Source organism: Myodes glareolus, chromosome 21 (genome assembly GCF_982192425.1).
Source record: "Myodes glareolus chromosome 21, mMyoGla1.1, whole genome shotgun sequence".
NCBI classification, from domain to species: domain Eukaryota; kingdom Metazoa; phylum Chordata; class Mammalia; order Rodentia; family Cricetidae; genus Myodes; species Myodes glareolus.
The window spans coordinates 61160877-61232965 of NC_142046.1; positions in this window are offsets into that span (position 1 = coordinate 61160877).

The following is a 72089-nucleotide window of genomic DNA, read 5'->3' on the forward strand; positions in this document are numbered from 1 at the left end:
ATCTTTAACCTTTGGGCCATAATATCTGTCAGAGTTTTAGTGAAGTAGGAAATTCGAAGATCTATTTTGCTGTGTACTGTCAAGGTTCATCAGTTGCTTTCTTCTGTGTCCTGCAGAACGTCTGGCAGTTTCTTCTGTGAAGCAGGAACCCTGAAGGACCATTCTGTCTTTTGGAAAGTTCAGCAGTCACTTTTCTGTGGGTCCTGCATGACCAGTTCATACAGCATACCATCAAGCAGTCCAGGCAAGAGTAGTTTCTTGCCCAAGTGGCTAGGAAACTCCATAAGGAGCCTCTTTGATGCCTGTCCTTCTCTTGAAGTAGACTGGTCCTGCCAGGAGCAGATGTGTCTCGCTGTCGTGAAAAGCCTAAGTTCTTAAAAACATTTTAAATACCATATTCTGTAGGTCTTTGAAGTGTTGAAGATTATCTATCTAACTGAAATATATCTCTGCTCTGTATATCTAGAAACCCTAAGATGACTAAAAAAGTTTGATTATAATAGATGACTATCTATTAATCTGAATTTCTTAACTATACATTTACATTACATTTTAAAATGAGTTTTATACACATAATACACATAATACCTTAAACACAAGAGTAGAACTATATAGAACTATATATACATATATACATACATTTATACATACAGTATACAGCTACAAAACTGACATTAAATTTGTATCAATAGATCAAAGTTCATACCAATATAAAGTATTCATTTCTATATCTCTATATCATTGCTGTTTTGGAAACACAGACATTTAGTGTTGTAAAGATTGATTTTCCCAGATCACACAACTGGGAGAAATAAGTTTTAAATCCAAGGTATTAGGACTGAAGTTCTACAGGCAACCACAAGACGTATGCTTTTTCCTGCCTCTTGTATTATGTGTTCATGGACTTCTTGGACAGTCTATCAAGCTTTCCTGATGGCGCAGTCCTTGAAACTTACATGAGTAATACTAGGTTTGTATTTCTTAACAGATTTCCTCTTTAAAAAGTAATTACTTTTGTAGTTTCTTTTCTATGGTAGAGATTAAACTTGTAAAGGATCTGAGCCAGAGAAGTCTTTTTGAACTTAACCACATCTTGATGAGACACACAGTTACTTCTGTGTAATTTTCAGTTGTGTAGGAATTCACTCATCCTTTTTGAGAAAGTGCACATTTTTAAAAGAATATGATTGGACTGAGGAAATAAAGAAGACTTGGCAGAAGCTTAAGGAGATTCTTTTAAAAATACGATTGCATTTGTTCTGACAGTCCTGTTAATTGAAAAATCTAGAGTAGCGATAAGGAAAGCCCTCTAAATGCTTTTTGATTCAGGCAAAGTCAGTGAAGGAACCTTTTGTAAAGACCCCTGGGAAAGTTAAAACCAGATGGAGGACTAAAACGAAGGACAATCTAAAACCACTTTAATTGGACGTTGGCAATGCTTTAAGTCATGTTTAATGGCTTTTGGTTGTTCACGGGACGATGACCAAGGCCCTAATATAAATAGTAGGTCTGTGCATCTGTAGCCTCCTCCTGAATACTCCCCATTTTCTGCTTTTGAAAGAACTGTTTACTCTTCTACTGCAAGGCTAGGTACATTCCGTTCCCTCTGTATGAATGCAGCCTGATATTATTTGTGAACGAAAAGTCACATTTCAAGCAGTCGTAGATATGACTAGAGGACTGCTTTGGTTCAGGGAAATTCAGGGTACAGCATGGTAGACCTTTTCTCAAGTCAATTGAAATTTAGCTGTGGAAAAATATCTTAAAAACTAATGAAGAGAAAAAAATACCTTTTAGGGAACTAATAGAAAAAGGTGCCCCAAGGCTCTGTGTGATGGACGTCAGGTGATGTGTGCAAGGCATGGCATCTTACTTGCTACTCACAGGTCTCTTGAACGTGTTCAGTTGTTCAATGATATAAAATGTCTTTGTAACCTATACCCAGTAATGCACATTTGGATAGAATACAACTGGTGGCTGGCCCTCATTCTTCTTATCTGTGGGTAGGAGCTGGGGAGCTGGGGAGCTGGGGTAGGGAAGGTTAGTGGGCAGTTTTGTGTACAGGGGTGTCCCTATGTCTCCTGCTTTTTCCTGATCTGACTTTCCAATGTTTAGCTACTGAAATGAGCATAAGCCGCCCAACAAGGAGACCAGAATTTGCTGTCCGTGGCCTGGAAGTTCAAGATTGAATTATTTGCTTCATTATTTACAATGGATTTTATGCCTGCCTCTGAGCTGGAGTAAAGCTTGCTGGGGCTAGGTTTTAGAAGAAGATTAATACAATGCCTGGCTAGCTTCTTTCATTAGCTGGTACATTCTGACCCTAGTTGTTCCACTCTAGAGGGGTTTTACACTGTCTTTCTTATAAGACAGTAGCGTACCAGAGATGCCTCTCTGCCTTACCATTTTTTCACTTATCATATCTTGGAAACCATTGACAGCAGTCTGCACAGATCTTCTTACATCTGTTTTATAGCAACATAGTATTTTCTTGCATGGGTGTTGCATGTCTTATCTTGCAACGTTATCTTAGATATTAAAGATAATTGCATTATTATCTTATGTAAGGAAATTATTTAGTTTCTAATATCTTGCATCAGGAAACAGTTCTAGAAAAAATAATGTTTGAACTTTCTCAATACACAACCTGCAGAATTTTTTGTTCTTATGTTGTTACATAAAGATGCATAAACATCGTTGCCATCCCATTCCCTCATGTTCTCCTTCGGACTTTCCTTTTCCCCTCTTCCCCTCTTCCCTTCCTGCCCTTCCTTCTCCCCCCACTCCCACACTCCCAATTTTCTCAGGAGTTCTTGTCTATTTCCCCTTCCCTGGGGGATCCACATATGTCTCTCTTGGGTTCTTGTTACCTAGCTTCTCTGGGGCCGTGGGCTTGTTATTCTTTGCTTTACATCTAATATCCACTAATGAATGAGTAAATAACGTGTATGTCTTTCTGGATCTGAGTTACCTCACTCAAGATGTTTTTTTTTTTCTAGTTCCATTCATTTGCCTGCTAATTTTAAAGTGCCATTGTTTTTTTTTTAACCACTTAGTAATACTTCATTGTGTAAATGTACCATATTTTCTTTATCCATTCTTTGGTTGAGGGGCATCTTTTGGGGGCTAATAAGAAACCTGGCACTAGGGTAATTTCCAGGAATCCACAAGGGTGATCCCAGCTAAGACCCTAAACAATAGTGGAGAGGGTACCTTAACTGGCTTTCCCCTGTAGTCAGATTAATAACTACCTTAATTGTCATCATAGAAACTTCATCCAGCAACTAATGGAAGCAGATGCAAAGATCCACAGATAGCAATTTGCCAAGCTCCAAGAATCCAGTCAAAGATAGGGAGGAGCAATAATACGAGCAAAGGGGTCAAAACCATTGTAGGGATACTCACAGGAACAGCTGACTTGAGCTAGTAGAAGCTCATTGACTCCAGACTGACAAAAGGGGAACCTGCATAGGCCCAAAGAAGTTCCTCTGAATGTGGGTGACAGCTGTGTGGCTGGGGCAGTCTGTGGGGCCATTGGCAGTGGGACCAGGATTTATCCCTAGTGCTTGAACTAACTTTTTGGAGCCCATTCTCTTTGGAGGGATACCATGCTCAGCCTAGATATGGGGGGAAGACTTTGCCTCAAAGTGATGTGTCAGACTTTGTTGACTCCTCATGGGAAGCCTTACCCTCTCTGAGGAGTGGATGGGAGGTGGGGGGGGAGGTGAAAGTGGAGGGAGCGGGAGGAGGAGAGAGAGAGATTGCTTTAAAAATGAATGTCTGAATAAAAAGACACATAATCATGAAATCAGGTAGACTTTTTACTAGGTGGCTCTAATATAACCTTGAAATTACAACAAATTTACACAGTAAACATTGAATATTAAAGCAAACAAAATTGACATTAGTGCTATTTGTATAATAGAGGATGGTACTTATCTGAAATAAAATCATGCTTTATGACAAGAGTTTATGTTGACAGAGGTTTCTGTCCTGACTAGTCCCAGAGCTGTTCAGTCCCAAAGAAACACACAGCGGTCTACATTAATTATAAACTGGTTGGTCTATTAGCTGTGCCGACTTTCCCAGCATGGAGAAATCCATTTTGATGAGTTAGAAATCTAGAATGGACAATTTTCTAGAAAATTAGTTTGTAAAGATAGAGCAAACTTAAATGTCATGCCTACATCTATATGTACATATATATATAAGTCATGCTATACATCCACAGTTAGTACAAGGAGTTTGAAACGCTGTAATGGTGACATACACTTTTAGTACCAGTACTTGGGAGGCAGAATCAGGCAGATTTCTATGGGTTTGAGGCCAGCCTAGTCTGTATATCTATATAGTGAGTTCCAGGACCATCAGGGCTGTCTGAAAACAAAATAAAACAAACAAACAAGCAAAAACATACAAAATAATAAAAATCTTTTTTTTAAAGTTTTGAATGTTCTGCCTAGCTGAGTCATATTTCTAGCTAGCTCTTTTAAATTTTTAATCTGTTTCTCTTTATCTGCCTTTTACCTCGAGGCTTATTACCTTTCTTCTGCATATTTTACTTTCACTATTTCTCTATGGCAGCGGCTGCCTGACTCTTTGCCGTTTGTGTTTCCCTCGTTCTCTCTGCCTATGTCTCTCTCGTTCCTTTCTTTCTTTTCCTTTTTTTCTCTCTCAAACCTAGATTTTTCTTCTTATTCATTTTCTCTGCCTGGCAGCCCCACCTATCCTTTCTCCTAGCTATTGGCTGCTTAGCTCCTTATTAGGCCAATCAGGTGCCTGAGGCAGGCAAGGTGAAACAAATGCAATGTATCTTTACTTAATTAAACACACATCCTTACATTGTTAAACAAATGCAGCATAAACAAAAGTAACACGCTGTTACATAGTTAAAGAAATATTTTGCAGCAAAAAACAAATGTAACCCATCTTCCCTGGTCCTCACCACCAGGGTGAGCTCTCCTGCCTTGCCCTGGTTAGTTCATCGCTTGTAGTACAATGAGCAAGGGACGGGGCCAGTTTTCCTGCTTTTGTGCCCTCTGGGTAGGTTCTCCTACACCTTCAGGACCAGTTCTACCATGTTGCCCAGGCATGGCACAGGGGCCACTCTTCCGAGTGCCACAGCTAGTGAGGGTCAGGACCAGTTCTCCCGCTTTTATGACCTCAGGGCCAGTTCTCCAACCTGCCTCAAGCATTGATGAGGGGGTGGAGCAGGGATGAAGGGCATCTCTCTTCTGCCCATGCCACGATTTGTGAGGTGCGTAGTGTGGACAGCATAATTAAAAATCTTAACACAACATTATGATACACACAACCACAGCCTCATCCAGAACAAGATGGTTTTATAAGGTTATCGAAAACAATTCCTAGAGGGGTACTTATATTTTAACAGGGAAGATTAGAAAATGCCTCTCTGTGATAGAGCTGAAGAAAGAACATAGAATAAGAAAAAAAAACCCACCAGACTTTCAAAGAAAGATAAAAAATTATCAGAAATTAAAAACGGTAGTTACACAATACCCAAAAGGTGCCCAGCAAGAAGCAGGTGGTGTGTGGAATAAAAGCCAGGCTGGACACGGCCCCAGCTGAATGGCTTTCCGTTAGACGCTTCATCCAAAGAGGAAGGAGAAATGATCTGATGCTGGCAATCCTTATCTCCTGGCCAAGCCAGTAGCCCTCATAAGTCTCAAAACCAGTGGCAAGTTTTGGTTTCTCCAGCAGGTGAGTCAACAGTTGAGCGAGGTCTTATTTTTGTCTTTGCATAATGCAAAGACAGGGTCTTGACGCCAATATGAGTGAGACTCTTGTTTGAGGCCCGGCCCTGAGGATGAGGAACAATCAGAAGACAGACGGAGATTAACCTGCGTCGGTTCCATGGTGAGACACGGCCCTGGGAGGCAGTTGTAGCAAGAATGAGGGCAAACTCAAATGCAGATGGCAGGAAATTTGACTCAGGCTGTGAAGCGGTGAAGAAAAAGACAGCCTGCCTTGTACTGCCAAAAGCCAATATAATCAATGGGCACTAACATCGACGTTTGGTAACTCTGAATCCATACTCAGAAGATGAAGCAACCTCTGGAGATGCTCACCTGCCCTTCACTGACAGGGCACAGACCTCAGAACCTCCAGAGGCCTGGATACTGTAGCGACATGGCTGCAGCAGGTGAGTAAATGCGCAGATCTCAAAACACAAAGGCAGACTTTACATCCACACAGTTCTCAGTGCTATGGCTGCTTCTACTCCCCACACAGTCTGGAGACAGCCCTTCCCCAGCTAGAGCATGAACCTTCCCAGTCTACTGCAGAGCTAAACGTGGCCGGCAGAAGTCCCTGGTGTGCAAAGAAAAGCAACTGCTTAAGCGAAGCCAGCTCTGCTGGGCTCTGGGCTCCTGTGAGAACGAGCTGAGCTCCAGCATAAAGCATGAGAAAGTCAGGCGCCACGGGCTCCACTGAGTCCGCTCCTCACCAGTTTTCTAGGACCCAGAAAGCAAAAGAAACAACTACAACCGTTTTTGCTTCTTGTTTCCCCCTCTTTTTTTTTAAATAGTACATTTACTTTATCATTTTTTTTTAAATTTCCCTCTACGCATCCACTTAATATTTTCAGTATTAAGCGATCTTTGAATCACTTCTTGTGTTTTTTTTGTCCCCCGCATTTTCCCTCCCTCTCCTCTATCTGTACTGTTTCTAATATTATTTTGATTTTATCTTATCCATTAAAAAACTCATGTTTTAATTTTTCATTCCTTTCTTACATTTTATTTATTCTTTTAAAACTTTTTTTTTAATGGAAAATTTGGGAATTTCACATCATGCTCCCCAATCACACTCATTTTCCAGTCCTTCCATGTCTGCCCTCTACCCTTGTAGCTCCTCAAAGAAAAGAAAAAAATAGAAATAATGATGATAAAAGACAAAGACTTCACTTCCCTCATCTTGCCCGCGTCTCCATCATGTATTTGTTGGTGGTAGTGGCCCTGGGAACTGGGGTGTGTTGTGTAGCATACCCTTTTGTCCAAACAGCTTGACTTGTGAAAGCTCGTTGCATCAAGTTTTTTGTTTTTTGTTTTTTTTCTTTCCTGGTTCAAAGTCTTGGGCTTCTGCTACACCATCCATACTGGACCCTCACCAAAACACCTCTCAGATATCCTGCTTTTACCCAGAGCCGTGGAGATCCTGCTACTGTGGGTCCTCAGGACCGGTTCATTCATGGGCTCCAGCAGGTCATCGATGTTGCTATTATGTTCTTTTGCTTTCTATTTGTGGAGTGGCATTGGAGATTGAGCCTTTAATGATAGGCTGCCTGATATGACTGTCCCTCCAAACTGGAAGTGAGATCCACCATAGGAACAAACTGTATCACTGCGGTGGAATGTCTAATTATGTAAAGATGTGTGGCTTTTGTTTACGCTGCGTCTGTCTAATCATGCAAAGGTGTGGTGCATTTGCTCTACCTTCCCTGCCTAAGGCACCTGGTTGGTCTAATAAAGAGCTAGGTAGAGTTAGGGATAGGTGGGGCAGAGAGAATGAGTAGGAGGAGAAATTTAGGCTTGAGAGATGAAAAGAAGGAGGAGAGAATGAGGGAGAAAGAGAGGACCAGGAGGCAGCCGCCAGCCAGCAGACACAGAGTGGATGTATAGAAAAAAGATAAAAGGCCCTGAGGCAAAACATAGGTAAAGAGAAGCAGATTAGAATAGGAGCTAAAATAAGGACACACATTCACAACTAAAAGGAAGTCCCTGTGTCGTGATACGAGATCTGGTTTGTGGCTCAAAAGAAAAAGCCTTGTATACATCACAGAAACACAAGAAATACGAAAGCAAGAAAACATGTTTTATTCCAAAGGTTGTAGGCTCTTTAGATACTGAATTCAGATACTGAAATATGTAAAAATGTTGACAATTTCAAAAATTTACTAGTAATAATTATTAATGACATCAGAGATGATAAGAGTGATCAAGATGAAATCGGTCTTGGACGTCAAGGTAAAAATTAGCTTCAGAGAAAAAGCCAGCAGAAAAGATGGGAAAATTAGCAACAAGAAGGAAACCTCAGCAAGGAAACAGGTTTGTTTTTGGGAAAAAAAAGTTGGTAATCAAAATCTCAACGAACCTAATACAAGCCACGGTGGAAAGCATCATGAATAGGCTTGGTCCAGCAGAAGGAATGATGGGGATTGAGGACAAGGTCAAAAGATACTAAACTCAAGCATCAACACGTGTGCGTGCACAGACTTTCATATCAAGGCTGGATGAGGCAACCCAGTAGGAGGAAAAGAGACCCAAGAGCAAGCAGAAGTGTTAGAGCTGCCTCTCTGTTAGGTGTCTACCTCACTCCCACTAGCAGGAGTCCCACAAAATCCTCAAGCTAAGCAGCTATAATATATGTGTAGAGGACCTAGCACTAACTGAAATCTTATAACGAAATGGTTTTTCTTGTGATCAAATAGACCTTTCGTACATATTTAAATCCAGTGCAAAGGAAAACAAGTTATATTTGTTATTTTTATGATTGTGTCTATGCTTATGTTCCGATCTAGACTTACGATTATTTTCATCTACACACTGATACTATAATGAGATAAAGCATCGAAAGCAAACCCAGCCTTGCCACTTTCATATTACCGTCTTCTGATTTTATTTTTAGAACTCTGCAGCTCCTATCACACATTCCCTCTCAGAGGCAAGGTGAGAAGCAGTCATCCTTAGCTTATCGCCCTGGTGCGTACACAAAAGGACACGGGGATGAGATTAACTGGCTATATTAGCATCCATCATTCTCCCGGCTCACCCACCAGCTGCTTCATCTCTGAGAGAAGTAGCCAACATTTTTGCATCACTGCCCCTAAAGCTGCCTGCTAACAGATGCTGACTTGAAGTGATTCCATAGTTCATCATTAAATGTGGGTGTCAAAATTTCTGAACGCGTTGTGAGGAAATTGTTTAATTTTTTCCCCATGCTTTCGTGCTAACTCAGTTAAAAGAGAAAATGCTGTAGGTTCATGTTGAGAATATTTTAGAAAAAAAGCATGAAAAACCTGCCAAACCTCTGTTCTGAGAGCTAAATTGTACAACCCCCAGAAAACAGTGTAGCTGATCCCTTCGCCCTCTACAGCCAGTCCCTGAAGAAACCCCACTATGCCTCATGCCATCCTTGTCTTTAGAAGACAAGAGAGTGCGTATTTGTTTGAAACCAGTTCAAGCTTGTCATGGACACGTCATACTTGAGACAGAATAACGTCCTAAAATGTTTTAGTGAAAGTCAACAAATTGCCCAACGTCAAGCCTATAGCTTTCAAGGAGTCAAATGCTATTGACTAAACAAGAAGTTATAAAATCAAACACATGGCCGTTAACTGAGTTATTTACTTTCCTGGCAATGTATTGTTCTTAACTCACTGGGCTTCAGCCTATTGATCATCTGTGCACTTTTGAATACATATGACATTTTCTTTCCTCTTAGCTCTTGTGGATTGTATTTACTTAACTTGCAGCATTTTTTTTTCCTCCAAAGGATGGTTGTATCTCACATCTATTTGGGCCAAAGATCGCCAAGGAATTTTTCTAGCAAAGGGCATCTGTCACGAGTGGTGGCAGGTGACTTGGTAGCTGCGCCTGTAGAAGACATGAGAAGCTGTCTCTAGGTTTGCCTCTCACTCTCTGTCCTACTTATTATTTTTTATAGTTCTGGAAAATCTTTTCTTTTGGTTGTAGAACGTCTTCTCTCTGGGACATGAGTTTCACAAGAGTATTTGTCATATTCTTTGAAACATAGCATCCACACACATCAGTTAAAGCTGATGTTTTGTTTCTGGGATACAGAAAATGTAGCTGAGAGATCTTGTAGCAATAGGACATTTACTGACACTTTACAAGAATCCTAAGTGTCAAATATAATAGAGGTGGAAAGGCATTGCAAGACTCCTCTGTCTGAACTGACAACTTTGGCGCATTCTTCTTTTGTCATTTGTGTTTTGCCTCAAGGATAATAAGATGGATGCTAGATATCATACTTTTGAGCTAAACAGAAAGGGGAGGAAAAAGTGGTCTTAGTATGCTAGTAATATGTGTCTTTTTTGTCATCAGGCAACAGAGGTGTTTGGCTCTATATCTCATTGAATAGGCGTGAGCCGTATAACTACTCCTAGGTAAAGATTGCCAAGGGTTAGTACTCAAAATTTTCAAACTCTAAAGCAGAAATGAGGAAAGGGGGAAGGGTTTGGTGGTGACTGTACTAATAGAAGCTATCATAGCAATAAAGTCTACTAAATGAGTAAATGCATGTCTTCAAAAATATTTCATTAATTCTTTGAGATTTTATGCACTGTGTTTTGATTATATTTACCTCCCCGTAACTCCTCCAAGAGTGTCTCTTCCACTCTTGTCTCTTTACCCATCCAACTTCAAGTCTTCCTCTTCTTCTTTCTCTCTGTCAGCCTTCTTATTCTTCTTTATAAACCCACCGAGCACATTCATTAGGCCCAGCTACTTTCGAGAGTGGGACCTGTTTGGAGTGTGTTCAGCTTACCAGGGATCATACATTAAAGAAAATTGGCTCTCCTCCCAACCTCTACCAACTCTTAATAGCTCCTCACTTTGTGGTGAGATTTCTCCACTCTCTGTGGTCCCTCCCTATTGGGATTTTCTTTGAAGTGAGCTTGCGCAGTTCTTGGGCATGTATCACAATTGTCATGAGTTCCTACATGCAAGTGTCTTCTTGAATCCAGAAAACAAATTCTTTGACATCTTCCATCACCTCTGGCTCTTACAACCTTCCTGTCTCCTCTTTTGTTCTAATCTCTGAGCCTGTTAGGGAGGGGCATGAAATTCATGTTCTATTTGAGGTTGAGCATTCCACAGTTTCTTGTTCTGTGCTCAGAGACCAGTTAGGAGTCTCTGTGTTAATTGTCATGTCCTGCAAGAAAAGACTTTTCTGAAGAAGGCTGAGTGATATACTGATCTATGAATATAGCAGTAACTCATTAGGACTCAATATAATAAATAAAAATCGTGAAATTTTATTCAGATGTAAAGAAGAATAAAATGGACATTGGCAGAAAAACGTACAGATGTCGAGATCACTATGCCAAGCAAAATAATAGAAACTCAGAATGACGAGTGTCACATGTTTTCTGGCACAAGGAGAGGAAAAGGTACACACTGTGAGAGAGGGCAGGGTCGATGAGAAGGAGTGAAGGATGGGAAGGGAAGTAGGAAAGACAACAAGTCGGGGCCCCAGAGCACACGTGACGTGAGCGGGGGACCTGTTTGGCAAAAGGGAAAAGGGCAGCCAGGAGTGGGCGGGCGAAATTACAGGGGAGGACAGTGAGGGGGTAAATAAAGGCAGAGTTTATTGATATATATGTATGTTATGTGCATCACCATTAAGCCCATTATTTTGTATGCTAACTAAGACATTAATAAAAACGAGGATAATGACATACATACTCTATTTATGGCCAGAAGACTCAAATTAGAAAACCTATGTAAAATAAAGGCTGATGAGGTGATTCAGCCGTTGAAGATTTTTAAGGCTCATAACTGAAAAAGATAAGAAAATGTATGTAAAGAAGTATAATCTAGTACACAACACTTTACTAAACAAAAAGTCTGAAGTTTACATATGTGTGAATAAAAAGCAGTGATCTAGATTTACATTTCACGATCGTTTCTTAAAGAACAATGTTCTGATGAATGCGATATTTAACTTTTTAAATGTCCAAATAAAATCTAATTCTACCTGGGTGTTGAGGCAGAGGCATGCAGATCTCTGTGAATTTGAGGCCATCATTGTCTATGTAGGGAGTTCCAGGGCAGCCAGGGCTATGTAGAAAGATCCTGTCTCAAAACAAAAACAAAACAAAAACAAAACAAAACAAAACAGAAAAACCAAAAGCAAATCAAAATAAAAATTTAACCACATTTCCATGTTTCTTATATCTTTATTTTTAAGAGGGAAAACCACGAGTATATTATCAGATTGTCTTAAGGCAACACTGCTTAAGGGAACAAATGGATTTTAAGTAGAACAAATGGATTGAGTAGTTTAAATTATAAAATTTTATGAGACTAATATAAAACCGTAGTCCATCATTAGTTTTCTGAGGTTCATTAGCTCCGGTGCTTTGAAGCCAAATGCCACCTGGGTAAGGCTGCACTGGATGATTTTCGGCAGGCTTGTCTGCCTTGACAGAGTGCTGACTCTGTTATTCTTGCATCTAATGTATTCGAGCTGGCATGGATGTGAAAGACATAATTCTCATTACATGTGCTAAGCCAGGCAGCGAACGAGACAAGCCTGACTAAATGCTAGGATTTCGCCCAGTGGTGCAGCAAACTAACACTGTCTCAGAAAATGAAAACCGGGTCTGTGTGCGTCGGCTCAGATACCCGGGGCTGTGGGAACAGCCAGCAATAAACGGAGAAGCACTGTTCACTGACTTGACTCCTTCTTTTTACAAAGCACCCAGACTAAGTGCCCTGGGGAGGAAAAGGTGCCTGTTGTTAATAACACCGGCTTCTGCTGAAGGACATACTGCGTGACGTTTTCATTTTAACTCGATGCATTCCTTGCCAGTGTCGGCTAATAAAAGGAGGCTTAGGAAGCATTAGATCATTTTCAACAGCTCTAGTAGTTCAGTCATATCCTCCAGAGTTATGAAAATTGGCACTTTCCTGGACTTTACTTGTATTTCCTTATTTTCTATAAACTTTGAATTTGATCTGTTTTTCTGTGATTATAAAATTATTCTACTATATTTATGGTTGGAATTACTCATTTTGAAATCCGAACTGGTATTGAAATAAACACATGGACATAACAGCAACACTAAAACGATGTAGTATGTTGTATGTGATAATAATATAATAGCAACAATAATATTATAGGAAAGGAGGTCTTAAGTTTGAGAGGGAATGAGGGGAAGGAGATAGAGAAGAAACTGCATGGGTGAGAGGGAAATGGTGTAATTTAGTACTTGTGTAAAAACTTTCAAAACATAAAAAAATTATCAAAAAGAATTAAAAGACAAAGGAGAAAAAGAGCTTTAAAAAGACCTTTAAAAGATCTGAGATTTTACTATAGCTACCTATGCTGTAGCAAGGAATCTTTGAGGAAATGATCTAGCTATACTGGCCAGTGTGTGCCAATGCCCATTAAAATTATATCAGGAAGGCGCACGAAGAGCCAAGCTTCTAAGGGCTTGATGTGTGCTATGAGCCAAAACACAGGTTTTTAAAAGGAAACAGATTTACTCAATAATAGAATGCACAGAACAATGGGAGTCACCCACCGTAAGAGCTAAGTGGAGAGCAGGTGGCCATAAGCAATAGCCGTTGTGCCGAGTGGAGGGGGTTGATGAAAGTAATTCACAAGTGTCAATCAATACAGGGGCCTCACGGTGTCCTCCTTTTGGTGATAAAAATACCTACACACTGCATTTCTATAAGGGGTGCAACTTACTGCGTACAGTCTGACCACAAAATAATGACTGTAGTTACTAACAGGCAGTGCTGGATGAAGGTACGTGTTTGTTTCTGTTGGTTTGTAGCGGTGGCGAACCGGAGACGCCTGTACGCTAGAGGAGGATGATTCCCCTGGTCCTACTTGTTGGTTTTATGACAGACTTATTTAGAAATAATCTGAGGAGTGTTGAATTTACCTACTTGGTTTTTCATATAACTGCAGAACCATGGACCCATCAGCACAATACAATTTTGTAAGTGCCCTCACCCCGTAATCAAAACTCTGTGTCCATTTAGCAAATAGTTTTTGTGGATTTCCTGTCATTTTCCCCAGCCCTAGGCAACCGCTCTTTTGCTTTCTAATTTTACAGATTTGTCTATTCTGGATGTTGCGTATAAATGGAATTACACAGCATGCGCTCTTCTGGGGTTAGTTTTAAGCCTTCATAATATAATGTTCTTGTATATTTAAGTGCTTATTCATTTTATTACAGAAAAACATTTTCTTGGATGGTTTTTTATTACATTTTATTATTTATCAGTTGATGGATGAAATAAAAAGTTTTCACAGAGATTTGTTTTTTTTTTCTGTAAAATTTTAAAGTTGCACTGTGAGTTGTACAGACAGAAGAAGGAGGGAGGGAAAGAGGAGAGAGAGAGAGAGAGAGAGAGAGAGAGAGAGAGAGAGAGAGAGAAGTGCAAAAGTGAAAGATTGGAATATAAGTTATGAAGAGTGAATGAATCTTTTACAAAAAAGATTTTTATTGGATTGTTTGTTCTTTTGATGACTAGTTTCTCAAGAAATTTCTCAATTCTTTGAGAAACTGGTCATCAAAAGAACAAACAATCCAATAAAAAATGGGGTACAGACCTAAACAGAGAACTCTCAACAGATGAATCTAAAATGGCTGAAAGACACTTAAGGAAATGTTCAATATCCTTAGCCGTCAGATGGTGCGGGAGAATTGTCTGTATTCTGTCAATCATATTTTAAATAAATGCTGATTGGCCAGGCAGGAAGTGTAGGTGGGAAAACCAGACAGGAAGTAGAGGTGGGGCAATGAGAATAGGAGAAGGCTAGGGAGGAGGAAGCTCCCTCCGTCACTCCTGCGTAGACCACTGAAGAGGCAGGATGTAATCTGTCCCGCTGAAAAAGGTACCAAGCCATATGGTTAACATAGATCAGAATAATGGGTTAATATAAGCTATAAGAGTTAACAAGAAGCCTGAGCTAATGGACCAATCAGTTTATAACCTAATGTAGACTATGTGTGATTTTCTTTGGGACTTGCTGGTTGTGGGGTACCGGACAGGACAGAAACCCCAACAAGCTGGCTCTCATGTTACAATCAGAGAAATGCAAATTAAAACAACTCTGAGATTCCATCTTATACCTGTAAGAATGGCCAAGATCAAAAACACTGATGACAACTTATGCTGGAGAGGATGTGGGATAAAGGGAACAATATTCCATTGCTGGTGGAAGTGCAAGCTGGTACAGCCCCTTTGGATATCAGTATGACAATTTCTCAGAAAATTAGAAAACTGTCTACCTCAAGACCCAGCAATACCACTTTTGGCTATATACCCAAAAGATGATCAATGGTACCACAAGGACATGTGCCCAACTATGTTCATAGCAGCATTGCTTATCATAGCCAGAACCTGGAAACAATCTAAATATTCCTTGACTGAAGAATGGATAAGGAAAATGTGGTACATTTACACAATGGAGTACTATACAGTGGAAAAAAATAATGACATCTTGAATTTGCTGACAAATGGATGGATCTAGAAAACATCGTATTGAGTGAGGTAACCCAGACCCAGAAAGACAAATATCATATGTACTCACTCATAAGTGGCTTTTAGACATAAAAAAAGAAAAATCAGCCCATAATTCACAATCCCAGAGAACCTAGACAATAGTGACGGCCCTAAGAGAGACATACATGGATACAATCTACATGGAAAGTAGAAAAAGACAAGATCTCCTGAGTAAATTGGGAGCATGGGGACAATGGGAGAGGGTTGAAGAGGAGGGGAGAGGCAGGGAGTGGAGAAAAATATATAGCTCAATAAAAACAATAAATAGACAAATAATTGAATAAATAAAAGAAAAAAGATATTTAGTATCTAACTTACAAGTTTCTATAATGTTAAGCCTTTTGCTTACCATTACCTTCAAAATCTTTATTGAAGCCGGTCACTGGCCATGGCAGTGTAAACAGAGGAAATCAAAGAGATGGGTCTAGGCTTGACATGTTTGGGTTGACGGCAGCAAGCAAGAATTGCAGGAATAACAAAAAACAAAGACAGAACAACATCCCAGAAGAAACAGAACACAAGGCAGAGCCACCCTGAAGAATCTGTAGACAAGTCACAGATGTGGTGAACATCTGGTTTGGATGTTAGGATGGAAGGGATTGAATGGAAGGGTCACCACAATATATTAACAACTCTGAAATATGACTCAAGTTCTGAAAGCATTCATAAATAAACATGTTATTAAAAATCTTTTCACTGGAGTATATGATTTTAGTTGTAGCTGAGCATACCTGGTGTAGGTTTGGTTCAGGAGAAATAGGAACAAATTCAAGAAGAACAAAGACCAGATGCAACTTCCTGCGTCCTAAATAGGAGTTTGTCGCTAAGTGTTTTCAGAAAGAAGAGATTCTCTAGGCAGCTTCACATTTCAGGTCTTGGGAGTGGTGTTCTGCTCTAGATGATGTCATGTATACAGGCAGGAGGGAAGGCTCAGTTGGTAAAGCTTTGCAAACCGGAGACCCCGAGATTAGATCCTCAGCATTCACACAGAAACTGGGGTGTCACCGTATCTGTAAACACAGTGCTAAGGATGCAGAGACAGTATAATCTTTGGGGTTCTTTATTCACTTGGTTTAGTCTCCTTGGTAATATGAACCTCTCTTCCTCTCAACCCAGAGCCTGTCCTATGACTACTTTCATTTTTTTTTTTTGTTCAAGTCATTTCTACAAGACTGAACATTCCAAGATGTAGAGTTAGGAAATGTTCCTCTCTTTCTAGCTATCTTTCATCTATTAATCAGTCAGCCAATCAACCTACCTACCTACCTACCTCCTTATTTGTTGTCATCCATCTAATATTGATCCGTCTTTCAGGAAGTTGGAACTTAACCCAGTCATCATAGGTGAGATATTTCCGTGCTTGCCAGCTATGGGATTTAGAGATGGTGACCATCTACACACATCGCCTGTTATCAGAAAATAACACAGTTCTGGTTCTAAATCTTCCTCCATGTTTTAAAGTGCTATGAGACATAGCCAAGAAACACCTGCTGATTTTATTGTCGTCAGTCACATCATTTTCTCTTTCATTCACTTATTATCTATGACTTTCTGGCATACTGAACCAGAAGTTAGCCATGAAGTCTTACAGTATTATATTTACACTTATACATGGTTTGGGCCGCTAAGAACATTTCCCACACTGTTTATTCCTCTGGACAGTCGTGAGATACATGTATGATTTGATCTCCAAAAATCTTGGGCTTTTATTTATACACAAGGCCAACCCCGATGCTTATTTCATAGAGCTTGTAGGATAAACGGAGATCAGAGATGTAGTGAGACGAGAGAGCACCTGGATCAGAGGAGACTGGAAGACACTTGTTTATCTGACAGTGCTAAGACCCACGCAGTTTTAAGTCTATGGCAAACATGCCCTTATCACAGTTATGCCGTCAGAGTGAAGCACAGTGTGCCTCATTCTCCTTCTTGAGTATTTCTGCATGCAGCTTCCCATGCTGCTGGCTTATTTCTAGGTCACTCTTTTGTGTTCCCCATCTCACAAGGATTCACTTTCATTAAAAAAAAATTAATGAAATTCCTGCCTTTATTTCCTAAACGACACATTAATAGTGTGGTGTGTTCAAAGGGGGTTCCTATACAAATATATCCCATTTGAATCAATGTGCCATTCATGTCTATTTAATATAAGTGATGATGCTGTGCCTTGTGGGCTAGTCAGATTAATTGATACTGTCCTAATGCACAAGGAACTTGCAGGAAGGAATTGTTGACTTGTGAGGGTAATAGCCTTTGTGCTCTGGGCCGTTTCTACCTCATTGGCCTCCTTCGCTCCTATCTTGCCCACCCTTCTCATGTGTCCCTGGGACTGGGATTACGAGTCTGGACACACACTGTGGATTTGGAGCATCCGCTCTGTTGATGTTTCCTGAGCCCCTGATCTGCTGTGAAATGTGACGAGTGCTTCCAAGTCGGTTCATAATCCGAGGTGAGGGACAGGCCATCTCTGTTCAGGGTCATTGAATTCGAAAGCTCACAGCACATCATCTGTTAGATTTTAAAACCCCGAGACTTTCAAGGGAGACGTAATCCACATGCATCTCATCTGTTTATGGCTTTTCTTATCAAAATGTTATGCTGTTAAACTCAGCAGTTCCCAAGATGTCAGTTAAACCTTTAAAGGCCCCTCATTTGACTGTGTGACAGGCCATCAGACTTTACAAGTGAAAGAGGCCCTGCCTGTTTTTTTTTTTAAATCCTTTATTCCTCAAATTTATTTGTTTGAGGTTTTTTTTTCCCCAAAACTATGAGATTTAAGACATGAATTCATTTTCACCTTAAAAGTTGACTAGTGCTATCGGGAATATAAACGAGAGATAACTCAAGGAGTATTCATACTACCTTTTGACTTAGAAATCTTAAGGGGAAAGAAAAAGGTTGCAGGAAAGAAGTTTGTATTTTTTTTAAAAATGAAGGCTTAATTTCTTTATTTATAGGGATGCAGTTCTCACTGAAGTTAAAAAGGTTTATTTAATGGGAGGATCTTCAGAAATTCAGTAAAACAACAATTATCTGTATGTTTTTCTGTATATGTAATGCTTCAGGACTGAGTTTTGGTCTTTCGAATGGCCATCCTCCCCTGTGGCGTTAGTTGGAAGTGGTGATAGGTGGAAGGGTCCTGGATGCTGGGGTTGCTCCAGAAGTACCCTTTACATCCACTGCACCCCACTGTCACTGTCGGAAGAAAGATTCCAAATCAGAGGCCATGAGCAGCCAACATGTGCCTTTCTGTAGTAAGTTCAGGGCACTTTGGGATTTGGTTGTGAGCCGAGCCTTTGACAGCCAAGCCATCTCTCTGGAGGGTTGGTGCACTTTTGATGCTTTTGTCTGTGGACCTATGTAAACGAAAGTTTGAAAACTGTGTGAAGGGTGAGGTAAGATACACGAATGAGTTAGAGAGAACAGAATTATCCACATGGATCAAGTCATGGTAAAACGTTTTTAACATGGTAAGATGTTTTCCAACACAAAGTTTTTGTAATAACTTTGATAACTTTCCAATGACTCATGAAATCTCTAAATTTTATTTCCTTATCCTTTGGAATGTTTGTGTGCGAGGCTGTGTTTACAATGAGCAAAAATGAGCTTTGTGTAATATTTCATCTGCTGTGTTGTGTTACAAGATACAGGTTCAGGTAGTACACCAGGAAGAATAATTTGATCCTAATGAGATCTTCATTCTTACGGTTTTTAAAAAGCCTCAGAGATTGCAAATGCACAGAGTCAAATGTAGAGTTGATTTGTCTGATATTTTTCTTGCATTCTGGTCTTCCCATTATATGAGAACATACATGTCAGCTCTGCTCTATGGCACTGGTATTGGGCTACCTCTCTGAGATAGTCTGCTAGCATGTAGAATTGACTACTTCTATGTTGCTAAGTGAACCATGGCCAAAGAGCCTTCTAACTGTGTGTGTCTGTGCCCATAAAGTAATAGAGGAGCTTCTTTCTGCCTAGGGCAAAGGTTACTGCAGAGACTCCTAACTGGTCAACGAGCTAAGAATAAGGGACCATTGGATTCCCAGCTCTAAATGGGACATCGATAGCCACCCCTTCACAGCCTAGGAAGCATCATGGAAGAGGGGTTGGAAAGAGTGTAAGAACCAGAGCATGGGAAGGGATGCAGTACAATGCTGCCTCCAGAAAATAACATGTCCACTGTAGCATGAGCATTAAGCCATGGTGGCTCTTGGCAGGAGACCTGAATCAAAAAACAAAACAAAACAAAACAAAACAAACTTGTGGAAGTAGAACAAACTCTGGTTGAGGAAGATGGGAGTTCAGTCAGTGTGGGGGAGGGATAAAGGGTTTGAAAGAGATAATGTGATATGATTGCAACACATAATAAAAATGTATGAAACTGACATGTTTTAGTAAGGGAGGAATATAAGAACTATATGCCTCATACGGTGCTTTGCATATCAAATATGCTCTTCAATACGTCCTGTGTAAATGAGGGAAAGCTGTCAACTGTCCGTAGCTGACATTTGTTATTGCGGGACTGAGAGCATGCGTTTCTCCTCTCAGAAAGGCTTCCCGACTGCGCATTCTGTCACTGAGTGGAAGTTGTTCCTTGAGAGCCGCACCGTTTCTTTGAGATCAAAGCTTCATCTTTGCCTTCCTTTCTAGACCTCTTAAAGGGCTGTTTATCCTCCTTGCTTTGAAGGTGTTAGAGAAGGCACTGTGATTGGATTACACTGACGTTTGTCCTGGCGAACAGATCCCAGTGTAGACAGGGAAGCAACGCCATTTCAATGGTACCCACTTGCACATCCCTGAGTCATAACCAAAAGAAATGAGCAACTTTTCACCGGTAAACTGGCTCGAGTTCCAAGAAAGGACGGCCCTTCTCTCCTCTCCTAATCAAAGGACAATTTGACAGGAAGTGTTGAAGCGAGAAGTTTTCTTTTATAAAACTAAAAGAAAAGGGAAAACCAGATAGAAATTGCTGCCAAGGGAGAGAGGACTTTGGAGAACTATGACAAACCCCTCTGGGATCCGGATTGTGGGTACAATGGGCAAAGGTAGCTTTAGTTGAACAATGGAAAACCAGCCACTAGCCTGAAGTGAACCGTTTGGCTTCTTAACAAAGGGGAAAGGAACCACTATTGTAGAAAGAGAGGCGAGAGCAGGGGGCTGGTGCACAGGACGTTTTTTTTAATCTAAAGACAAAATGTCAAAGCATTAATAGATGGTTTACTGGAACCCGAGCGGCTTCTGAGAAAGATGGCCATGCTTCAGCAAGGTTCCTTTCCCAGGTAGTTGAAGCAACCCCCCTCCTCCCACATGCCTTTAAGGAAACACTTGATAGCATGTACTAGCCTTTTGAACACAGTATTTTCTTCTTTCCTTTCACAATTATAATGACAGGGATCTTTTTAAGCCCCAGTATCAGAAGGAGGCTAACGATGCATTGTTTTGAGGGTAAGTCAAGTTCTCATTTCACCACAATTGCATTGATAACATTATGTGTCTATTTTTACCATTTTTCATTTCCCATACTGCGTGGAGGTAGATCTGAGTCAGATCTTTCTGTGGTTGAATGATCATGAAGACACAGGCTGCTGTTTGAAAAGCTTGCTCTGCCATTAGCTAACCTGAAGTGGTCACGTGAACACTGTTAAAAACCTGGTTTCTATGTGTGCAGGAATACTGTGTTGTAAAATGATGTCAGGGCGTGTGGGTTGAACACAGCCTGAGGAGTCTTAAGTGGATCCCTGATTTACCAGGTGAGTCTTTTCCTACAAAGGACTTTGCCTGAATTGTTCCTGAATTCCTCGCTGGCTTTGGAAATCAGCATACTTCGGTTGCTAGGAAAGTGAAGCATTTTCTTTCCATTATACAAACATTTGACACTGAAGGGAAGCTGTGAAGAACCTGTGAGTAGAGGCAGGATTTAAGTAAGTACCTCCCTAGGAAACTCTAAGGAAAGTCAGTGCTGAAAGTCAGGTTTGAAGCTAGTTCTTTTTTTTTTTTTAAGTAAATTTTATTAAATTATAAAAGTTTCCATTCCCGCCCCTCTTCCCAACACCCTCCCACTCCCCCCACTCCCTCTCCTCCTCCCTCTTCGTCCCTTAGGGCAGTCAGGGTTTCCTGCCCTGTGGGAAGTTCAAGGGAACGGATCTAATGAGAGTTTACCAAGGCCAGTTGGACTGGGACTGAACGAGGAGGTGATCTAACCAGATTCTCGGAATTTGGCCGGATTCTCTGACTGTGGCTGGCCCGAAGTCTTTCTGAAAAGCCATTGACTATGATACTGGGACCTGTTTCCTCTGCATATACTGGATTTTGGGGATCCAGTCTGTTTGGACACTCACCTTCCTGGACCTGGAGGGAGGGGGAAGGAATTGAAGTTAGTTCTTGCTGCTCTGGGTGGAGTATTCTTCTGTAGTCGGACACTGGTTTATACTAACAGCTTCTGGGAGGGTTGGGGGATTGAACAGGGGACACCAACATTAGTGTATGGCCGCCTCTTCCATCACACATAATCAACAGACATTTGCTTAACTCACCGACAAGGAAGAAATGTCAAGCTCTTAAAACTGGTGAAGTTTGCCATTCACCTACAATGATATTTAATCACTGGATCCTGAGAGGACTCAGCCGACTCTATGAAAGGGGAGCAGGAGCAGAGGTATCTTGCATGGAGCCTGGAGTCTGTTTTTAAAGCTTCCTCAGGAGGGGTTCAGCCTCAGGCACTTTGTTTGCCAACTGAGTCTATGATTTCCTTGAGTTTCAAATTCTGTGATTCTGTTTTTCATGTTCAAAATGCTAGAGAATGTCAAAGTGCCCAAGATTTCAGAAGAAAATGTTTTCAGTGAAAACCTCATGAACGAGTTCACAGCCGCGGGTGTCACGGGTGACAATGAGGAAACATGATCTTGGGTCTGAGGGGTGTATGGAAGCATGAAGACCTGGGGTGAAGCCGTGACAAGCAGCAGGTGGTTGAATATTTTTAGAGCTTTGGATATAGTGTTTATAAAAAATACTTTTATAAAAAAGTTTCAAATAAATAGGAACCTAAGGCTAAAGTGAAAAGATTTTAATTTTGCTATTAAAAAAACCCACCAACAAAGATTTGTAAAATATATAAAACTGTAAGAAAATAAACTAACTTGTAATTCTAATACACAGAGACAACTGTAGTTAATATTTTGATATTTTGGCATACTTCCTTTTAATCTTTATTTTATGCTTTAATGTACATATATTTGTATAATTGTGCCCTGGTTGCCCACATGATCTTGTTACCTGCTTTTTTGTTTTTTTTTGTTTTTTTTATTTCTGATTTTTCGAGACAGAGTTTCTCTGTGTAACATTTCTGGTTGTTCTAGAACTCTCTCTGTAGACCAGGCTGGCCTTGAACTCACAAAGATCTCCTGCCTCTGCCTTGTGAGTGCTGGAATCAAAGGCGTGCACCACCATTGCCCAGCTTCTTTACCTGTCCTTACTGTCATTCTGGATGGATCTGTCCTAAGTCCCTTAGTGTTTCATCCCGTGCTTCTCAGTATGTTTTGCCAGAGGTCGGGTTTGTTTCTGATAATATGTTCAACGGTGGGAATTTCTTTTTCAGAGAATGTTTTCACTTGGCATTCCATTATAGGCTATTGAAGGGAAAAAAATGAGTCTTTGGCACCCAGGTGTAACATGAGGGGGCCTGCTTGGGGTTTCTGTCCCGCCCGGTACCTCACAGCTGGCAAGCCCAAAGAAAATCACACAGAGGACTCCATAAGATTATAGACTTTTACCTAGACATAAAGAATCACAGAAGTAAGTCACATTTGTGGGGATGAAGAAGAATATCATCATATTGAGCTAAATAAGCCAGATTCACAAAGAAAAAAGCTACATGCTTTTACTCAGAGTTCAAATCTAGGTTAAAAATAATTTTATGTATGATGTTAAATAAAAGTGGGAAAATGGTTAGCAAGAAGGGTGACAGTGGAGGGCAATGGGGGATAAATTTCGTCAAATCACATTTAGGGATGAATGACAATGCCATAGTAAAGTCCACCATTTTGCATAATTAATGTACACTAATAAAAGTGGAGAAGTTCATAATTCTTATCAGGTACAAACTTCCAAGATATTTATATACTTCCCTTTTCATTTTTACAATCTTTTTAACTTAGTGAGATTTTTAAGATTATAAAAGAGATTATAAAATGTCTTTACCAAATACAGTGAAAGATATTTAAAACTGATGAAAGTTTTAAATCTCCTTTTTTTTCTAAATTTCATTTTCTTACAATTTGAAAATGATATATGGTACATATTGATTATATTTATTATATTTTAAAAAACAAAAGGGTATGGAAATAATAAGCAATTTTATTTGCTGCATAGATCTTTCTTAGTGCTTAAATGATGGGTGACATTTCCCAGCTTTGTTTTGCTCTACCAATAATCAGCTGTTATTAATATACCGAGATACTGCTTCATGGCCTTGGACAGGGTTAAGTTTAATTATTTCTTGATAACGGCATTATGGCTGAGATGCAGTGGGAGAATGAGCCAAGAACTGACTCACTGAGGATGGCATACACTTTTGGCCATCTCAGCAACTGAGGCTTGCACAGTTTGACTTTGTAATGCAACCTACCTGAACCATTAAAACATAAATGCTTATCCAAATTGATTTTCTTCATTTTTTTTCACATTTTCCTATTTTAATGTACATTTCTTGCATAGGTTAGCAATATGTAATCATCAGAAGTGAACTTGAAAAAATGTATCTAATTTGAAACTCATCCCATACTTTAAAAAAAGATCAAGAAAAACATTGGTGATTTTGATGTCTTTGATATGCATTTCATACACATAAGAAAATTAAGCCTAACTGCAATGTATACATCCTCAGTTTTTCATTCTAGTAAAGGTAAGCCGTCACTTCAAGGGCACTCTGTGGAGGATGAAGGTTTTTGGACTCCTGTTCCTCCCCCCACCCCCGAAATTTTCACATTTCTGAAAAAGGCAAAGGGAGCATTGTAAAGCACAATGTCATGTCTACACTCTACGTGCTAAGGTGCAGTTCAAGAGCCAGGAACAAGGCTTGAGATTTAAAAACATACAAAGACACACAGAGACATAGACAGAGTTACGGGGACACGAGTCATCCTTGAAACAAGAATGCCAACTTTATTGCATTCAAGGGATGCTTATATAGGGATCCTTAACTGATAGCCACGCCCCAGCTCTTGGGATTTCCAGCTGTAAACCCCACCAGAATTCACTCCCCTGCTATTAGGAACTCATGAGGGTCTCGTGCTCAGAGCAGCTGCAGGCACAGGAAAACAGGTTGTTTTGCTCAGTTCACTCCAGCAGGCAAAGGGTCTGAGGCAGGCAAAGAAAGTCAAGGGGCCAGGGGTCCGCAGCCCCCAACAGAGCAGGGCTGTTTTTATGTCTCCATTGGATGTCATTGGTAATCATGTTGAAGTCACAAACAAAGCTCAGCGTGAGGGAGCACAAGGGTGTCATCTACCAGTGGTATCTCCATCTTGGAGCAGTTGTGCCATGCACAATAAAGCCAACAGACGCTCTGTCTCCGGCGAAACACTGGAACTCAGTTTATGTGGATTATTGTCGTTTGTTAGCATAGGGGTGACCTGGGAGGGAGCCAGTTTCTCTGCTCTGTTTCTGAAAACAGATCACTGTACTGCTGGGAGCACTGTGAAATCAATGTAGAGAATCATTTGTTGTGGAAATTATAGTGTGAAATCCCGAAAATTCTCAATCTAGACATTAGTCGGTAATGATGGAGGGCTTGTTTACATAGCCTTCTGGGCTAAAGGGGAGTTTTCTTCTGATTTCTTTAAGCAAATGTTATTTTTCTTTATTATTATTTTTGATAGATCGTAATTGACATCAATAAGAAGGAAGGAGGTGATGCACTTTATACAATTTCTAAGGAAGTCTCAGGTATAAGAAAATTAGCTTATTAAATTAGCTCAAATAAAGGACAAGGGCATGCTAAGGAAACACTAAGACATTATAAAGTCCAAGGAGAACACATAAAATAGTTAGGTTTCTGTCTGTGAAGTCACAATCTGAGCTTCTATTGAGGTTTGAATAATCTGTCTCCTCTGGGAACAGCTAAATAATATTCCCATTGTGAGGACACTTAGACTGTGTAGGGTGTGTTGTTTAGAAACAACAAAGTCTAGGCCTTTGGCATGTGAGTAGATGGAGACAAACTCCTGAAAGAAGAGACCCTGTGCCTGAACACTGGGGGCTTTATAAAAAGAGGGACAGAGACCAACATTCATTCATTCTTTCTTTCATTTTTTGTCCTTTCTTTTTAAATTGCTTTTATTGAGCTAAAGATTTTCTCCCACTCCCCTCCCTCTCTCCTCCTCCTCTTCTACCTTCTCCCATGACCCCCACATTCCCAATTTACTCAGGAAATCTTGTTTTTTTCCTCCTTCTTATGCAGATTCATGTATGTCTCTTTTAGAGTTCTCTTTGTTGTCTGGGTCTGGGGCTGTGAACTATAGCCCTCCCTTTTTTTTGCTTTATGTCTAAAAGCCACTTATGAGTAAGTACACATTATATTTGTCTTTCTGGGTCTGGGTTACTTCACTCAATATGATGTTTTCTAGATCCATTCATTTGCCTGCACATTTCAAGATGTCATTATTTTTTAGCGCTGTATAGTACTTCCTTGTGTAAATGTACCACATTTTCCTCATTCATTCTTCGGTCGAGGGGCATCTAGGTCATTTCCAGATTCTGGCTATGACAAATAATGCTGCTCTGAACATAGTTGAGCACATGTCTTTGTGGTATGATTGAACATTATTTTGGTATATGCCCAACAGCCATATTGCTGGGTCTTGAGGAAGGTTGTTTCCTAATTTTCTGAGAAATTGCCATGCTGTACCAGCTTCCACTCCCACCAGCAATGCAGAAGTGTTCTCATTCCTTCACATCCTCTCCAGCATAAGTTGTCATCAGGGTTTTGATCTTGGCCATTCTTACCAGTGTAAGATGGAATCTCAGAGTTGTTTTGATTTGTATTTCTCTGATGGCTAAGGATGTTAAGCATTATCTTAACTGTCTTTCAGCCATTTTAGATTCCTTTTTTGAGAGTTCCTGTTTAGGTCAGTATTCCAGTTTTTAAATTGGATTATTTGTTTTTTTTTTGATGAGACCAACTTTCTTGTGTGTGCATGCATACATGTGACTACACATGCAACCATGTCATGCAACATTTTAGATTATTCCAGAAAGACTACGCCAGATGTGGCCCTCATTAGACCAGAACTATGAGCCAAAAATAAACTTCTCAATTTTAAATTTTGAAAAGTTAAATCTTTTCTTGTATGTATGGTGTGTTTATGTCAGTGCATGTGTGTTTGTGCTTATGTATGGGAGTGTGGGCATTTGTGTACCATAGCATGCTTGTGGATACCTGAGGACAACCTTGGGTATTAAGTCCTCAACTTGCAATCTGTTTAAGACAGATCCTCTTGTCTTCATCAGTGCATGGGACAGGCTAGATGACCCTTGAGATCTTGGGGATTTTCTTGCTCTTATCTCACTGTATGAGTGCTGAGATGCCAAATGTGCACTACTATGTCTGGTTTTACGTGGATTCTGGGAATATGAACTCAAGTCTCCATGTCTGTACAACAAATGCTTTAGGCATTGACTCATTTCTCTAGCCCATAATCCTCTTTTTCTTATTACAATTGTATGAGACTTTTTTTTAAATAAGAAGTCATGAGCATATGTCTGCTCACCCTAGAGAGGGAACCAAACACAGAGCAAAGTATGATACCACCTAAGTTTAACTTGTGAACCAATGAGTTTATTGAGGTTACTTATTGCAGTATGGATGAGGAGGTACTTATAGGAACGTGGATGATGCTACAACATCAAAAGCCCACACCCGTGTGTATAACAACTTATGAAAACTAGAATTCTAGAGCTCTTTGCATAACATTCAGGAAACTTGGCATATCAGAGAGTTTACTGCTCTTAGTATTTTTCCTGCTTATACAATCTTCGTGAGAAAGGGGTCTTGTGAATCTTGTAAAAGTTAGGTACTTCCTAAGTCTTATGAGTTGTTTATTTCCTAAGTCTTGAGAAGCCTCCATCTTCATCCTTTTGAATCTTAAGGAGCTTCCCTCCAGGATAGGGTGTTTCAATTCGGAAGAAATTGGCACACAACCCTTAGCTATTTTGCCTTCTGTTGTTTGTTACCAGCAGCAGAAAGCAGGCTCATTCAGCTGACCAGGCCTTTTATCTTTGGACGCTTTCTTCCCTGTTAGTCCCAAGCTTATTCTTCTTAAACCAGGACCTGGTACAGCATCACCTTTACATGACCACTTAGATCAAATGCCTGTATCTTCAGTTGTCAGGCTCAGACTTTCAGCGCCCCAGTTCTAAAACATTTATATACTAATCTAATCGTGAGCGATGCACTGGGTGGACTTAGCCTGGGGCCAGTTCCTGACCACTCAGATGTGCTTATAAACTGTGTAGTAGATAGGGTTGTGGTAAGTGCTATGGAAGAAGCTATGGTTGGAGCAAGTATTGATAGGTTGCCTATTTATGTGCTTTATATTACGTGTCTTAATCAATAGCCATAAAATTTTTCTTCCAAACCATCAAAAATAAAGTTTATACCACTTCAGTATCCTTCTATGCATAAACCCCTGCAGCCATAATTTTTCTGTTACATGTAATATGTTCTGGTGTTTTCCTTCATATCTAATGGATACCATGGAATGAAAGTATAGTCTCTCTCACCAAATTGATTTTATGGTCACCAATGAGTTAGAACTGTCGCTTCCAAAACTCTGGCCTATACATGCCATTATATTGTTTTCCTTTGTAGCCTTCATAATTGTAACTGACTCTCCTGTAGTTTGAGATTTCCTTTGCAGCAGCTTTAACAGTCGCAGCTGCCTCCCTTGTAAAACCACAAACTGCATTAAAGCCGACCGTGTCTGTCTTGTTTACTGCTAGACTCCCAGCTCTGAACGGAGCTCTTGGCACATAGTAGATGCTCAATTGAGTAAATATTGATGAATGAGGAAGTGAGGGCCCAGGCAGATGGTGCCCTTAATGGGCACACTTGGCTCTTTGCAGGGAAGAAATTCAGATAGGTATAGCACTCTTCACCTCAGTGTGGCCCTGTGGACGGGAAAGCAGATGAAAGGCCCAGTGGGAGCCTTGATGGAGCGAGAATGTCAGGCCAAGGAGCTAGATTTCCAATGAGTCACAGACAACTGGCTGCAATTCCTTGTACAGGGAAAAATTGATTGAGGTGGGGAAGAGTCAGTACATGGTCTGAGTTCAGTTCTTCTGATTCTTCATTTAAAATTGATTTCTCCAAATTGCAATACCTTTATAGTTGGATTTTGCAAATCTTCATTTCTGGTATTTTTATGCATACCTCATCACATTGAAGGAAAGAGAGAGAGAGAGAGAAGACCATGTAGTTCCTTTAAAATATGTTAATATTATTTTTATTTATGTGTGCATGTATGAGGCTGTGTGTTTATTTGCATCATGTGCTTGCAGGTGCCCACAGAGGTCAGAGGGCTTCAGATCTTTTGGTACTGGAGTTACAGATGTTTGTGAGCCACCGGATGTGGATGTTGGTCCCTAAATCCAAGTCCTGTGCAAAAGCAGGAACTCCCCTAACCACTGAACCATCTCTCCGACCCCCTCCCCCCATACCTTCTCCATGTGGAGCAGAGACAACTACCTGGGAGACTCACAGCAGAGAGCCCTGCTGGTGCTCTTGCTTCTTCTCACCCTCCTGCCAAGGCACCGACCCCCTCCCATTGGGAGCCTTCTAATACACCCTGTAGAGTAGAGTAGAGCTCGGAAACACTTCTTATGGATGGATAAGCCACCCATTTGTGATCTTTAGGGCAATACAATAATTATAATGGTTTCGTCTCTAGATCTACTAAACAATCTGTGGGTGCAATGTTGATTTTGTATAAGGCATACACAGAACGATAGACTTTCTATAGTAAACTGTTTCAAATGTTATCTTACAGGGTGGAGATACCCATTTCTTAAAATTAATATTCATAGTATGGAGTTAAAATAATCAAGTAAAACTCGATTCATTATACATAGGATATGTATGATTTTTAGCACTTGGGAGAATAATTTTATCTCAAGCTAATGTGTCTTAATTCTTTAGTAGGCTGTATGAGATTGTATGGTACAGAAGGCTGTCGCCTGTTAGGTTCTCCCAAACAACTATTTTCACTTTATTTAAAAAATAACTACAACAGCATTTGTAGTGGATAGGAATGGTGTCTGATGCCATCCGTAGCTTGTGGGAACAGTCTCTTGCTCTTCAGTTCAATTGACTTTGCTTCCAGAAGGGAGTAGCTGCGTAAGCATTGCACCTGAGTCAGAGAGATGCCTTTGTGATGGGTCCAGGACAAAGTCTCTAGTGTTCCCTCTGCACAGAGATAGGATAGAGTCACTTTCATCACTGGTCCTCTCAGTCCTTCTGCACTGAGGATCATGATTCTGGGTTTCTAATCTGTGAATAATCTACACAGCCCCGCTAAAGTATCCTAAGGCCTGCTGGGAAGATATATGCTGCTATTTCTCATTTCCAGTAGATTGTAAATGAAGAGCTAATGACCATGTGTATGTATACATACACACACACACATACACATATACATGCATATGCATACACGTGTATATGCATGCATGTATGTATGTATGCGCACACACACACACACACACACACACACACACACACACACACATATGCTTCCTATAGGCAACTGTTGATCCTACTGAACAAGAGTAAAGACCATTACCCAATTCTTTGGTCAAATTTCCCAAGCTTTATTTTCTGTCAGACGGGGCTGTCCTCCTAAAGTGGACCTTGAGAAAATAGCCTCAAATACAGAAGGTGGAGTTTGTATAGCTCCCTCCCCAAAACTGCAAGACTAGGAGATTTTCAAGGGTTGGTGGATGTCCAGAGGATTTCTTGTTATGTAGGAACTTGGTTCAATGTTTCAAAATTATTTGGCAGAACGTCATATAGTATCAGGGTGGAGGTCAGGGTATAGGGTTTGGATCATGCCCAATCCCAGAAAATATGCCAAGATCTGGCCAAACCCAAGCTTTACCAAAAACAGGAACAAAATTATTTTGACTTTGTAATAAGATGGCTTTTAATATCAGGATGGAATCAGCCTGGTCCATCACAACCTACAAATATTTTCCCAGCAAAATATGTATATTCTGCTAATAAAATCTAGTCTTCTTTCATGATAAAAGAGACATGCTCCTGGGAATTATTTAGTAACCATATAACATAAATTAGAAATAGGGTCACAAAAAGGTTAATCATTAATGCTTCAAAAATACCATTGCATAATAGTGTGGATTTGATTATATTTTAGAGATGCATAATATTACATTTATTCAGTCTTAATTGTGTGTGTGTGTATGTGTGTGTGTATGTGTGTGTGTGTATGTGTGTGTGTGTATGTGTGTGTGTTTATGTGTGTGTGTGTATGTGTGTGTGTATGTGTGTGTGTGTATGTGTGTGTGTGTGTGTGTATGTGTGTGTGTATGTGTGTTCATGTGCCAACAGTAGGCATGTGGGAGGCAGAGGACAGCTTTCAGTAGCTCATTTTTCTATAATGTAGGTTGTGGGAACTGAATGCAGGCTTTTAGGTTAGGAACCAAGTGCTTTTACCCCACAAGTGCTGGCCCAAGATATATAAACTCAGAGAGTTGGAGGTAGTGGCACATGACTTTATCCCAATACTTAAGAAGCATAGTAAGTAGATCTTTGTGAGTTCAAGGCTAGCCTAATTTACATAGTGAATTCCAGGACAGCCAGGGCTATGAAGAGAGACCCTGCCTAGAAAAGAATATATCAAGCTTCCAAACAAAATGATCTGATGGGTGGGATTTGCCACAAAAGCAATGTGAAGAAGGGGTAATGAGTTGGGTTATAGGTAAACGAAGCTTGGTCTTATTGATAATAACCTCTAGTTTCCTATATGTACGGAGATTTCTTAATAAAAGATATACCTACATTTGAAATACATATATATCTGCCCTCTTCTTCCACACCCAGGGAAAAATGCTGGAACATTATGTGCACAGGGCAGGGCATCTCATGCAGTCTGTACGGGGCCTGCATGAGCTAGGTTATCAGATCTCCTACCACTCACTGGCACTCAAGGGTGTGCTTTTATTTCCAGGAGTGTTTAGTCCTTGTTTCTATTTATTTCCTTGTTATTTAATCTCAATCGCAGCTGTGTTAGGTGCCACACACTTAGAATCGGGAGACACCTCTATAAAAATAAATGCAGAAATTCCCAATGGCATCTGTTCTGATAAAAGCAATGGACACCTAATTACCCATTTTCTTTTAGGAAATAAAGTCTTTGACAGGGTCACAGCTCTGCTATCCAACCTGACTACAGATTGTTTTCAGTATAAAGAGCACTAAGGTGTTTTATTGCTAGCGAATGCAAGAATCTGCCTCTACTGTTCTTCCCAGCGTTGTTGTTTTTAATTACACTAAACTTTACTCCTTCACACTTACATGTAATTAATTATTCTCCCATGACCCCCTCCTCTGAGACTGATCACATATGCAACCCACTTTAAAAATGCAGTGAAGACATGTTTACTGGTTGGAAAGTATAACTCGGAGGCCACATGCTTGTCTAAGTGATTGCCCTGCATGTATGAAACTCTGGATTCCTTCGCCAGCACTTCAGCAACTGCAGGGGTTATAAAGGTGTAAATTTTCCATAGTTCATAAGGAATTTGTTTCATATTCAGCTTATTTAAAAGTCAGTTCTCGATGAAGAACATTTGACTCCGAGGTCACAGGGACCTGGAAACTGAAGAGGAAACTTGACACGCTCATTCTCATCTCGAAGTTTTCACATTCTTTCTCTTTACCTCAGATACTTGCCCAGCTGTCCTTTGTCAGGTGGTGAACTCCTGTCTGTCTAGGAACAGATAAGTTCACTTTAGCTTCCCTCTGGTACGCCTCTCATTCTCTAAAGGCTGCACCAATGTCCCCAGCACTTGGTGCGTCTGTACTGTTCTTACCACCCTATATCATAATCATATTTTGCCTTCCTTCCTATCAGACTCTAAGCTCCTTGAGGGCAGCTATCATTCATTTTTTAAAATCATGTTTTCAGGCTAAATTACATGTTTTGCAACTGTTAATGTAATAGGAAGATTTTAAATAAATGCAACAATAGTTTTAAAAGGAGAGATGATGTCAGTATTGGGTCTTCGTTCTGGGAAAAGAATTAATGCTCTTAATAATAATTATTAATGATACCATCTTAGCCTACTGTTACATAGATGGTTAGCAGGATAAGAGACAAATAGAGTTGGACCCCATTCTCATAATCAATAGCTTGCAAAACCAAGGACAGGAACTACACAACTCCAGTTATTGTCTAGAGAAATGAGACTTGGATTTGGGAGAAGATCGGACATACTGAATCTTTTCAGAATGTCATTAACTGATAACTTTCTGAACTGGGTTTCAGAAACTGTGACCCTTATAAGATCACTGTTGAGTGGGAGGCTTTCTGATAAAGGACTGTCCTCTCTGTAAGAGGTGACCCAGTCGGGACGGTGATCATCAGGACAGGGAAACACCCTTTGAGGAAGCTGTCCAGAAGCTTTTGGAAATAATATAATATAAAATCTGCCTAAATTGGGAATCCGCACCATGGTCTCTATGGCCATTGACCACAGTCACCTGATGGGAGTGTTGTGCTCTGTGATGGCTCCTTTGGCCATTGTCCTCTCTTGTCCTTTTACTGGTCTATAATAAACTGCCAACATTTTGCAATGCATTCTGTGTGTTTTCTCTGAATTCTTTTGACACCGTTCACCAGGACTTGGAAGCCCAATGTAGGTTAGAGTAAGGTCCTGGTCACAGCTTATTGTCACTTCCCCTGGAGAGCTGCCTGTAATAGTTTGGGTTCAATTTAAAACTTGGGCTCCTTCAAAAGATAAGTTGATTTTCTTTTTTTGCATCAAGAAACAAGTTACTTTTATGCTTCACACTAGAATGGAAAAATGATCCAGTTCACAACATGAAAAATATTCTAGGAAAGAAAAAGATCTTAGAGATAAGCCCCAACTCGACACCAAGCCAAAGCCTCACGGGAAGCTATTACTCTGCGGAGAGTAATGCGTTCTGTATGCTGAACACAGCACTTGACGTGTTCCTTGGCATTGTAAACAACAGAACCCAAGTTCGAATCACTCACAGGAACTTGTAATTGAACTTTTCAAGATGCGATTTAATGCACTCAGTGGAGCTAAAGGTAAAAATGCTTCAAATATAGCAGCTATTGAAACCGTTAGAAAAATTAGTAGACTATAAATGATAACGCTGTTTTTTTTTAAGGGTTTGGAGAGCAGAACTCGCCACTCAGCCAAGTTATCCCTGAAACAAATGGTCGGAGGCAAAGCTCAAGAGGTGTGGACCTTCAGTGGCCTGCAGGACAATGCTCTTCATTTCAAACGACAAACTACAGGAGACCACCGAAGGCTTTAGTGTGCAGCGTGTGTGTGTGTGTGTGTGTGTGAGAGAGGGTGCTAGACGAAAGCTTAAGAAAAAGACTGTGAAGATCAACTTATAAATAAGACCGAACAAGCCACGAACTTTGAAGTTGGGCATTTCCCTTTTTATTACAGTGCATTTGAACATTTTACATGTCCCTCAGTATCAGGCTGGTCAAGGACTTCGTACATTTACACGTGTCAAATTCTTATATTTAAAATTGAGGCTGAACCGTCTGCGTCTGAAAACCCCTTTTAGATTTTTCAGTGTCTGGGCTCAGCCTCTGTCACTGTCCTGGAACCAGCACACAGGTGTCGTTGCTGCTTTCTCTCCACGAGCCAGAGAAATACTTGGGGAGACTGAGACTCCTCATGCTTTGTAGGGGACCTTGAGGTTTCAAATGGGGGTGCAATGGCATTCCTCTAGTGTATGTTAGATGCCTCCCCTCCTCTTCTTTTTCCTTCCCTTCCTCCTCCTTTTCTTTCCTTTCCTCTATTTGAGCAGTTCTCAATTCTTACCTACTTCCCTTAGAGCTTCAACTCAGAATGTTTCCAAACATAGCCAGCAGATGGAGCAATTTACTTTATGTAGACTTTCATCCCAACTAGACCGGCAAAAGACTATCCAGTCTTTTCTCTTTCCCCTCTATAAGTAATGTGTATAAGTTTATGTTGCAAATGTAAATGCAAATTATATATGTGTATGTATGCATGTATTTATATACATAAAATTTAGGTGTATGTTTCAAAAGTTTCATAATATGGAAACCACATTAAGTACATTTATGATGGTTTGATTTAGAAAAGCACTGTTCTTCGTCAGGCACTTAGCTCAGAATTGTGTTTTATTAGCTTTCTAGACCGCAAAGGAGGAAAGTCTTTTTTCTTTTGCATTCAGCTTCTTCTGCAACTTATAACCACATGACCTGCTCAGAGGTGCTGCAGAACTCAAAAGTGCTTAGCTTTAATTTTGCAATCCTGTAGCAACAAGTTTGAAAATCCTGATTTGGGTGACAAACTCTAATGGAGCTTTCAAACTGATGCTTATTTATGGAACTGTTTCAGCTAAAAGATGATCCACCTGAGCTCTTGTCGATAGAGGATGGCATCCTGGAGGAGAAAACGAATAACTTTTTAGAATTTGAGATGCAACGGAATACTATTGTCCCCTGGAAGGCACACTTGCCAATCAAAGGGTAATAACTTTTATTACAAGCCCAAATAGTCTATCAATGTTTCATTAAAGCCTTAAAATGCACAGTTATTAATTTTCCGCCCTTTTTTGATTTCTGGCTATCACATTGAGATGGCTGAAGTGTTGGCGGAAATGTGATCAGCCTCGATTTATCATCTGTAATATTTTCTGCCAGGGTAATCTGAATACACATGGATTTAGTGAGAATTTTCTCGGGAAATTGCATTATGATTTCAAGTGCTAGGTTCAATGTCTAAGATCTGCCTTAATCATTCCCTCTTCCAACATGTTCCTACTGATGCTTAACTGTCTTTAAAAGGCAGCAGGTGAAGCGAGGGGTGGGGGAAGACATCACATTTTCTGGCTGTCTCAGTCGATTCAAAAGCATTTATGAAGTATCTGTCTGTTCAGGGCTCTGGTGTGGTCCTGAGCTGATCGAGTTGAAAAAGACATAGACCATGTCCTTGAGGCAGAGAAGCCACCTATCATTGACTCTAAGGAAAAGTGTTCTTATTTCTTCACTGTGTGCAAAGTTGCCATCCAGCAGCTTATATGTAGGCTTGAACAGATAGGAGATGGCCAAATTCTTACTCTCACAGAAAATGAGAAAAATTCACATCCTCAGACTGCAGGGAAATACAGCTAAAAATCCTGGGAAATCAGAATTATAGAATACTTAAAAAAACAAAATATAGTTTTGACTTTCAAGTTAACATTGTAACTAAGGAAATATTGTAAAATCGAAGTCCCTTCAGGGCTCAATTTAATGGGTTAGAGAAGAGAATGTGAAAAGGTAATAAAACAGATTCTCACACAAAAGCTGCTTGGCTTTTGCATCTGAATTAACACTGAGCCTCTTTTCTCTTCCTGACCCCTAAAAGGGAACGTTGATGCTCTGTTTCTCCTTAGCATAATTTCTATGCATAATAACTTGCATATACAATGACCATGAGGACAGTTTTTGTAGGTCATGCAAACTTTAACGACTTGTTCTAGATTTTGTTACAAGAATCAAGAGCCCACTCATAAGGTTCAAGAAACAAGTGAGCTAATTTAAAAAGAGAACCACATAAATATCAAATTTAGGGACAATATTGTCAGAATGTGGCTGTATCTTCTTATATAGCTTGCTTTAACAAGCTAGCTAAGGAGAACTTGATTCACAAAGGCCTTAGGGTCACGGCCATGGTATGGTTTAGCCCTTTGGCCATCTATTTTTGGGGATCTCTGAGTGCCAGCCTCAGTGTCCCCTTCAGGGTTCAGAAGAAGTCTTAGAGCAAGCGTGAGGGCAAAAATGAACTCTCCACTCCATACTTTTCTGCATCCTTTTCTTTATTCTCCTCCTGCTGTTCTCCTGTTCTGCAAAGCTTCAAGTTTATACACACAAGCAACACACAAAGGCAATTCTCTGAGCTTGGACGTCCCTTTTATCTTTGAAAGTCCCAAATGTGGTCCATATGAAAGACTCCTTTTCTGACTGCATGCCCTGCCAAATGGAAGGGAGTTGCAGGGAGGTGGCTTCTAATGTATCTCAGGGAACGAAGTGGAGATTAGACTGTGGGAACCAAGGTTACTGACTCTGTGACTGAACTTCCCGATGGAAGTTCTGCAGAGTGTGTTGAGGGGAGGATGACCCAATATATGGGGAAGAATTATGTCCAATAATTCATACTGTGCTGAATCTTACACCAAGGGAGAGTGCTTATGGCTTCACAAGAGATCTACTGTAAGAATTAGCTGCTATACAAAAGGTGGTAGGCTCAGAACCTTGCTAACTGGGTTTATCTAGATCAGAACATATTGTTCCTGATGGGTCAGCCTTCTGCTCTGTCAGCTGAAATCTCACTGCATGATTCTTGTTGACTGCAACAATCTGTAAATCATATGACAAAGACCAATAGAACCCTTAACATAACTGAACAAAAAAGGTTAACTTGTGTAAAGAAAGACTGCTTGTTCATTTCCCATTGCTCAGACCCAAATAATCACACAGAAATTATATTAATTACAACACTGTTTGGTCAATGACTCAAGTGTGTTTCTACCTAGCTCTAATATCTTAAATTAACCCATTTCTATTAATCTGTGTATCACCACAAGTCCAAGGCTTACCAGGTAAAGTTCTGGATATCTGTCTCCTTAGGCAGCTACAAGGCATCTCTTTGACTCTCCCTACTCTCTCCGTATATCCTACATCCTGGCTATATTCTGCCCTGCCATAAGCCATTAGTCAATAAAAATAACACATATACAAGAGGATATCCCACACCTTCTCCCCTTTTCTGGTCTAAATAAAAGGGAAGGTTTTAACCTTAACATAGTAAAATTACATATACAAAACAGTTATAAAGCAAGAATTATAGTTACAATATTTGTTCATTTACATTTGGCAAATTAAGGAAAATACTCTATCGTCTATCCTATCTTTGTGAGTTTGTAAAGTTTATATCTAATTTATTTTTTATCATAACTAAGGAGAGCTATAACTGTCTTCAACTCTTCAAAGATCCCAGAAGGATATTACCTAAGTAAATAGGAAGTGCATTGTCAGCAACTTTCAACACTCTAGAATTGACAGAAACATCTCACTGCCTGAACAGTCACCCAAAGTTCTTTTGTAATGTTGGGGCATCCACAATAGGCCAATAATATCTGCAAGCTTTTCAGTGAAGTAGGAAATTTGAAGATCTGTTTTGCCATGTACCATCAGAATTTATCAGTTGCTTTCCTATGTGTCCTGCAGAATATCTGGCAGTTTATTTTGTGACGTAGGAAACCTGAAGGACTCTCTTGTCTTTTGGGAAGTTCAGCAATCACTTTCCTGTGGATCCTGCATGTGCATGTCCATTTCTTTTTTTTCTTTTTTTTATGGCTTTTTTACTGTTCTGTAATCAATTCTCCATGCCAATATGCATTCATTATATACATTTTCTAAGGTTTTGTTTAAGTTAATTATTTTGTAATTATGCTTTCTTAAGCTAACCATCAACAATTGGAAACAGATTTCCCACCTCAATTTATAAAATTAATAATTTATAAAAGTTTCCACTTCCGCCCCTCCTCCCAATACCCTCCCACTCTCCCCACTCCCTCTCCTCCTCCCTCTCCAGTCCTAAGAGCAGTCAGGGTTTCCTGCCCTGTGGGAAGTTCAATTTCCTCCCCCCTCCCTCCAGGTCTAGGAAGGTGAGCATCCAAACAGACTAGGATCCCAAAAAGCCAGTACATGCAGAGGAAACAAGTCCCAGAACTATTATCAATGGCTTCTCAGACAGTCCCCGTGTCAGCCACATTCAGAGAATCCGGTTTGATCACATGCTCGTTCAGTCCCAGTCCAGCTGGCCTTGGTGAATTCTCATTAGATCAGTCCCCTTGTATCAGTGGGTGAACGCACCCCTCACGGTTCTGATTTCCTTGTTCATGTTCTCCCTTCTTCTGCTCCTCATTTGGACCTTGGGGGCTCAGTCCAGTACTCCAGTGTGGGTCTCTGTCTAAACCTCCATCCATGGTCGGATGATGGTTCCCTCTGATCCTGACTTCCTTGCTCACGTTCTCCCTCCTTCTGCTTCTCATTTGGACCTAGGGAGTTAAGTCCAGTGTTCCAATGTGGGTCTCTGTCTCTATCTCCATCCATCGCCAGATGAAGGTTCTATGGTGATATGCAAAATATTTGTCAGTATGGTTATGGGTCGAGGCCAGTTCAGGCACCCTCTCCTCTGCTGTCCGGGGAACAATCTGGGGAACTCTCCTTGAACCTGGGAACCCCTCTAGAATCAAGTCTCTTGTAAACCCTAAAATGGCTCCCTTAGTTGAGATATATACTTCCCTGCTCCCATATCCATCCTTCCTCCCCCTTCCATCAAATTCCCCCAAGCTTTCCCCAATCCTCCGCTACTCCCTTCTCTCTAACACGCCCCCCCCCCTGCACCCAAGGTTGCCTGGCAATCTTGTCTACTTCCAGTTTCCAGGAGGATAACTATATGATTTTCTTCATGTTCACCTTTTTATTTCGCTTCTCTAGGATCACGAATAATAGGCTCAAAGACCTTTAATTATGGCTAGAATCCACTTATGAGTGAGTACATACCATATTCCTCTTTTTGGGTCTTGGTTACCTGACTCAGTAAAGCGTTTTCTAATGTATATATGTTCCACACCTTCTTTAACCATTCTTCTATTGAGGGGCACCTAGGTTGTTTTCAGGTTCTGGCTGTTACAAATAGTGCTGCTATGAACATAGTTGAACAAATACTTTTGTAGTATGATAGGGCATCTCTTGGGTATATTCCCAAGAGTGGAATTGCTGGGTCCTGAGGGAGGTTGACTCCCAGTTTCCTGAGAAACCGCCACACTGATTTCCACAGTGGCTGCACAAGTTTGCATTCCCACCAACAATGGATGAGTGTTCCCCTCACTCCACATCCTCTCCAGCATAGGCTATCATTGGTGTTCTTGAGTTTAGCTATTCTGACCGGTGTAAAATGGTATCTCAAAGTTGTTTTGATTTGCATTTCCCTGATCGCTAAGGAGGTTGAGCATGACCTTAAGTATCTTTTGGCCATTAGAAGTTCTTCTGTTGAGAATTCTCTGTTCAGATCAGTACCCCATTTTTAAATTGGGTTAATTAGAGTTTTAGTGTCTAGTTTCTTGAGTTCTTTGTATATTTTGGAGATTAGACCTTTGTCTGATGAGGTGTTGGTGAAGATCTTCTCCCAGTCAGAAGGTAACTTTTTTGTCTTACTGACAGTGTCCTTTGCTTTACAGAAGCTTCTCAGTTTCAGGAGGTCTCATTTATTCAATGATTCTCTTATTGTCTGTGCTACTGGGGTTCTACCTAGGAAGTAGTCTCCTGTGCCTATGTCTTGTAGACTGTTTCCCACTTTCTCTTCTATCAGGTTCAAAGTGGTCAGATTAATGTTGAGGTCTTTAATCCATTTGGACTTAAGTTTTGTGCATGGTGATAGATATGGATCTACTTTCATTCTTCAACAGGTTGACATCCAGTTATGCCAGCACCATTTGTTAAAGATGCTATCCTTCTTCCATTGTATACCTTTAGCTCCCTTGTCGAAAATCAGGTATTCATAGGTTTGTGGGTTAATATCTGGGTCTTCTATTCGATTCCATAGGTCAACTTCTCCTTTCTTATGCCAATACCAAGCTGTTTTCAATACTGTAGCTCTGTAATAGAGTTTGAAGTCAGGGTGGGAAAAAGTTTTTCAAGCAAACAGACCCAAGAAACAAGTGGGTGTGGCCATTCTAATTTTCAACAAAATTGACTTCAAACTGAAAGAAATTGAAGAGGATACCAGAAAATGGAAGGATCTCCCCTGCTCTTGGATTGGGAGGATCAACATAGTTAAAAAGGCTTGTGAAGGGTCGCTAGATGTCTGAGTTATTGTAGGCAGTGTTGGCAATGTTAGATGCCTTGTGTTGCAATTTTCCTTTTATTACTTTCTGTAGGGCTGGATTTGTGCCTACGAATTGTTTAAATTTGTTTTTATCCTGGAATATTTTGTTTTCTCCATTGATAGTGAACGATAGCTTGGCTGGGTATAGTAGTCTGGGCTTGCATCCATGATCTCTTAGTTTTTACAGTACCTCTATCCAGGACCTTCTGGCTTTCATGGTTTCCATAGAGAAGTCTGATAGGTTTACCTTTATAAGTTACTTGACCTTTTTCCTTTGCAGCTCTTAATATTCTTTCTTTAATCTCTATGTTTTGTGTTTTGATTATTATATGGCGAGGGGATTTTGTTTTTTTTTTTTTTGATCAAGTCTATTCGGTGTTCTGTATGCTTCTTGAACCTTCATAGGAATATTGTTCTTTAGGTTGGGAAAGTTTTCTTCTATAATTTTGTTGAATATATTTTCTGGCCCTTTGATCTGCAATTCTTCTCCTTCTTCAATCCCTATTATTCTTAAATTTGATTTTTTTATTATGTCCCAGATTTCTTGAATGTTTTGTGATGAGAATGTGTTGGATTTGCCATTTTCTTTGATCAGAGCGTTTATTTTCTCTATGGTGTCTTTAGAATCTGAATATTCGTTCTTCTATCTCTTGTATTCTATTGGTTATGCTTGATTCTGAAGTCTCTGTTCATTTACCTAGATTTTCCATATCCAGCCGGCCCTTGGTTTATGTTTTCTTCATTGCCTCCATTTCAGTTTTCAATTCTTGAACTGTTTCCATTACCTGTTTGATTGTTTTTTCTTAGTTTCCCAGGGTACCGTTTACGGATTTACTCATTTCTTCAAACTTTTTGTTATACTTCTCATCCAATTCTTTAAAAGAGTTATTCATATCTTGTTTAAGGGACTCTATTGCTTTCATAGTGGCACTTTTTCCCACTTCTTCTGGATTAAGGTGTTCATGTCCTTCTATTGTAGGGTCGCTGGGATCTGGTGTTTTTATGTTGTTTTTCAGATTGTTGAAGAAATTCTTGCCTTGGCGTCTACCCATCTCTTCCTTCAAATGCTCTCTATTCAATCTTCTGATACCAGGTCAGGTTCCCTTGTTGGGCAGGGACCTCATTGACAAAAGGCCTACCTTTCCTCAGGCAGGCTATTGAAACACAGGAACTCCCTCCTGCTGGGTTGCACTTACAGCCCAGTCCCAGCGCACAAAGCAGCTGAGCTGGGGAATTTTATGGTCCCAGGGGGAAGGGAAGAATAAAGGAAGGGGTACCTGGGTGAAAGCTGGGATAGGAGGTGGGAGAGCTTAGCAGGGTGGAGCCGCACCTGCAGAGTGACCAGGGAGTCAAGGGGGTCGGGGAATGTCTGAACTTCTTCTTGCCGGGCCTCTGCTGTGGGTCAGGAGCAAGCTCACCCCTCTGAAGGATGTCTGCTCCCCATTTATATTTTTAAAAGCATGTTCTTAGTGTACCACATATGGCAACTCGCAATTCAGAGGATTCAGTACCCTCTCTGTCCTCCATGGGCACTATACATGCATGTGTTGTATAGACACACATTCAGAAAAATACCCTTTTCAGCTGTCAGCTCACATGTTTCTTCTTCGGTGGTCTGCACCTGCATGTCCATTTCATACAGCATATTATCAAGCAGTCCAGGCAAGAGCAGTTTCTTGTCCAAATGGTTAGCCTTGTCACATTGAAGGCAAATTCCATAGTGAGTTTCTTCAGTGCCCATCAACCTTTCTGAAGTAATTGATGCTGTAAGAAGCAGGCATGTCTAGAAAAGTCTAAGTTCTTAAAATATTTTAAATGCAATTTTCTGTAGGTATTTGAATGATTTGAAGAATACCTATTCATCTGAAATCTATCTCTGTACATCTAGAAAACCTAATTAACAAGATTACAAGTTTGACTATTATAGATGACTATTAATCCATATTTTTTAATTATACACTACATTTTTAAATGAGCTGCACAAACATAATACCTTAAATATTGTGTGTATGTGTAATATATATACTATATATACACACATATACATATACAACACAGTGTAACAAAATCTTTCTCTCTATATATCTTTTCCATCTAGCCAGGCTATATTCTGCTCTGCCATAGGCTGAAGCAGCTTTGTTCATTAGTCAATAAAGCACCACATACACAGAAGAACATCCCACGTCAACTTGAGACACCTTTGTGCCTGGCTCTTAAAGCACTCAGAACCCTCAATGCCTGTCAAGAGTTTATAGGTGTCAGCTCTTGTCTTAAGCTTTTATTTCTGTCAGAAACCACTACTTGTCACAGATATATGTGAATCAGTATCACCTCCAGTTTCCAGACAAAGGTACGACTGAAGAATAAAAATTATATATTTGATTTGACAATATAGTGTGGCTGGCACAGGACCCCAACCATGGGGGTCTAGATTCTCCCTCCTCCAGTGGCATGTTGCCCCTCCGAACATCAGTGCTTCTTGACTTTAGGACAAGGAGGGTGGGCAATTGGGTCTGTGAAAAACCACAAAGGAGGGAGAGGGGGAATGGGGGGAAGGGGAGGGAAATGGGAAGAGAGGAGGAGGTGAAAATTTTTAATAAAAAACAAACAAACAAACAAAACAAAAAGAAAGAAAAATAGTTTGGTTTTTATCATCTTTCTACTGATTCTTTATTCTCTTTTTATATTTTCTCTCATAAGTACTGCTTGTTTCTTAGTAAAATAGTTTTAATAAAATATTATTTGAAAATATGATAAAAAAGAAAAGAAAAACTACAGCCACTTGGAAGTTAGAGATTGGGGCTTAAGTTGGGGGCCGAGGCTATAAGAACAGTGTATGGATGGCGGAGTTCAGTTTGTCAGTTTCTATGGTTGAGACCTTGTGCATTGCTAGGCAAGGGCTCCACCACTGAGCTACATTCTCAGCCTCATTTTTTTTACCTTTTATTTTGGAGTCTTTATAAGTTGCTTCACTGGCCTTGAACTCTTAAACTTTGGATCTTAGTGCCTTAGCCTCCCAAGTAGTTGGGATTACTGGTCTGAGGCACTAGACCTGACCTTTCTCTTTCCCTTTTCTCTTCTCTTCTCTTCTCTTCTCTTCTCTTCTCTTCTCTTCTCTTCTCCTTCTCTTCTCTTCTCTTCTCTTCTCTCCTCTCCTCTCCTCTCCTCTCCTCTCCTCTCCTCTCCTCTCCTCTCCTCCCCCTCCCCTCCCCTCCCCTCCCCTCCCCCTCCCCTCCCCCCTCCCCTCCCCTCCCCTCCCCTCCCCTCCCCTTCCTCTCCCTTCCCCTTCCCCTTTCCCTTCCCCTTCCCCTTCCCCTTCCTCTCCCTTCCCCTTCCCCTTCCCCTTCCCCTTCCCCTTTCCCTTTCCCTTCCCTTCCCTTCCCTTCCCTTCCCTTCCCTTCCCTTCCCTTCCCTTCCCTTCCCTTCCCTTCCCTCCCTTCCCTTCCCCTTCCCCTCCCCTCCCCTCCCTTCCCCTTCCCCTCCCCTCCCCTCCCCTCCCCTCCCCTCCCCTTCCCTTCCCTTCCCTTCCCTTCCCTTCTATTCTCCTTCCTTCCTTCCTTTCTTCCTTCCTCTCTCAGGAGGTGGTTTTGATACCAGGCTGATCTGGATCTTCTGAGCTCCAGGATTCTCCTAATCCTCCCTCTCAACTTTCTGAGCTTCCTGTGGCCTAGCTTCTAGCAGCATCACCCTTTACTGCAGAACTGGGGGCCGGTGTGATGGGAAACCAAACCAGCAGGAATCACAGGGTATGCTAGAGGGAGAGAAAGAGCAATACGTGGTGGGAAAAGTTCTCAGGCGATGGGCTGTCAAGGTAAAAGTAAGGGTGTCTTTGAAATGATTTCTCAGAAGAGGATGGGAGCTAGCAGAGAACCCAGATCACCTGGACCTCATTGCTGAGTGTGACAGTCAGAAAACAGCCCGTGAGGAGGAGGCCAGCACAAACTGAAGCTGATTTCGATTTGGCAGTTGAGGCGCAGGAGAACAAACCAAAGAAGAGGCAGAAAAGCTGCAAGGCTTTGCCGTGGTTTAAAGACCAGGATCACCATTAGAGCCACGGACCCGAGTGGAGCGCTTGTGCTCCTTAAGAAGTAGAACTCTCTGAGGCTACCCTGGACCCTTGGATGAAGTCAGCACCAAGTGCCTACAATCTGTCAAATTCTTCCAGAAGGAAAGGCCGACGTGGCATCCCTACCTGCCCCATGAACTCTCTTAAGTATTAGTGCCTGTGATCTTTTTGTTTTTGTTTGTTTGTTTATTTTGTTTTGTTTTTCAAGACAGGGTCTCCCTGTAGCTTTGAAGCCCGTCCTGGAGCTGGCACTGTAGACCAGGTTTGCCTTGGACACACAGAAATCTGTCTGTCTCTGCATCCCGAGTGCTGGGATTAAAGGTGTGTGCCACCACCGCCTGGCTGCACCTGTGATCTTTGATCGTAGGTTTCTAGAAGTCGGGAAGGGAGGAGTTCTTGTCCACATGAGAACTGCGCGTGGCTTGAGAAAGCGCCCTTTGAAGACCCACAACCGTTTTCGCATCCCATAGCAGCCTGAGTGCGTTTCTGCACTCTGCAGCAGCCTGAACGTGCTGAAGCTGCTCCTTGCTGTGTCTCTCACCCTCCTCTCAGCTGAGAGGGGGAGAGTGTGTTTGGAGATACCTGTTCTGCACTTCTCTGAAAATGCAAAGTCTGAAAACAGGTGTGTGAAAGAGCAGCGAGCTGATGCTCACCACGGAGTCTCTGCACAGCCTCTTTACAGCAGAAGCAACGGCAGCTTCTGTACAGTTTGGTATGTGTGGAGCTTTTGGTTATTACTGGTATGGTAACTTGGGGCTGGACATGGGCCAGGGAGTAAAGGAGATGGGTAGGATAGTTTTAAATTGGGGGATGACTGGGGAAACCGTAAAAAGGGGGAAAGAACACTAGCTAATCTTGGCTCTGTGTCCTGGGTTTTTTACATGTCCAGAAAATATCATTGGCACCACGAACCCTCATTCTGACTGTGAGAGATTGATTCGGAAGTTGTGAAAGGTGAAACCTACAGCCAAGGTTGTGCTTAATGTGACCCACAGAGGACAAAGCCAGCCCCCAGGTGCCCAAGGCTGCCATTGTGGAGTTGAAAGCTGAGTGGAGAGGGAAAGTCTGTCCTTTATTGGTGAGTAGACTCGTGCACAACAGCCTGCCTTGGTGGGCTCCTACTAGCGATGTCTTTTTCAGTTCCGAAGTTACAAGTATTAGTTTGTCTGTCAAGCCACTGGCTCAAGTATTGTGTGAGTGTCTGGGAGGGTTGGAGGTAGAGCAAGAGGGCTGTGCACTTAGGGTAGAAACTCCTGTAGCCTCTGGTTTTTGATTTTGGAACCATTAGTGGCAGAGTTCAGTCATGGGAAGGAGAGATTTCAATGAGTTAATGTGAAAGGTGAATGGTTTGAAAAACCCTGGCGTAAGATTGACCTCTGTGTTGGATATTGTCTAGTTCTGTGTCTAGAACTACACGAGACAATCATGTAAGACATAAGTTAGATGTCTGTGAAGCTTAAATGTGGACTTCATAACATCAGTTTTTGTCTTAGTAAACTATAGGTTTCCTTTCTAACACCACTGTGAAGACAGATGCAGACACCGTGAGAGAGTGGAAGGGACAGCTCTCCAGACAGCACAATAATTATTCTCTGCAGCGTCTCCTCTCCTGCTTAGATTGAACAAGCCTGGTGCATAGCAAGTGCTCACTAAACATCTTCAGAATATTGAGCGAATGCTTTCCTTTTGTGTGTTTGTTTTGTGACATGGTCTCTTATATAGTGTGACTATCCTGAAGCTCTCTCTCCATAGACCAGGCTGGCCTCAAAAAGTGAGTACTTTTATCACAGACTGTGAGTGTGACATATATCCTGCCAGGTTATGTATGCCAGTCCTCAGGAATGCCCAAATAACTCTCTGTCACCCATTTCTCTAAAATACTAAGGGAAGGATACATTCATGCTCCTTTTAAAAGTGTGGAACTTATCAGAGAGTAAAAGTTCTTTAGGCCACCCAAGCTTTATTTTTTCCCCCCTCTGCTTTCAGAGGTTCTTCTGGACTTTATTTAAATACCTACACGTGTATATAAAAACTGTTGGAAATGTACAGCATTGTATATTCTCAAAGTATTTACATAATATCATAAAGTTTATTTTCCCCTATGATCTAGTATATCCTGTGATCCCAGCACTTGGGAGGTAGAAGCAGAAAGCCCCAACTTTACAATGATTTCAAGACCAGCCTTAGTTACACACACACACACACACGAATAAATAAATGTAATTATTTTTTTTTTTTAAAAACGAGCAAATGAAAAGACACCACCCGATGACAGTCTGCTATACTCAAATGTGTGCCTTTCTCAGCTGTCATCAGAGAAGCTTCCGCCTCATGCAGCAAACGGGAACAAACAGAGACACACCACACAGTCAGGCAATATGCAAAGACTTTGGAACACTCAGCCCTAAAAGTGATGTCTCCATCAAATCTTTTTCTCCAGGGCTCAGTAAACTCTGCGGAAAAGGAGGCAGAAAGAGTGTAAGAGTCAGAGGAGCTGGAGGACACCAGGGAATGGAGGCCTCCTGGACACCACGGAGCTGGCACAGATATGGACTCCCAAAGACCGTGGCAGCAAGAACACGTCCTGAACAAGTCTGCACCAGATGGGGTTCTGGAGCTGAAATGACGATTCCTCCTTTAATTTTTTTGCCCCTCCTGAAGTTCCTGAGCACGGGGATCTGGATGATGGTGTTGACGCTATACTGGCTGCAGACTTGGAAACTGGTCACTTTTTACAGGAGCAGATAATCCCAGGATCAGTGCTGTCCTTTACTGGGGAAGCCATTGGGGATTATGATGATGATGATGATGATGATTGTGGTGAAGAAGCTGATGAGGTAATGTTTATCAAATGAGCAAATAATTCACTGTATAATACATCGAGGAGAAAACTGAATGATTAATGTCTTCCTTTGCTATAATCATTCTGTGATTTGGGGTCAATTTTGGAAAATATGATTTTAGAATTCTACAGCTGAACAATGTATGTATAAGGGTTCAATAAATAAATTGAAAAACTAAAAAAAAAAAAAGAAAAATGGCTACTCCCATATCCCTAACCCAAATGCTATCCCCATTGAAGAGCTACTTGCAAATGAATTTGTGTTCTCCAATGGATTCTCACTGGGGAAAAACTACTCTCAAGGGTAGACTACCTGGCCAGGTCAACACAAAGCAAACTCTGTGGCATCTTTGGCGGCTCTGTGTCTCGTAATGTTGCATCCAGGAATCTTCCTTTTAACCTCATGGGTCCCTTTCATATACATATGGCTTTTGGTTTTGGGATTTTAAGGAATTCCTGCGTGTGGAATGTGTATGTGTTTCTTCTGATTTTTCCTTTGGCTCTTCTTCTTGTTTGGTTGTTTTGTCATATTCTAATGTGCTTGTTTTTGATTTATTTTATTTTATTTTTATACCTTAGATGCCTGTTTGTTTTCTAACGAGAGACAGAAGGGGTGCGGATCTGATGGGGAACCAGAAAGGTAGGGATAAGGGGAATCATGATCAGAATATATTGTATGGAAAAATTCTATTTTCAATAAAACAAGAAAAGCAACTGTGCAGAGACGACTAATTAAATTTTCACTAAAACATCATTTTCTTCTTCCACAGTGTGAGGCTGTTGTTGGGTACGGGCTTCTGAGCCAGGGCTGATATTTCTTATACACTTGTGCATCCCATGTGGCTGTGCTCATTAATCACCAGTCAGGGAACTGCCCTCCTCCCCACAGCTCATCACGAGGAACGGGTCACCTGTCGTAAGAACCCGCCAAGTATTTTTAAAGTGCCTAGCACAAAAGTGTCTGTTCAAAGAGAGTTTTCTGACTGAGACAATTCTACCACAGTGTTGGTTTGTAAGATATACAGGGAGATATACAGGGAACATGGACATTTGGCTGTGTGAGTAGACATAAAATCAGAGAGAGAGAGACAGAGAGAGAGAGAGAGAGACAGAGACAGAAACAGAGAGAGAGAGAGAAACACAGAGAGAGAGACAGAGAGACAGAGAGAGCAGAAGTAGGAGACAGAATTATGAATAAGCAGATACTATAAATGTAGAAGAAACCGTTCATGAGTGAGAGTTACAGGAGAAAAGGCAAGAGGACTGAGTCATCGGACCTTCTGTTCTGCCTCTTGCTGCTCAGGAGGCAACAGGACAATCTAAGCCTGTGCCCCTGTTGGGGCTTCCATATCCGAGCTGCGTTACTTCCTCCAGGAGGTTTAGTTGAACACAGTTTCTGTGTGCATCCTGTTTCTTCTGCTTTCCCTTACTTCCTTACAGGAAATCCATCTTCCTGGAGGGTAGCCTGAGTGATTTTCTGCCAGGCTTGCAGCCAGAAAAGCCTGACACACCTGTTCTTCTAAGTTTGTATTAATTAGTATGTATTATCTGTAATATAATTAAATGTAACAATATTCATTATAGATTCAAGTGTCACCATTATGGTAGTATTTATTTAGAAATGGTGTGTGATTATAAAATTCATTATGCACATTACCTTTTTTGGTTTTTAATTCTTTCAGTAAACACTTACAATAGACAGATTGTTTTTCTTCACCGAGCCAAAATATGTACATATAGTGGGAATCAAGAGTAGATTGGAGCCATTTGATTTCCAAATTCCATTATTTTCCCAATGTAGCTACTTATTATGCCTACACTTGGATTCGGGTCATCCATAAGCTTGTCCAGGCTGGAGTTCTCTGGAATGTATGAGCCAAGTCCTGCCAGACCTTTCCGTGGGTAATGCCCTTCTTTCTTTACCAAGGCCATGCTGAGTCGTTCGTCAGAAGGAATAAGCAGGGAAGATGTGAAGGAGGACATTGTCTTGAGGCACACTTGTCACAGATGAAGCCTCTGCTCTCTCCTTAGGCAATGCAGTGGGTCCAGCATCCCCTCAGATGTGGGCTGTCTAGTATCCCCTTAGATGTGGGCTGTCCAGCATCCCCTCAGATGTGGACTGTCCAGCATCAAGACCCAGAAGGTTCTGAGGAGTCCTCTGAGGAGTTTAATGTTCTTGAAGACCTTACCTGGATAGCTCTACCTCAGGGCCCTAATCATTGCCTGTCAATGCAGGAGACGTGGTGGGGCTGTGAACTCAGCCTTTCTGAAGCTCTCTGCTCTTGGAGCTTGTCTGTCCTGTGGCTGAGAGAGAGAAATATCTGCAAACATTGCCGCAGGAACCTTCCTGCTCACACTTTGCCCTAAGTGGCTAATTGGCTAAACTGAGCCTGTCATTTTCTCTGTTCTGTGCATCAATAACCCTTAGTGACAACCAAACAAATCCCCCAGTCCTTATAATTACTGTTTCTTCCATATTTACAAATGCCAGGGATCTCATAGAAGCCCCTGTCTCCCCTCAACCTGCCGTCTGTTCCAAGTCCCTGCAGGTGAAATTCTTGGTAATTGCCATGTGGCAGCCTTGCCAGAGGCCCTCGGTGCAAATCGAACACCAGAGATGACGGTCTTGCTGCCATCTGGCCAGGGAGTGATCCAACTTCGGAATCACATCCCAGGCACTGCTGGCTTCCCTTTCTTTGCCCAGCCACTAATTTTGGTGGGCTGTGGAGTGAATAGGCAGTGAGAGACTATAGCTAGCTTGTCCTTGAACAGGAACTGTGGAGTACCGTGTCCGATGAAGAAAATAAAGAGCATGCTGTGGGAGAGAACTAATTAGGCTCACACTGAGAGAAGTCAGCCACTGAGAAGACGGGAGAGGGCCGGGGTCTGAGTGGGTGAGAATAAGCGGAATACAGTATTGATCAGGTGGTTGATCAAAGGGATGGGAGGAAAGAAATGCAGCTAAGCTTGCCGATGATAATAATATGTCAGAAACCTGGTATTTATCGAAGCCTTTTGTGTGTTAGTCACAGTTCTAAATTCATGGGAAGAAATTAGTTTTCATTTAATAATACAAAAAAACCCCTTTAAAACATTTCCTTCCAGGCCTTTGACAAATGCAATGTATTACGATGGGAAAAGCAAGCCGAGTGTTAAAACACACGATTTTCTTGCTATTAACACCCATTTTCTTCTGTAATTTTCAGTTGGAATTCATATTTTTCATTTCATACACCCAAATGTTTGAAAGAGACAGTCAGGTGCGTTCCTTACCCTTTCATTCCTTCATCCACACTCCAACTCCTTCACTTTTAATTTGACAAGTGGGCCCCAAAATGCAAATTGGCTTGTAGATGGTGCATTGAGTATACGATGAGGATGGAGAGTGGGAACATGGCTTTTCACACGGCTTCTGGATTCAGGAGCCCAGCGGGAAGCGATTTATTACATTATAGTTGCTACAGAGATTGTGAAAAAGGTGAGGCTTAGCCCTGGGGGTGGGGGAAGGGCAAAGTTAACATGAAGCTGTGTGGTTTCTCACTGTGGCAGACACAGATATGAAGGATCAGCACCCAACATGACGGGATGTGCACAGCCTGAGAGGTCTTGGGCAGATTCTGTGGTGACAGACACCAAGCCGTGTGCTTCCTACAGTCCCATGCTTTTCACTAAGATGTTGGAAGTCCCCCATTTTACATCCGTTGTTGAATGAACGATCTCATGATCATTGCAACTGAGTCACTGTGAGCATGAAAACCAGAGGTTTCTGAGTCTTAAGATGATGGACGCTTACACCCGTCGGCTGTGTGAGCCACTCTCCTTTATAAACAACGGTGCTGCTGAGTGTGGATTGTAGAGAACAGACTGGTCAGGCAGCGCGTTCAACTTTATAAGAACCAAATTTCCTCGAAGTCAAATGATCGTTCAGCAAAACAGAACCACCAGGTTGCAATCTCCTTGATATTGTCAGTTGGTTTTGGGTACGTTCATTATTTGTGCGACTCTAAAGTCAGCTGATCGTGAACCACATCTGGAGATGCATTTTTGACCATATTGCTCCACCTGTGGTTCTCATGCGGGATGGCACGTGAGCAAGGTTCCAGCTTATTTCTTACTGTCTGAACGGAGTGGGGAGAGAGCTATCATAAGAAAGGGAACATTTTAGTACAGTTTGGATCTCAGATTTATTGCCTAGCAAAACCTGGTATGGACTTAATTGCTGGTGGGCATTGCTTTTTCTTTTCTTTTGAAATAGAATCACCTACAAAAGAACCAAAGATTGTGAAAAGAATCATTTCAAAGTCATTTGTCATTTTTACCCAATCACTTTTTCTTCTGATACGTGGATATGTGTGTTGGCATATGTTCTTGTATGTGCACACGTGGAAGGCTGAATTTGCCTCTGGGTGTGTGCTGATAGATTGATGTTAATTTGACACAAGCTAAGCTAGATTAATTTCAGAAGAGGGCGTCTTAATTGAGAAAAGGCCTCTATAAGATTGGCCTAAGGTAAGTCTGTTTGACATTTTTCTCAATTAATGATTGACATAGGAGGACCTAGCCCATTGTGGGTTTTACCACCACTAGGCAGGTGGTCCTGAGTTCTGTAAGAAAGAGGGTAGAGCAAACCGGGAGAAGCAAGGTACAATGTGGCTCTCTTCTACGGCCTCTGCTTTAGTTCCTGCCACTCAGTTCCTGCCCTGACTTTCCTCAGTGACGGACTTTGATGTGGAAATACAAGATGAACTAAACCCTTTCCCCCTCAAGTTGCTTAGGCCATGGTGTTTTATAGAACCACTCACTGAGACAGGCATCCTCCTCAACTGCACGCTTTATATTTCAGACAGGGTCTTTCCATGGAGCTGGAGTCCACTTACTCAGCTAGACTGCTGGCTAGCGAGCGCCAGGGATCCTTCTGTCTGTGCCTCCCGGGCACTGCAAGTGCAGGTGTGCCCCATAAATGTGTGCGCGCTGGGACTCGGAACGTGTACGTGCTGGGACTCGGAACGTGTGCGTGCTGGGACTCGGAACGTGTGCGTGCTGGGACTCGGAACGTGTGCGTGCTGGGACTCGGAACGTGTACGTGCTGGGACTCGGAACGCACCTCCTCATGCTCGAAGGACAAGCGCTTTCTCAGCTGAGTCACCTGCCCCTCACTCCTTCAGACATCATTTAAACATCTGGGATGCTGTAAACTGTAAGCAATGAAAATGATAATTCAATTATTTTCTTTGAGTTTAATGAATTGATGGTTCTAAATGGAAGGATTTTTTTTTTCTTTTGTGAGATACGGTCTGGCTACATAGCCCAAGGACTTCTTCAATTCATGATCCTCCTGTCTCAGTCTCTTGAGTCCTGAGTTGCAGGTATGTGCCATTATTCCCTGCTTATGGAAAATTTGGAGGTAAGATATTTTTATGAATACCAGAAATAGCACACAAGAACAAAACATCTGACCCCAAGCCCAGTGCCAGTATCTACATGGGAGAAAGTAGGAGAGCTCCTGGCGGTCAAATAAAATAGAGCAAAAGTCCAACGGAGTTCATCTGACATGAGCAGACAGTCTGAGAACCGTACCTGGCATTCACAGGAATTTTGACTAACGTAGTACAGGTGAGTGAACAGGGCTCAAGGCGCGTGCCGAGGGGCCTGGCCTGGAACAACGTAGCCTCCATCATCACTTTTAAATCTGGCTCAGAAAGACGCTGCCTGGGAGAGACTCATTTTGAGGACATACTACTTGGCACAAAAGCAAAATGGGTCAGTCAGGGCAGAAGAACAGAGAAGGGAAGAGAGACCCGGGACAGGTGAGAAAGGGGACACACCTAGGGTGCGTGAGGAAGCAAGCTGCCATGTTTCTGTCCACCACAGAGACACAGGAGAGGGACCTACGGGAGTGAGCACACGCTTGCCACATTCACTTTTCTACAGCTTCAGGGGAGGGAATTTTATATAAAATGCAGTTATGAAAAATATCCGGACAAATTTCATGAAGTTACTACAAGAAAAGCAATGAAGGTTCAGAGTCACATTTCTGAGAAAAAAAACCTAAATTGTCTTATAAGGGTGTGTTAGCAGACAGCCCAACAGTCCTATAAATTAGTAAATTAGTGTTCCTCAAGGCTTTCCTGGGAGGTGGAATGTTTGGGAGGCTGAGTGGAAGGTCCGTAGGTCCATGGGGTTGTGACGTCAGAAGCTAGGGTCACACTAGTCTTCTCACTCTTGTTTGACGTGTAAGCTCTTGGCATGTGTGTGCCTTTGTCACAAGGTGAGGCAACCAAGGGCTAAGCCCACATCAGCAGCAGCAGCAGCAGCAGCCGCAGCAGCAGCAGCAGCAGCGTGCCCTTGATCCTCCATGAAAGACCCTGTCTTTAACGAGTGGTAACCCGTTTCAGGTGGAATAACACAGACAGTAACTACTTCAGAACAGAGCCTCAAGAAAAAAAAATAAAAGAATAGAAGGGTCAAGCTTAGAAAAAAAACTCAGAAATGACATGTGATATAGTGGCAAAATTGATGACAGGAAAAAGGTTTTTCAGAAACAAAAACTAAAATACAAGGAAATAGGGGCTGGGAAAGTTGGCTCAGTGGTTAAGAGCACTGGCTGCTCTTTCAGAAGACCTGGGCTCTGTTGCCAGCCCCTATATGGCAGCTCACAATTGTCTATAACTCCAGTTCCAGGAAATCTAACACCCTCATACAGGCAAACCAATGTACCCGAAATAAAAACAAACAGATCATTTTTTTTTTAAAAGAAGGAAATAAGCCCAGGGGTATAATCAGCCACTTTGAAACTCCAGTAAGCATGGGAACGGGAGACTTAAAGTGATCAAAAGCAGGGCATTGATGGTAGTGACCGACAGCTTGTGTGAAGGAACCACTGAGTCAAACATGGAAAAGGATTAGGAGTGAGGAATAGACTCAGCCAAGTGATCCCATGTGCCTCTGCATAGGGAACATGCAAAATCAGCCTATAATGATACAAATATGCACATAGCTCTCTGGGAATGCCATCTCCTATAACGGGGAAATTCGTTTTTTCTTTTTTGACTTGTGTATATTTTTAGGAGTTATGTAATGTGGGTTAAAAATTATTTCGAGAAAAAAAATCTCTGAGTGATAGATTCATAAATGGCCCTTGAGTGGGCCATTCTCACCCTTTAAATCTGACCTTAGCTATATTTAACTTGGCTCTTTGTAACCCTTAGAGATTCTAGTTACAGCAAAATATTTTAGAAATTGAGAATTCTTTATGACTTATATAACAAAAATGTCCCTGAGATTATGTATTTAGCCAAATAGGATTCTAGATGACACAGATATTCAAAACATTGCTGATTTATTATAGAAAATTCATAATTTCCTCAAGAAGTATGTTCAAACATCAAAATTTATAATAAGTGAAGAAACATTTCAAAGTATATGGGGTTGATTTTATCTGGCTACATTCTACTTACCATATAAAATTAAAATTAAAAAATTAATTAAAATAATGAAAAATAGCAAAAGCAAAACAAGGTATTTTAATAGGTCACAAAGGTGTGCCAGGCATTGCTCTGTTTTACTACTATGTTTTTGAAATCAGTAAAATAAGAATATGTATGTAAATTGACAGAGATTGTATTGTTAATATGTGTAGCTCATTATTTTGAAATAAAATATGTGACATGGATATCTAATTGAACCATGTATTACCTCAAACTTATAATTTTTGTGGTCATAATATTTAAAATGCAGTCTTAGTAATTTTTAAGTACCTAGGTCAATTTTCCTAACTGTAGCCACTGAGATGTCTGCCAGATCTCTGTTCCTAACTTCTGTCTAAAATGCAGACTTAGGTTCTTTGACCTTCAGCTCCCTGATAATTCCTGTCCTTACTCTCTTTTTTAATTCCTGGTAACTGATGTGGGAATCCCCTCTGTATGCTCTGAATGCCATTGGTGCATAAAGAAACTGGCTTGACTTGTTGATAGGGCAAAACTTAGGTAGGGTGGGGAAAACTAAACTGAATGCTGGGAGAAAGAAGGCAGAGTCAGGGAGAAGAAGCCATGTAGCCCTGCCAGAGACAGACAGATGGAACTTTATCTGGTAAGCCCCTGCCACGTGGTGATACACAGATGAATGGAGATGGGTTAAATTAATATATAAGAGTTAGCCAATAAGAAGCTAGAGCTAATGGGCCAACCAGTGATTTAAATAATATGGTTTCTATGTGATTATTTCAGGGCTGGGCAGCAGGGAACCAACAAGTGGCCTCCTCATAACAGGTAACCTCATAACAGGTAACCCCCATTCTGCTCTCTGACTTTTAAAAGCACACATGTAAATGAAATCATGCAGCGTTTGTCTTTCTGTTTGAGCATGTGCTGTAGAATGTCCTCTAGGTTCATCCATGTTGTCATATGTAACGGAATTTTCTTCCTATATTCTGTTTGACCTGTATGTGTGTAAGTATAAGGGTGTTTGCAAATGTATGGATTGGCATTGTGTGCAAGTGAGCACACATGTCTATGCGTATGGATGAGGAGACCTTATGTCTCCGCAAGTGTGCACACATGTGTGTATGCGTGTGGAGGTGGAGCCCCGAGCTTGCCTTTGGATTCCTTCCCTATTGCTCTCAGTTAACCCAGAATTCACCAACATGGCTGTTCTGGCTACTGGGTTTGCACCTGGGATGTCCTACCTCTATGTTCCTAGCAGTGGAATTACAAGGGACCACCATGCCCATATGATGTCTGAGGGACTTCTTAGGACAAGGATTCTGGTCCTCTGCTTTACATGTTTACTTTACCATCTGAGGCACTTTCGCTCAGGTCAGTCTCAGGAAGGCCGAAATGCAGTCCATTCCTTGGGTTGGGTATGGGTGCATATGTACTGTATTTAGATTTGATGAACACTTGAGTTTATAGCTTGATGCTACAGTGAGCATGGAAGTGTAATTATCTCTTCAGTACACTGGGCACTATCATCCTCATTATTTTCACGTTGTACGGTAATTTGAGACAGGAAAGTCATGTGGTTGGTTGGTCAGAAGAACATGTAGGAAGTGAGGAACAGGGAATTAAATGTAGGCATCTTAACTCTAGAATCTCTCTTAAAAAAACAAATACAGGGCTGGAGAGATGGCTCACAGGAAGGGCACTGGCTGTTCTTCCAAAGGTCCTGAGTTCAACTCCCAGCAACCACATGGTGGCTCACAACCTGGTGTATGTGAGTACTCACATACATAAAGTATTAATAAATACTAATAAAATAAAAAACAAATACAAAAACTTTTGTTAAAGTGATATGGCAATAACAGCCATTAAATGAAAACATCTACATCATAGCTATCTACCTGTGTTTATTTCTCAACTTTGTTTTTATTCCTGACCAAAAATGTACTTTAATTTGTATTTTTGAAAACTTTGTGCATGACTTCAATATGAGGTAAAGCCATGTGCTAAAACCATTTCAAGATTTTATTTAATAAATCCTGTTCTATTCACACAAACTATGATACATTTGAAGGTTAGCTGGCAACATTCAAGTCCAAGTTTGATACAATTGCACATGTATGTGGTAAGAATCGGTGTTTCACAAGCACATAGATGCCATTGTCTTTCTAAACCTCTGAACGTGGTATCAGCTACTTCTCTCACCACTGGCAAAATACTCAATGTCAGGGAGCAGAGGCTTGTTGTAGCTCATGGTTTCAATGGGTTTGATCTGTCATGGTGAATTGGTATAACGGCCAGGCTTCTTTGGTGACAGTTAAAACCTCCAAAGTCTTCCCTCTAGTGGCCCGTGTTGGTCAGTTAGGTCTCATGTCCATAACTAAGCTTTATAGCCTTCCTACGTAGTGCCACTAACTGGGAATCCAGTGCTTATCAGGAGCCTGTTGAAGATATAAATACCCACCACAAGGATCCCCAAACCTACACTGGCAATGTTTATTTTGTTCAGTCTCTTCATGGAACAAACAAATCAACTCTCCAACTTTGCATATTTTAAAGTATCTTTTTTCTTGTCTTAAATTTTATTTACTTATTTGTGTATATATGTGTGAGCACATGTGTGTCACAGTACACGGTTGGAGGTCAGAGGGCAAATTTAGGAAATGGTTCTCTCCTACCATTTGGGTCTCAAAGATCGAACTCAGGTTGTCAGACTTGGAGCAAAAGCCTTTGTCCACTGAGTGGACATCTGTGGGTGCATTGGTGATCTTTAAGTCAGTTTTCCCTTTGTGTCACAGCTGGCCTGGAATTCACGCTTTTCCTGTCTCTGCCTCCTCAGTGCTAAAACTGAGGTGTGACCAGCATGCCCGGTATATATTCTGGAGGCTTTTGCCTCCTCCTCCTTCTCCTCCTCCTCCTCCTCCTTCTCCTCTTCCTCCTCCTCCTTCTCCTTCTTCTTCTAACAAATGTCTGTTGGGTATCAATTTTCCCTATTCCAGGACCTGCTTAGACTACCTGTCACTTCAGTCTGCCTCCCTCCCACTATCTCTCCCTCCCCCCTTCTTTCCCTTTGTCCCTCTATGCGCTTTTCTTTCTTACTTCCCTGCTTAGAAGAGTTTTATGTTGGTTTAGGTCATGTTTTAGAGAATTGTCTTTGTGTTTCTTTTTTAAAGTTCTATGTCCTAGAAAAAGAGCATTTTGAAAGTCTTTCTCCCAAAGGTAGCAGTTATGTTATTTCTGAGTTCATCTTTTGATTCAAGTAAGTAGAATTGCCTTTAAGTAGGCTATTATTTGATATCTGCCAAAAGCACTGAAAGGCTTTAAAATTATAGCCCAGTAAACTCTCTTGTCTGATATTACACCAGTGTTAATCCACAGAAGGTCAGAGCATTTCCACATGTAAATCTCTCTTTAAATTCTTTGGAGCCTTTCTCACCCCATGAAACAGTGTAGGAACTCTCCCTTGGGGTAGAGGGAACAGCATTTCATCACTGAAAAATCAGTCAATCTTCTGGAATTTTATTATGTCCAGTATAATAGAAAATATGAGCATTAATATTTATTGCCTGTAAAATTGTGAAATAAAAGGTTTTAAATATAAAAATACGCATGATGTTTTAAATGTGACTATAATAGCATCTTGATCAATTATTTCTTCCGTGTGTGCACTGTGTACATGCACGCTCATTTGAATGTGCCTATGGGAGCCAAAGGTCGATTTGGGGTAGGCTTTCTTTTTTATTTCCGTCTCTCTCTTTTTTTTTTGGTTTTTTTTTTTTAAGATGGGATCTCTCGCGGAGCCTATGGTTTACCCAGTGGGCAGGAGCAGCTGACCAGTGAGCTCCAGCAACCCTTCAGTCTCCGTCTCCCACCATGCCAGGATTGCAAGGCCAGCTTCTTACGTGGGTACCGGGAATGCACACTCAGGTCCTCATGTTTGTGTGGCTAGCACTTTACTGACTCAGCCATCTCCTCGGGGCCTTCGTCAATACTTCTTGAAAACCATCTAGCGTTGTGGACAGAAAGAAGAGTGGGGCCATTCTCATCCCAGTCTCTGGTTCATAACAGAGGAGGAGAAGAAGGCAAAGACGGACTATCAGGTTTAGGTTTTGTAAGTTCCTGGGATCTTGGCCACTGTTGAAAGGAATTCTATTCTGGGTGGCCAGAAGGTGCAGGTTGGGTGGAGTCAGCGGAGTCCCGGGAGAGGAATGGAGCTGTGGAGAGCGGCCTGCTATCGGAGTACTCACCCGTCATACGCTGGGATCCACTCACCCGTGTCATCCATTCATCCATTAATTTACCCATTTTCCTACTCAGCCAGTCATCCAAACGCTGTGAAATTGCATTAAGCCTTCGGATTCTTGCTCCCTAGCGTGAGGTGTCCCCCGGGCTGCTGTGCAGCTTCCCCTTTCTGCACATCCCAGAAAGCCGTCGGTGCCAGTTTTCCTCGCACTGGAACATCTAAAACTCCCAAACGAACACATGTCTCATAACAAAGAAGCAAAGCATGATTTCCAGAACACTGAGAAGAGACTGGAAAAAGTTACTGGGGCCACTTTCTATGCATGAGGGAACTCTGAGGGCTGCTAGCATTTCTAGTTTCTCCTTCTTAGTCAAAATTCATACTCATATTGACGTCAAAGCAGCACAGAAAACAAATCTCTAGATTACAAGCTTTGGCTCTGTGTTCTGTATTCCTAGGACCCCACGTAAAGACAGATACCAAATTTAAACATAAAGAAAATTGATTCATAGAATTAGGTAGCTCAAAGTGCATCTTGCAGAGGTGCAAATTGGAATGCATTCTCTACACTGGTGAGATGATATACATGCTTATCCTTCTGGAGGGTTGTTCCCCTAGAGACAGCCGACTGCTACTAGGCACAGGTGTTGTGAAACTTCCTGAAAGTTCCAGCTCTTCTCCGACAACTGGATGCTCCGCTCTCACCGGAGTACATCTTTTGAGGTGTCCGTGTTTGAACAGGTTTGAAATGGAGATTCTGAGTGCGATAGTGAGATTGTAAGCATGCTCCCAACTGTGGAGGACCCGGGAAAGTGAGCATCTGGCCTGGGCACAGGAGATGACGGATTCTCGGATTCTCCGCTAGGTGTCGCTGGTAGGGCTGAGGATGTAAAATGTCTGGCAGGTCGTCACAGGAACCCGCATACTCCAGTTGGAGTCCCTAGGGCTGCGATGAAACACCACAACCAAAAGCAGCCCCGAGAGGAAGACCTTATTTCGCTTACACTTTTGTTATCACAGTTCATTACTGAGGGAAGTCAGGCAGCGGCTCAAGGCAGGAACCTGGAGGTAGAAGCGTGGAAACAGGAATTGATAGGCAGAGGCCGTGGCGGAATGGTATTTAGCATCTTGCTCTTCATGGCTGCTCATCCTGGGTCTTATAGAACCGAGGACCACCAGCCCAGGTGAGACAACACCTACAGTGAATTGGACCGCCATCATCAATCACTAATAAAGAAAATCCCCTATAGGCTTGCCTACAGTCTAATCTTAATGGAGTTATGTTTCTCACTTGAGAATCCCTCTTTCCAAATGACTCTAGCTTGATATAAAACTAGCTAAGACAGTCCTCAATCCTACCAAAACATTTTCTGTTGATACTCATGACCCCCAAACATGAACAATGTCTACCAATGTTTCTCCTTGATTGTCTGTGATGGCTAACCTGAACTGTCAACTTGATGAGATTTAGAATCACCCAGAACATAGGTCTCTATACATTTCTCTGGGGAGTTATTTCATTCAGATAATTTAACAAGGTGGTGGTGGGGGCATGCGTGGCACCATTCCCTGGTCTAGGAGCCTAGACTGTATAAGCAGGAGAGAGTGAGCCGAGCTCAAGAGTCCTGATCTGGGGTAGTTAAACTAAGTTGTAACTCTAGGAGAAGAACCCTTTCTGCTTCTCTCATCCAGTTGTCTGCAGATCAAATTGGACTCGGCTGAGTTTAGAGCAGGGAGAGCTGAACATTGGTTGGATTCTCTATTTTTCTCAGAGCATCAAGAAGTTGTGTGTGCACAGAGCAAACTGTAGCTTTAGTTGCCCTGGTTACACAGTGCATTTTGCCAGTCTTTCAGAAAGATGTGAACCCTAATTAACCTTAAAATTAACAGGCTAATGGCAAGGGTTTCATAACAACTCAAAAGGAGAGGCAGAAAATACCCTGGAAAATGTAAATCCAAGGTGACAGTTGTAAGCCTGCTTCAATACTTAGAATATTATTGGGTTTTAAAAGGGGATGATGAAGAATCCGTATTAAAACATATGTGTATATGTGTGTGTGTGTGTGTGCGTGTGTGTTTGCATGTGTAGTGCGTATACACCTGGGTGTATGTACATGTGGAAACCAGAGGTTAACATAGCATGTCTTTCCAGGATTCTCTTTATATCTTCATCTTTCTTTTCTTTTCTTTCTCTCTCTCGCTCTTTTTTTTTTTTTGTCGGAATCTATAATTGAACCTGATGCTCATTTATTCAGCTAGGCTGGATGACCCCTAAACTTCAGGAATTCATCTGTCTCTGCCCTTCCTCACCTCAGTGTTGGGGTTACAGGCAAGTGCCATTGTATTCAGAATTTTTTGTGGGTGTTGGAGATCCAAACTCCAGTCTTCTTGCCTATATGGCAGACCCTCTACCAACTGAGCCATCTTTCCAGTCCAATGACGGCCTGTCAATTTTTTTCTCAGCTAGGTCCTTAGAGTTAAAAGCTTTGAAAGAAACTGGGAGAAAATGGCTCAGCCCTTTACCTAGCCCAAGACTTTGTAGTGTGATCATTTTCCAATAGTTTTTTGAAGGAAGGCTGCCTAAGCTGAGTTGGAAGTGTGAATAGAAGAGGTATAGTGATTTTGTGGTTTGTCTTGGGCAGAAATGGGGATAAATGAAATGGGGGCGTTGATGATACACGGACTTGTTGCAGAGAGATTAAAATATTTACGTTATTGTGACCAAATGTAAGATTAGACAATCAACTATGGAAATCTGCCAGAAAAGGGGCATCACAGTGTGGGTGTCCTGTTGATGGGTGACAGTTAGCTGGCTTGATTTGGACATAGGTGCCAGGGAGAAATGAACTACTCTACGCAAAGACATAGGTGGAAGATAAGACAGCTTCAGAATTCAGATTATAATTAGCCCCAGCATGTCTCCCTTGTCCCTGCCTTCCCTTGCTCTTTTATTTTATCTGACCTTCTTGCTCATTTGGCTGTTACTCTGTAGCTCAACATACATACTGCGAAGAGGGATTCCCGACGAGTTCATTCCTATGAATAGCCAGGATTAAAGCGGATGCTTTAATTCTCTAACGTTAGCCTGTTTGATACGTTACTGATACAGAAACGTTACTCAGCTTTCCTGAATTCTGCATGGCTTGCTCATTTCTTCTCCTTCTAACACTACTTCTGCTTCATAGTAATTGAAATTCTGCTTTCAGCGGTTTCAGAGTAACTTTACCTTATCCACGTGATTTTAGGGATCAGGGAAGAAGCCCGATTAGATATTAACCTTCAGTTGAACTGTTTGCACTGACACCAAGGCAGCTGTAACTTTTCTAGGCCGATGTTTAACAGAGAGTCCTGCTTCTTCCAGCTCTCGGGTAGAAACGACGGAATTTATGCAAAGTTAAGATCTGCTTTGTGTGAAATTAAACAATAAAACGAACACTGGCTGCTCGGCAAAGTATTCTTCATTTTTATTATTAACCAGGTAATGGCAAATTTGGAGGCTCCCCGTCTTCTCTCGGATGCTCGTTCTCTTTTATTTGCCGTTACTTCCTAGTGGGAGGAGGCGCTCAGGTGTTCCGAACACTGAGCCCCTATCCCTGATGGGACCTTTGGCTCTGCGCGGGTGTTTCTGTCATCTTCGTTCCCTGCTGCCCACCCCTTATATTTGGGTTTGAAGTCATGTTGACTGTACTCCATTTCTGAGGGTTACTGTAGTTTGGGAAGATCACCTGTGACAAGCTCCAAACAGCAACAGTTCCTTCAATGCTTCACTCACAGGTAGAACTGAATATTATGTTTGGCCAATATATGTAGATTTAATCATGGTTAGAAATTAAAATTAGAAAAAAATCCTTTCAGTGTAAGACGAACACTCCTTTTCACAATCATAATCCTTTTCACAAATAGTATTCTTATTCTTTCTTGTTGGACTTAAATTTCTTTCTTCTACCAAGCCAAACGCTAATGTCATATTATTGTAATTTATTTTGAGTTAGTAGTGACATTATCTACACTAGAATGATTGACAGAGCTAAAAATCAGAGCTTAAAAGCCATTTTCTGAATTTTAAATCTATTTTCCATATGTCCCTTGGGTTTCTAGGTAGATTTTTATCTACTCTACTTTTTTCCTTTTAAAAATACTATGAAGTGTTTATTTTCTTTTAGGAAAAAAATTCTGCCATTATCACAGAAAAAACTGAGATGATAAAAATTAACTTTAATACTTTGAACTAATAAAGCCTCTATCAGGGATACATAATCCCCTCTCTAGGTACTTCCTTCATTTTGAAAGACAGGTAATATTACATTTGTACTTCCTTAGGATTTGGGCACTGTCAAAATATTCTCTAGGCTTTCAAAATCTTGCTAATGACTTAATCCAATTGTTTAATTACCCTAAAATATAAGTGGGAATTGAATAAAAGTGAATTGAAAGCTCTAACTGGATCTAGTTCAATTTCATAACAATGGATTCTTGGCTCAGGTCTCCCTGCTCTTGTGATCAGATAAACAGAGATGGCCTTTTGGTGAAGGTCAGGCTGAATATATTGTTTAGCATTAATAACTCTTCAGTGCTTCCTATTTATAGCTTCTTTTTATGAAGGAAAATATTTTTCTAAAGTTTTTTTTTTATGCTCAATAATCAATGATTCTCCAATTTCTGTAGAAGCTTCCTGGTGAGTCCTCCTGTGAGGTGTGGAGCGAGGTATATGAAAACTTTCTAATTCCTTATTTGTGCCCCATCTCTTCCCTGTCTGCCTTTTACCTTTTTCTTTTTCCTTGACCCTAAATTAGCTTCCTATCTGGCAGAACTGTTAGAATCCCTGCTGGCAAGTCTCAGTCAGAGACATGGTTTCCTGCAGAGGGGAGGAAATATTCCAGCTTCCCCTTGATTGATAAGAGGGGCAGACCCCTGCCGAGCACCTGCAGAGAGCGAATCCTGGCCTCAAGCTGAGGTGTGCATTCTCCAGGCAGTGGTCTCACCCCCAGAGCTTGGCTTCCTTGGAAGGCGGCAGGAAGAAAGGCCAGCTGAGGTCAGATCTACTGTGAACCAGTCAAGCCGGGTAGGAAAGGGACTACTAGGTGCTGAAATGCTAATACTAGATATGATCCATGTTGGTAACATGTACAGCTACATGGATATAGTGGCCTTTGTAGGAGACTTTTTGTGTTATGACTGCCATTGTTCAATAATTGCATCTTCTAATTAATGAAAGTGCTTTAGGTACATTATCTATAATAATCATTCTTAAATGATAACAGCGGATATGGAAATTAGGACAGAGCATAAAATTAAGGGTATTTGAATAATTATAGTGCAATCAAGTCAAAAGTAGTGATTCCTGCATTTGATGCTGAGTTTTGTGGCAAACAGCCTAAGAACATACGTGCTTTGGAAGTTGAAAGAACATCAGATTTTGACAGCACAAGTGCATGAATTTTCAAGTAGTTTGAGCGGCTTTCTTTCTCTGTGCATCTTTATCCAGTGAAAATAAAGGTTGTACACATGAATTCTGAGTTGGAATGGAGAGACCACTTTTTCAAATATCTTCTTAAGCATGTTTGCATCATGAGACCACAACCACACAGTCTATATTATATTCATAGGCATAGTATCCTATGAAGTAGTGAAATAGTGCTGCTAATATTTAAAGAGGAACTAGAGTCTACATTGACTATAGGGCATATGCTTAAGTCAATAAATACATCAAATGCTTGGTTGGAGGGAATGATAGGTATAAAATATAGTTCATATCTTAGAAATATTTTTATGCCCTATTAATATCAGAATGTAATAATTCATTGTACTCACAAACACATGACTAATATGTGATAAAGATGAAATAAGGAGTAGACAGAAATATTCTAATTAACTAATAGTATAACCATGCAGAAATTAAAGATATAATTGGAATAAGACCAATGTGATAGCTTTTTTGGCTAAGTTTTCTTCCTAGTTTCTTTGGTGAAGATAGCTTACTTTTCATATCATTGTACTAAGAAGTTATTGAGAATAACTGTAGCATTCAAATAATAATTCCCTGAAGATGTTGACACTCCAACCCTGATCCCGGAAATCTTTCATGTTACATGTTTATGTTATATGTCATAAAGGACCTTGCATATGGAATTAAAGGTATAAGTCTTACAATGAGGAAATTATGGTTATCTGAGTGAGCCCAATATAGTCATACAAGTCCTTGAATGCATCAGAGGGGGGCAAAATTGCCAGAGACATGGGTCAGAAGTGGGGAGACTGAAGGAAAATGAGACCTGCCTTATGAGAATGCAGTTTTCTGTCTTGTAGGGATTTCCTTGTGTAGGCTGCTACAACACATAAAACTTGCGATAAATGCATATGAACATTTCTCTCTCGCTAACATTCCTTCTATCATGAGGCTCTCAGTCATGAACTTTATGATAGGTGAGAAAAATGTATTACCCTTTCCTGGCCACAAAGGATAACCTTAAGAGAGTGAAAACAGATGCCTTAAACAGTGAGAAAAGATTTGGGACGCATTTGGAATACACATTAAGCATGTGATTTATATCTTGAATATGTAAATAATTGCTGCATGTCTATAAGTAAAAGGCAAATAATTCTATAAAGAGTGGGAAAAACACTTGAATAGGCATTTCACAAAGTGCGTATCCCAAAGGTCAGTAGGCACATGGAAAGGTGGTTGATGTTATCAGCCACTAGAGGGAGAATAACACATGAGCAGAGATTAACTGGCTACACTGACAGAGACTGTCAGTGCTTCATCCAAAACGCAGAGAGCTTGCATCTCTCACATCCTGCTCCTGAATGTTAGATTGGTGCAGTTTGGAGAACTGTTTAGAAGCATCCGCCAATGTGAGCCTGGTTCTTAGGGAAATGACTGGTAACAGTTGGGAGGGAAGAAAAGAACGGGAAAGGGCAACACAAGGGTGTTCTGTATGGTTGAGAGGAACTCCAGCACTGTGTAAGTTTGTCTCCTCTAACAGGGCTTCAAGTATTATGAATACATCAAATGTTTATGAGACTATGTGATGGTGGCGTGGAGTAGAATACTTGTTTAATTATGTAAAGATGGGCTTCTCTTTTACTTCCTCTGCTCAATGCATCTGATTGGCCTAATAAAAAGGTGAATGGCCAATAGCTAGGCAGAGGAGGGAGAGGTGGGGCTGGCAGGAGAGAGAACAGGGAGGCCAACCAGCCAACCAGTGGCCAGCCTATGAGGGACCAGCCAACCAGCCATGCAGGAAGCAGGAAAGCAGGATGGACAGTATGTAGATGAGGTAAATGAGCTTTGGGATAACATATAGGTTAATAGAAATGGGTTAATTTAAACGGGGTGAAAAATCCAGCTAGAAACAAGCCTAAACCAAGGCCAAGCACTCATAACTAATAATAAGTCTTTGTGTAATGATTTGGGAGCTGGTGGTCCAACAAAGCCCGTTACATTTGTCACCCATTGTGGAGCACATAGTTCTACATATGGCCTAAGAAATCTGGAAAAACAAAAAACAATAAAAAAATGACACAACTTTCTAGTAGCCCATGCTCAAAGTATACAGAGGCACAGCTCTGCCTACAGAGAACATTTGAGCATCTGGCATATAAACTAGAAACAACAAGCTAAGTAAAAACATCTGCCACAGTATAGCACCAACATCCTAGGGCTGGGCTGATTAAATGAAGCTCCTGGTTAGAGACAACTGCATTTAAACACAGCTCTCAGCCAGACCTGCTAGCCATAGAGCTTGGCTCACTCAGAACTGAGCAAAGGTGGAGCCAGTCACCAGTTTAAAGTCATCCCACAAGTTTAAGGTTTGGCTCATGTGGTCAGAGAACGCTACAGGTGCACAGTAAAGTGGGTCCAGATCAAATAAACCCCTAAACAGGGTACAGTATGTTTTAAAATGCATCTAGGCACTTAACAAAGAAAAGGAAATAGGTATAGAGAATCATAAGAAAAAATTTAATTGTTTAAAAATAATAAAGTAAAGTCTTTAAAGAGAAAGTAAAGAAATATAAAAGAAAAAAGCCATGTAAAGATGGGAAATACACAGGGAGTCTGGATCCTATGTGGTGTTACACTGACTTGGAATTCCTTGATTTCTGATGAGTGAATTAAAGCTACGGTGAGACACTGGGTTGTATTAGGGACTGCTGAATTAAACCAGCCTAGATACTTTTGGAATGTCTTAACTTTAAAATAGAATTCAGAAAATGTATTGTATTGGGGGAGAGGTTATGTTTTTGTTTCCAAAGGAAACCAAAGATTGTGGTTTTCTTCAAGGTTAATAGAGATCAAGCTTGATTGGGGAGACCTTCTGAAAATCTTGACTATAAACATAAAAAAATTAACAAAGAGAAAAATTACAAGACATTGAGACAATCTATTCCTGGAAGCACTAATCTCCTTCATAAAGAGATGAAGGACATTGAAGAACCCCCATTTAAAGTTTGCTTTCATTGTGGCAATGCAAGACATTTGGACAAGAAACTGCCCTTGCCTTGACTGACATTATACTGAACAAACTGGACAAGCAGCATATAAAAAAAAGTGACTGTCAAACTTTGCCAAGACAAGGCAGAACAGTCCTTTGAAAGTCCTACTTCATAGGACTGTAGGTCAAAGATGGATGCCCCAAAATTGCAGAGTAACCTTGGGTGACTGTATAGGCAACCAAATGTTTCTGTCATTTCTATTGTTTTGTGTCTTGTACTGAACTTCCTGGTTATTCATAACCCCTTCTGGGATCTTTGGTGGAGTTGAAGACCAGATAGTTAAAGTTACAATTTTACTTACTTATATGAGAAAGTAAATTAGATATAAAATTTTGGACTCACCAAGATAGGATAAATAATGAATTATTTTCCTCTGAATTTGCCAAATACAAAGGAACTGGATATTGCAAATGTTAATTATTACTTGATAATTGTTTTTATTGTATATAGTTTTACTATGTTAGCGTTAAAACCTTTCCCTGGACAAAAGGAGTAAATGTTGTGGACTAGAATATTTGATTAACCACGTAAAGATATGCTTCATTTGCTTAGCTTCATTTGTTTAACTATGTAGAGATGTGTTGCTGTTTTATCTTGTTTGCCTAAGGCCCCTGATTGGTCTAATAAAAAGCTGAATGGCCGAGCTAGGCAGAGGAGGGATGGGCAAAAGGAGAGAGGAGGAGAGAGGAAAAGGGTGCAGCCAGCCTGGGGCCAGCCAGTCAGACACGGAGGAAGCAGGTAAGTGGGATGCGTAGATGAGCTAAACGAACTTTGGGACAGTGCATAGATAAACAGAAATGGTTTTGTACAAGCTAAAATAAAATTAGCTAGGAACAAGTGTGAGCTAAAACCTAACATTCATAATTAATACTGAGTCTACATGTCATGATTTGGGGACTGATTTTCTAAGAAAGCCTGCTTGCTGCAATGTGGCCTTGCTTGCCCAAATTTTCTCCTTTGCTCCATGGCAGGAATCTGTCCTTGGGAGAAGGTCAGCAGGTGCTTTTGTGAGTCAGTACGGACTGTCAGCCAATGAGGCAAGACCACCCTTGTTCTCTGTTCTACCTGCTCGTGAGCACCAGGGAGCAGGCGTGTTGGAAGACATTGCTGGTTGGTCGAGGTTGCAGTCTCTCATGGTCTGGCAGTGTTTTCTAAAACCTCTGCAACATAGAAACTCCCAGCCTCCCCGCCCAGACTTTCTGCCTCTACCTGTCCTTATCTGGAGAATGTCCCTGGGCCTAGAGTGTTGTTGGTGACTCTACTCGGACACCTCTTGGTGGAGGGGGTGAGAATACCTGGTCCCGCTGGCTTAGGTAAGGTCCCGCTGGCTTAGGAGGCCGACTTTGCGGCCTTGCCCTTTCCTCATTGGCATCTCCGGTCAGGTGTCTCTGCATTAGCAGCCTCTGGACATAGCAGCAGACCTTACGTTGACTCAGGAATGAAGTGCCTACCGCACATGCTCCTGCATTTGGGCAGGGCTACCGTGCCTTGGTTAGGCTGGCGGGCGGTTTCTTCCACACTGGAGGCCTAACCTTACCTGAAAGCTGTCTTTAAGCCAGATGCCTGACTCATCTTTAGTTTGACTTTGGGCACAGATTCTCGCTAGAAGATTTGTGCTTGGAGCTCTACTGTAGGATTCTATTGCCACACACTGAACCTTGTAATAGGGGTGTGCCACTTAATGCAAAATAGGGTTTGTACCCAGGCTCCTCAATCCTGTGTATTCCTTGTACTCTGGAATAAGGTTGAGCTGATGCGCTAAAGTCTGTCTCCCAGAGCGCTGCCTCAGTTATACCAACATTCGTACTAACCCTGTTCCCTTGCTTCTGCTCCCTCCACCACAAGGACCATTGCAGCCGACCACCTGGAGGAAGAAGCAGGACCACACAGGCAGGACAATGTAAAAATTATGAACATAAGTGACCCTATATTCTCTTAGATACTACCTTAAATGGCATGTAAACCATTTAAAATGACTACACAATGAAAATGTCACGTGGCTACTAGAGTTATATTTTCCTTGCAAGAGCAATCTTGGCTGTTGTATTTTCAAGAGAACATTGCCAAGCTACGGTTTGAATCTATCTTTGTGTGTGACTTCTGTTAAAACTCATCTACTCCCTTAAGGACTTCTGTCTTTTTAATGTTAATGACAAGTCAACTCCCATGTCCATTTTCTTTCTGAGATAGATGAATACAAACTCTATATTTTTTTTTTTTGCTTTTTTTGACTGTTCTTTATTGACCAGAGGAAAGTAAACATGTTGATTGTGCTCAGAGCCTGTCTCATGCTTCATTAGGTAGCAGGAACAAGCAAACAGATGGTCCTGATATTACACTGCTCTGCAGACACAGCTGATTTATTTTTATGAATAAGTTATAGTCTTCAAGACACAAGCACCAGTCACAAGTGGTGCCATATACATATTGAAAATGAAAAATGTTTTGAAATAACCCACACGTGTAATTCCTTTGAGGGGAAAAATAAATAGTTCCTTAGAACAAATTGATGCTTTAAACTATATTACTTAGTTGTTTTTTCTAAATCCAATGATTTGGATGCCTTGGCAAAAAGCTCAATAACAGCAACAACTCATAAGGGCATGAAAACAAAATTTCCTTGCTTACTGCAAAATACCTTTCAACCTCTTCTGATAGAGAATGTTCTTTATCTGGAAGATTGCACCTGTTTCTCTCACAGGGCATGATTCTTGTGTTTGGATCTCTTTAAAATATTTTGTTGATGATGAACAAATTCATCAAACACCTTCTTGCAGCAGATGATCTGACTGGGACAGTTAGTGTTTGAGGATCTGAGATAGGACCATATGCCATTTGGAGTTATGAAACAATACTAATAACCTTATATTGTGGAATAGTTTACCATTTCCAGCTTGCTTTGTCTAATAAGCATGAAGGGTATTTTGAGCAATGATTCTGGGACAAAAGAATCACATCAGAAGTTAATTTATGAGGCTGTTACATGTCAGAAAATTAGATTAAAACTCAGTTTGCTTACAATGAAGTCCTTGTATGCTTAGCTCATGATCTCTTTTAGGAATGTGAGATTCCTTTTAGTCTGTGACTTCCAAAATCTTGTGCATCCATCTCAGCTGCTCACCTGAAGCCAATCACAGTCATCATCTGAACATCATCATCACCTTCCCATTTGTGATGGAGAGATTTAATTGTCAACGTGATACAGCCTAGAGCCTTAGTTAGCAACGGTTTACATTGTGCTGACTTGTAGGAATGTTTGTGTGTGGGGTTGTCTTGACTGCCTTACTTAATATGCAAAAACCTGTCCTAAATGTAGGTGGCACCCCTAGAAGACTTTTTCCCTGTTTTGCTTTTTTGATCTTTGATCTCACTGATGAGTTTACCTACCCTGCTGCTGCCATTGCTGATTCCTTTTCTGATGTTAGAGTCAGTAACCCCACAGGAATCTTTCAAACCTTTGGAACCAAATTAGGATTGCCAAAGCACCCATCTTTGTGGACTGAGCAACTAATGGACTTTCTGCCTCTCCAGTATGAGGCATAGATTGTTAAGCTATTCCAGTTGTATCATGTAAGCCAATTTAGTAAACATTCATATATATGTATATATATTAATTCATTTGACTTTATTCCTCTAGACAACTGTATCTAATATGCACTTAAAACTGTCTTCCTCCCTCACGAGTTTTTTGTGCTCATGGTACTTCATTTCTCATTGGTTCTCTTTTCAAATCCCAGATTGAATTTTAGTATTTAGAATTGCTATCTAATGGCGCTGAGCAAAATTACTTCTCAATAGCTTGATGTATGAAAGTATCAGCCAGGCATGATGGCCCACACCTTTAATACCGGCACTCAGGAGGCAGAAGCAGGTCGATCTCTGAGTTCGAGACCAGCCTGGTCTACACGGTGAGCTCCAGGCCAGCCAGAACCACACAGGTTGAGCAACAACAGCCTTGAGTTCTAATTTGGGCTCATTTAGTTCAAAGAATATGCCACTTTCAACAGCTTTCTTCATCTAGGACATCAGAATATTCCCCAGCGACCTACATGATATAAAGTATGATGTTGAGCATCACATATCCATAAATAGGAAAAGTTGTTTTTCTCTACAGTGCTTAGAGACTGCTTATAGGCTTATTGAACTGGTCTATCTTACGGTGATCATCAAGTATTCTTTGACAGTTGGGGCATCATGCCTTAGAACCAAACATCTTCTTAAGACCTTCCTAACACTTTTCTTAAGTGAGGAGATGAGACTTTGAAAAGGGGAATCAATTGTAATGGGGTTCCTAGATCAATTTAATAGTACAGCTGTACTTAGACCTGGTGCTTGGCTACTTGGTTGAATGCTCCTTCGTTTTACTCTAGGTGGCTGCCCTAGCAGCTGGACAGACAATCAGTTAACACAGTATGCTACAGGAAGAAACAAGTGCGTTCTCAGAGAAGGCCACAGGAAATGTACAGATTTGAGCTGCCCTTGCTATGGGTAGGGTTCAGGTGAGATGTTCCAGGGGCACTGTGTGCGGCAGATT